At 39.9% G+C, this 60,948-nt stretch overlaps 2 protein-coding genes across 2 annotated transcripts; both read left to right on the top strand.

Annotated features, from left to right (window-relative positions):
• The first annotated feature begins 353 nt into the window (after positions 1 to 353).
• On the top strand, positions 354 to 18,133 carry LOC110380135 (regulator of G-protein signaling 7). The gene is made up of 16 exons (XM_064043323.1): positions 354 to 1,138; positions 2,009 to 2,156; positions 4,168 to 4,254; positions 4,678 to 4,838; positions 5,889 to 5,947; positions 6,524 to 6,666; positions 8,142 to 8,222; positions 8,794 to 8,907; positions 11,197 to 11,284; positions 11,623 to 11,785; positions 13,187 to 13,300; positions 14,228 to 14,356; positions 15,377 to 15,505; positions 15,720 to 15,783; positions 16,171 to 16,263; positions 16,968 to 18,133. Exons 1-16 carry the CDS (start codon positions 1,077 to 1,079, stop codon positions 17,031 to 17,033), a joined length of 1,701 nt encoding a protein of 566 aa, XP_063899393.1. The 5' UTR covers positions 354 to 1,076; the 3' UTR covers positions 17,034 to 18,133.
• Positions 18,134 to 24,978: 6,845 nt separating this feature from the next.
• LOC110380133 (serine-rich adhesin for platelets) lies at positions 24,979 to 57,539 on the top strand. The gene is made up of 28 exons (XM_064043167.1): positions 24,979 to 25,096; positions 26,051 to 26,084; positions 26,705 to 26,848; positions 27,384 to 27,440; positions 27,834 to 27,881; positions 30,502 to 30,549; positions 31,231 to 31,326; positions 31,796 to 31,843; positions 32,563 to 32,658; positions 33,137 to 33,184; positions 33,863 to 33,958; positions 34,431 to 34,478; positions 34,812 to 34,907; positions 35,472 to 35,519; positions 38,013 to 38,108; positions 39,372 to 39,515; positions 39,896 to 39,994; positions 40,375 to 40,422; positions 41,271 to 41,411; positions 41,716 to 41,760; positions 41,941 to 41,988; positions 42,204 to 42,251; positions 42,598 to 42,645; positions 43,344 to 45,593; positions 45,690 to 49,408; positions 49,586 to 50,462; positions 50,667 to 55,826; positions 57,109 to 57,539. Exons 1-28 carry the CDS (start codon positions 25,055 to 25,057, stop codon positions 57,258 to 57,260), a joined length of 13,824 nt encoding a protein of 4,607 aa, XP_063899237.1. The 5' UTR covers positions 24,979 to 25,054; the 3' UTR covers positions 57,261 to 57,539.
• The last annotated feature ends 3,409 nt before the right edge of the window (positions 57,540 to 60,948 follow it).

The raw sequence follows: 60,948 nt of genomic DNA, 5'->3' as shown, positions 1-60,948 counted from the left end.
ACGAACAAGTGCTGCCATCTCTTACGTATATCCTGAACTGATACGCCCCTGCAGAATATTCCCGTAAACAAACAATTAAATTTATCACACAAGGAAGTATCATTAGCAAATAATTAGCAAAGGATATGTATGGAATTATTTATTATAACATCCTACACCCTTTCCTGTTGTTTTTCTGATCTAAAAATAGCACCAAATAAGGCGTTCGATAAACTTCTAAACACATGCGCCATCTATTCATTAATTCAAACGACCAAATTTAGTAGGACATTCAACACGTATTTCAATTGCCTTCATTGCGACTCTTTACTTTATTCGTGTTATGTCGCCATAGATTTGGTTTCTCTTTCTCTCACAAACCCTTTAAATCTGTCATCTCTTTTCAAAAAGCTCGCTCTCGGACGATGATAAATGGCGAACGGTCTTGACATTTCGTGCTATTATCAAAATGTTGAATTCTGTTATCGGTTGTTATTATTTACGTTTTATAAATAAAACAAGATGGTTTTTCGCGTAATTCAGATTCTTGTGCCTACGAACTTGCCGTGTGCAGTGATCGGACAGTGAAAACATTGAGGGAATACACCTATTCAAGTGGGTCAAATAATTACAAATATTAAAGAGAATTGTGTATAAAATAATCATTTATGTACATTTAACAACTCTTGAAATCATAAAGGATGCTGTGAAAATACTCTGCACCTCAGTTTTGATTGATAAAATGGATATTTTGTGAGTTGAAATTGAGCAGTGTTTTTTTTCGTAAATAAGTTATGAAGTGAATTTACGTGCGATAATACTTAATTATAATAGGTGAAAATTGTTTATAAATTTGTGGTGTTTGTAGATCTTAGTTTGGAGTGTGTGTTTAGATAATTTCCAAACATTTCGCAGTTAATAGCAATTTGTGGCGTTGTAAAATAGACCACAAAGTGTTAACCACAGGTTTAAGAACTCTATCGTTGCCAAAGAGTGATTTAAAAAAAGTTTTAATATATATTTTGGCGCCAAATAAAAACAATATCGAGAAATTGATTTGTTTCATCGTGATATGAATTTGTATTTTGAAAATTAAAATGGTGACGATGAATTCTTCGGAAAAGGCGGCATCTAAGGCCTGTCAGCAGGGGCCATCCAGGTAAGATAACTTATAATTAGTAACAAAACGTTTGTTAGTCCTTTACAATTACTACATCGTCTGCAAAAGACATTGGCAGAGTAGTCAACAATACATGGGCCGTCACAAAAGCTAAAGAAATAAAAAAATATACTACTATTTAATTTCTTAGAAATCTTTACTTCTATACCGATATGATTAAGGGTAAAAGAGGAATGGAATAATTTTTGGTTTGGTTAGGCAATGCTTGACGAGTTCCTCCATGCTTCAAAAACATTTTTAATTGATGGGTTATCATCATCATCTGCCCTTCCTTTTCCAAAGTATGTTGGTCAAAAATCGGGTTGCCTAGGTAACTGGGTTATGGAGGTCAGATAGGCACTCACACCATGTGGCAAACTGGTTCTCAGCTGCAACCGGCTAAGACTGGAAGCTGTTCCCTACATAGTTGGTAAAAGGCTGGAATGATGTATTCTTGAATACCTTGTTATGTACTTACTGTATACATACTGTATGGAAGCTGTATGTATGTGTAAAATGTTCCATAAATGTGTGTGTACTGTACTGTCTTTTTTATCATCCCACTGCTAGGCTGCAGCCTCCTCTCACACGGATAAGGATTGAGCATTAATCACCACGCTTGCTCAATGCGGGTTGCTGATTTCAGACTTAATAGTCCAGGTTGCCTCAAGATGTTTTCCTTCACCTTTTAATCAGCCATTGGTGTCTAAGATATACTTAGAAAGTACATACAAACTTAGAAAAGTTGCATTGGTACTTGCCTTACCTGGAATCGAACCCACACCCCACTCGAGAGGCTGGTTCTTTACCCACTAGGCTACCACAACTTTCTGCTTCCATACATAATTCAGCTAAATAATTTTGTTACAGAGACAACTCGAAGTGTATAAAAGAAGAGAAAGAGAAGGATCGAGACAAGAAGGACAATGCTACGTCGAGCCTGCCGCCCGGGGTGCAGGCGCTCATGTCCACCATCCCCTCGCCCGAGGAGTCACCCAACTATCTTGTGTATAAGAAGGTAAGCAAATCTAAATGATGTTTGCTACACAGATAGTCTACTAAAGCCTTAGAAAGTACAAAGGCTACTTTTTATCTGGGTACAGGAAGTTGTTACCTCGAGACATAACATGAAAAGGGCTTGACCGATTTGGCTGAAAATTAGAGGGGAGGTAACTTAGACCCGGGAGAAGGTTTTAGGATAGTTTTTGTCAGGCTACGGGACGCGGGTGAAACCGCAGGCGAAAGCTAGTAATATTATAAAGAGGAAAACTTTGTATGTTTACAATGGATAAACGCAATAACTACTGGATCGATTTAAAAAATACTTTCACCATTAGAAAGCTATATTATCTGTGTGTAACATAGGCTATATTTTATCCCGGTGCGGGCAGTAGCTCCCACAGGACGCGGGTGAAACCGCGGGAAAACGGCTAGTACGTATATAAAAACTATAATACTTTAACCAAACGGTTAAGCATAATGCTTAGGTTCCCCCTACGGAGTAGCGAGGAAGGCTATAGGCTACTTTTTATCCCGGTACGGGAAGTAGTTTCCACGGGATGCGGGTGAAACCGCTGGCAGAAGCTAGTTTAATGATATGTAGTCTATTGCTGCTATAACAACAAATATTGAACACCAGAACAAAATAAATAATGTAGCAGTCTCCCTTACCTACAACAAACGTGATTTTTTTACCCCTTTTGGCTAGAAATCAATTATGGTACGGCAACGTTCGTTCGCGAGTTCATCTATGTTTTTTTATTTGTTCTAATTTGAAAAATTCTTTCACTGTTGGAAAGCTACACTCTTCCCGAGTAACATCAGCAATTTTTTATCTGGGTATGAGAAGAAGTTTATACAGATTTCTGACACTTACGCGAATATTAGACACTAACCGTTTTCCCGCGGTTTCACTCGCGTCCCGTGGGAGCTACTGCCCGCACCGGGATAAAATATAGCCTATGTTGCTCGCAGATAATGTAGCTTGCCATTGGTGAAATAATTTTTAAATTAGTTTTTTTTTTTAATTTTTTGAGTTTATCCATTGTAAACAAACAATGTTTTCCTCTTTATAATATTAGTATAGATTGAAATAAAACTACTTTTACGGATTTTATTGCGATATGGGAAGAAGAGTCCCTGGACGCGGGTAGAACCGCCGAAAAATAATAAGCTTGTACCTACATATCTAAGAAAATAGCTGTTTCGCCTAGTTAAACCCGTATATAAAAATCTAAATCGAGAACCTCCTTTTTGGGAAGTCGGTTAACAAAAGGACACTTTCGTCATCTATTAGAAAACTAACAGTAAATTCTACGCTAAACACTACCGTTCGATATTCCACCGGATGCAACTTAAATCGTATGTGTTGCCTCATTTCCGGCAAGCTGTGTTTGTACCCACATACCAGTTCCTTCCTGCGTCCTGTTGACTTGCTAATATGGGTCACGATAGAAAGCTTGTCAAATTACTTTGCCGTTCTGAAATTAATTTGTCGCCTCTTGAAGCTGGTGCTTTGTTTGTCAAAATGTATAATGTTCCCGGGTTGAGCTGAAATCGCTTTTAGAGTTTTGAGAACATCAGATCGGAGTCTAGAAGTTGGTGGTTGACACATCCGTCCCTCGGGGAGCACGTATGGCAGTTGAAATGTTAATTTTATTATTTTTGGTTTTTACATTAGCTTGTTCAATGTATAATTCTGTATATTTAAAATCTTTTCATATTTTAATGCATCTTAATAGATTGTATTTGGTTTGTAATATCTTAAAATGGCGGTTCAAATAACACGTTTTGGCGCAGATAATTATTTAGCCATTTAAATCTATACTTAATATTATAAAGAGGAAAACTTTGTTTGTTTGGTTGTAATGGATAAACTCAAAAACTACTAGACCGATTTTAAATATTCTTTGACCATTAGAAAGCTATATTATCTGCGAGTAACATAGGCTATATTTTATCCCGGTGCGGGCAGTAGCTCCCACGGGACGCGGGAAAACGGCTAGTAACTTATATGTTCTTTCTTACAGATGGAGGCTATCATAGAGAAGATGCAGGACGAGAACACGGGCGTACCCGTGCGCACTGTCAAGAGCTTCATGACCAAAATACCCTCAGTAAGTATAACACAATCCCACTACACTTCATACTTTATATTGTAAAGGCGAAAGTTTGTGTGTTTCTGACCCCTTTATGCGCAAACGGCTAAACATATTATGAGAAAACTCGACAATAGTATTTACTATATAATCTAGAAATAATCTAAAAATATCACTATCTAGAATAACATGCATCCGTTTGTGGGAAGTAGTTCGTCGGGAAGCGGGTGTGACTGTTGGCAAAAGGTATTAAGTAAGCACAAACTAGTGGTACACTATCCCCTGGTAAAATAGGCTATATTTGGCCAGGGTGTGGAAAGTAGTTTCCTCGGGATGTGGGTGAAACTGCGCGATACAGCTAGTCTTCCTTCGAAACTCCTTGTCAACTTGACCTGCTGTACTTTACAAACGGGTGTAGTACAATGTATAATTCTTTCTCAGGTATTCACAGGCTCAGACCTAGTAGCGTGGCTGACTCGTCACCTCAGCCTCGAGGAGACGTGGGAGGCGCTGCACGTGGCACACCTACTCGCCGCACACGGGTATCTGTTCCCCATAGACGACCACTGCCTCACCGTCAAGAACGACAACACTTACTACAGGTCAGTCGGACACTCAGTTGGTCAGTCAGTTAGACACTCACTCGAACACTACTAGTGAATCGGTCATTTGGACATTCGGTTGGGCAGTCAGTCAGAAGTCAGTGAGTCATATAGTCAGTCAGTCAGTAGCGTGGCTGACTCGCCACCTCAGCCTCGAGGAGACGTGGGAGGCGCTGCACGTGGCACACCTACTCGCCGCACACGGGTATCTGTTCCCCATAGACGACCACTGCCTCACCGTCAAGAACGACAACACTTACTACAGGTCAGTCGGACACTCAGTTGGTCAGTCAGTTAGACACTCACTCGAACACTACTAGTGAATCGGTCATTTGGACATTCGGTTGGGCAGTCAGTCAGAAGTCAGTGAGTCATATAGTCAGTCAGTCAGTAGCGTGGCTGACTCGCCACCTCAGCCTCGAGGAGACGTGGGAGGCGCTGCACGTGGCACACCTACTCGCCGCACACGGGTATCTGTTCCCCATAGACGACCACTGCCTCACCGTCAAGAACGACAACACTTACTACAGGTCAGTCGGACACTCAGTTGGGATGTCAGTCGGACACTCACTAGGTCACTCTTCTAGTGAGATAGTCATTTTGACACTCAGTTGGGCAGTCAGTAAGACACTCACTCGGTCATTCAGCTAGTGAACCGGTCATTTGGACACTCGGTTGGGCAGTCAGTAAGACAGTCAGTCAGAAGTCAGTTAGTGAGTCGTATAGTCAGTCAGTCAGTAGCGTAGTTGACTCGCCACCTCAGCCTCGAGCCGACATTCAGTCGGCTAGACAGTTTGACACTCAGTCGGTCACTCTGTTAGTGAGCCAGTCATTAGACACTTGGTTAATGAGTCAGTTAGTTAGACAACAAGTCAGTCAGACAACAAGTGATGTTGGTTACCTACGCCATCTGTTTTTATTTTTGTATGATTTTCGGTATGGCCTTTAGACTGCCCATAATTGTTCCTTCAATTTTCTCAAAAAAATTACTAGACCACTCGCACAAAGAAAGTAATGTTTATTAATAAATAAAGTTATGTAATGTTTCAGGTTCCAGACGCCATACTTCTGGCCATCCAATCAATGGGAACCAGAGAACACTGACTATGGTAAGTTTAGAAAGTCATCATCTCCCGAGCCTTTCCCAACTATGTTGGAGTCGGCTTCCAGTCTAACCGGATGCAGCTGAGTACCAGTGTGCCACAAGAAGCGACTGCCTATCTGACCTCACCTGATACTCACCCATCCACAGACCGACTGTACCAAGCGTTGCTTAACTTTATGAGCGATCGATTCGTGCGGTTTTAACTTAGCCACTTGCTCTTAACTCTTAACTGACACGATTAGCCACAACCCCCTTATTTTTTTATGGAAAATCATCAAATGACCCCTCCTGCTGTGGATTAGCAGTGAGAGGGAGTGTCAAGACTCTTACTGATTAAAACCTTAAATTCATGTTTCTACTTAAGCCTTTTATGTACCAGGGCCGCGGTAACTCTTTGGGGCCATCTCGCAGCCCCGGCAGACTTTGCTGGCCAATTTACCCTCTTTTCTACTCGCCATGCAGATTTGGTACACAGATAGTCTAACTAAAGTCTGAGAACGGACATTGTTCCCTCGCGACGCATATGTAACTGCTAGCAAAAGCATATATAATTCATGTTACTTTAATGTGTTGTTTCCAGCGGTGTATCTATGCAAGCGAACGATGCAGAACAAGGCCCGGCTGGAGCTGGCAGACTACGAGGCGGAGTCTCTCGCTCGCCTTCAGAACATGTTCAGCAGGAAGTGGGAGTTCATATTCATGCAGGCCGAGGCGCAGAGCAAGGTATGACTATCCGGCTAGGCGCTTCCTGCATCATGCAGAACAAGGCCCGGCTGGAGCTGGCAGACTACGAGGCGGAGTCTCTCGCTCGCCTTCAGAACATGTTCAGCAGGAAGTGGGAGTTCATATTCATGCAGGCCGAGGCGCAGAGCAAGGTATGACTATCCGGCTAGGCGCTTCCTGCATCATGCAGAACAAGGCCCGGCTGGAGCTGGCAGACTACGAGGCGGAGTCTCTCGCTCGCCTTCAGAACATGTTCAGCAGGAAGTGGGAGTTCATATTCATGCAGGCCGAGGCGCAGAGCAAGGTATGACTATCCGGCTAGGCGCTTCCCTGCATCATGCAGAACAAGGCCCGGCTGGAGCTGGCAGACTACGAGGCGGAGTCTCTCGCTCGCCTTCAGAACATGTTCAGCAGGAAGTGGGAGTTCATATTCATGCAGGCCGAGGCGCAGAGCAAGGTATGACTATCCGGCTAGGCGCTTCCCTGCATCATGCAGAACAAGGCCCGGCTGGAGCTGGCAGACTACGAGGCGGAGTCTCTCGCTCGCCTTCAGAACATGTTCAGCAGGAAGTGGGAGTTCATATTCATGCAGGCCGAGGCGCAGAGCAAGGTATGACTATCCGGCTAGGCGCTTCCCTGCATCATGCAGAACAAGGCCCGGCTGGAGCTGGCAGACTACGAGGCGGAGTCTCTCGCTCGCCTTCAGAACATGTTCAGCAGGAAGTGGGAGTTCATATTCATGCAGGCCGAGGCGCAGAGCAAGGTATGACTATCCGGCTAGGCGCTTCCTGCATCATGCAGAACAAGGCCCGGCTGGAGCTGGCAGACTACGAGGCGGAGTCTCTCGCTCGCCTTCAGAACATGTTCAGCAGGAAGTGGGAGTTCATATTCATGCAGGCCGAGGCGCAGAGCAAGGTATGACTATCCGGCTAGGCGCTTCCCTGCATCATGCAGAACAAAGCCAGACTACAAGTAGGGTAAGCGTTGTGAGCTCCTGGCGCTGTAAAATTCCAGGATTCCGTGATATCCGTGCTGCAAGGTCTAAACGCAGCGAGATCCCAAGATTTTGGAATCCCGGACCTTTAGAATCCCGGGTATACAAGACAAATAAGAAATTTTCAAATATTGTTTAAATAAAAAAAGTTTTTAAAATATTCTTATAACATCATCATCCTCCTGCCATTATCCCAATTTTTTCATGAGCATGTTTTCGCCTTCCATACTCTTCTATCTGCCGTTATCTCACAAGTAACATTCTTTCTAACCATATCTCCTTTTACACAGCAGAAATAGAAATAATTTATTTGCAAAAAATGTGTGTTACAGATATAGTGATATGTTAACTTATCCGTCCACGTTTATGCTCAAAACGTTCCTCACAACATGACTTTTAAATATTCTAATAACATTCTTTACTTATATCAATTTTTTCACATATCAGCAGAGTCTAAAATACATGATTACTCTGTTCGCAGGTGGATAAGAAACGCGACAAGCTAGAACGCAAAGTGCTGGACAGTCAGGAGAGAGCATTCTGGGATGTACACCGACCCATGGTGAGATACCTTTATATTTTATCTTTGCTTTAAGCGTGTAATGGAACACGACAGACAGATTCGCTTTCGCAATTATATGTGTTAATGTTAAACCTCGAACATCGGTTAATCTTAAGATTTGAATGTAAGTCTTAGGATTTACCGATTTGGCAAATGTGTGTATTTCTAAAAATATGACGATTTTTTCGAGCTTTTACCATTCGAGTTCAGTATATGCTAGGTTTTACCACTGTCAGCTGGTGGATGTTGATTTTAGGAATAAAAAAAAGAGAAATTCTTAATTATTACTTTAATGAACTATTAGACAAAACAGGTACATAGTATTATAAAGGTATCATTATGATAGTAATAAGTGCAGACTAAAACCAACTTATTTAAATTATTTTGAAAAATCACGTATTAAGTAACTTAAAACAAATAAATCGTATCTTTATAATAAATTCAAGTACATTTACTAACTCATGTCTTTAAATCTTAGATGTTACTGGAAAAACTTAGGATTTACCATAGTTAGGGATTTTACAGTAACATATTATAAGGATTCTTCAAGCATTTTTGTGTATATTTCCAGCCGGGCTGCGTGAACACCACTGAGATGGACCCCAAGAAGCTGTCCCGCATCAACGCTCTCAAAGCGAAGAGACTGCGCCAATGCCAGGAGCTCATCCTGCAGCATAACCTCAAGGTAAACTATCCGGCTAGCCGCTTCCCTGAAATTACTTCAAAACAATTTTATTTACAAATATTTATTTACTAAACATACACAAACGTACTAGTGTGTGTATGTTTAGTAAATAAATATCATCCTCCGAGCCTTTTCCCAATCATGTTGCGGTCAGCTTCCAGTCTTACCGGATGCAGCTGAGATAGTAGTCGCTCCTTGTAATACACTGGTTCTCAGCTACATCCGGTAAGACTGGAAGCCGATCCCAACAAAGTTAGGAAAAGAAACAAAGCTAGGCAGATATACAGTCATGGACACATAATTAAAGACACTGTTGGAAGCTTAAATTGCTGCCGCATTTCATCTGTATTTCTTTTTTCTGATTGCTACTGGAACTTTATTTTCTATTTTAAAATATTTAAGAGGGCATTGTGAAATATTAAAACTAAAGACTCTTCAGTGATCCTTAGCGACAAGTTTTTTTTCGCTTTATATCGAATCTCGAGCGGTATGAACCATAACGTGGCCTGGCCATATAATTAAAGACACTCCATTTGCTCAGAGGAAGAAATGCAAATTATTAATATTATTGATGGTACTTTTCTATAACAACATTCCCTACACTGTAACTAAGCATACTAATGAGTACTAATATTTGGTTTATTTCCTTTTACCTAAATGACAGCACGACATCCCTAAGCGTGCAAGCGGTCAGTTTTGTTTTAAGTCGCTACGGGAATTTTCTTCCATGCTTCATAAAAATCTGTGTAAAATTGATCAATGTTTCATGTGTGACTTATCGCCATTGTGTTTTCTGGCCGATCACCAGTTTTTTTTTTCTATTGAATTTGCGATGGGCCAAACCAAAACCGTCATAAGTTGCTCGATCAAAGAGTCCTTTTTACTACTCTTACAGTGTTTTTCAGAACTTTTCTAATTTGGAAAGCGCTAAGGATCGGTAAATTATGCTTAGCATATAACAAAATGCTATTTCTAAAATATTATAGTACTTGAATTCGCCTATTTTCAATAATATCTTTCTAAAAGATCACCACACCAAGTAGTGGAGAGAAGCCCCACACTATTACTTTTTCGCCTCCTATGTTTGAGAACTTTCTTAGTGTATTTTGGTTCCATCTCATGATTTGGAGGCGACTAATTTCGATACATTATTTTAGAATTATTCGTATCCCTTTGTTTAATGAGAAAAAAAATACATTTTTGAACACTTGTTAACTGCACCTTTCACATTTGATAGAAATAGCCAACTACAGTATGGACACGCGGTGCTTTTCCAAAAGTAACATCTTCCGATACCCATGCCTTACAGCTTTTCCCGACCCGGTTGTAGTCTAAAAGTTCTGCAGACACAATTGTCGTCCTTTTAGCATCAGATGACTCCCAAAAAAACCAGTACCGAATCATGTAAATGGTTCACTATTTGCCTAGGGCACCGCCTTAAAGTCTGTTTGCGGATAAGTTTTCCTTGGGGTCGGTTTTGAGTTGTTCTCAAACCATGCCTTTTTTAGTGCCATTGATAAAAAATCTTTAATAATAAATGTATTACCATGTCCTTACTATACATAGATCAAGTGGTATGAATAAATCCGTATGTCAAAATATAATATTAAAAAGACTAACACATTTTACTTACCAGAATTTTTGTTCTAGTCTTATTGATAGGACTAAAATGAATTTTTTTAATGAAATAAACCTAAATTATTACCTAATTCGAGTTTTCATAAGTATTTTACTCACTTCTAAAAAAAAGTATGGCAACTATTTGTATCTTTCGTTTTTTTCTTAACTGGGCTTTAACTGTCTTTAATTAGCTGACCAGCCAAGTATCAGCTACAAAAGTTAGTGTTCATTTCCCATAGAGCTTTATATCTAAAGTATTAAAGAAATAAAATATTTTTTGTCCTTAATTTAAAGAACACAATGTAATGTTTGTTTTAATAATTATTACACTACAGTTTATACCGTGCTTAAGCTCATGTCAGTACCATAACTATTTATTTCACTTCGAGTCGGGGGGTGTCTTTAATTATGTGTCCATGACTGTATATTGATCTATACTAATATTATAAAGAGGAAAACTTTGTTTGTTTGTTTGGTTGTAATTGATAAACTAAAAAACTACTGGACCGATTTTAAATATTCTTTCACCATTAGAAAGCTATATTATCTGCGAGTAACATAGGCTATATTTTATCCCGGTGCGGACAGTAGCTCCCACGGGACGCGAGTGAAAACGCGGGAAAACGGCTAGTTTGAATATAAACATAATTAATGTATGTATGTTTTCAGAATAACCCGATTGTGACGATCACGAACCCACAAGAAAGTGAAGAGGAAATACAAAAGAAAACTACAGACCACAGCATCAAGGAGAACGGTAACTATATTCCTTACACAATATCATAATAAACCAGGGGTCCGATTCTCCTAAGTTAATAATGTCAAAATTGAATAGAAATCGAATCGCAATAGCAGTTTTAACCATATCGGACATTCTGCTACTAATATAAGACCAATCGTATTCCAATGACTTTCGATTGGTTTGCGATTGGTCCGCCATTTTGTCTATACGGTAGTTTGCTCTACAATCATGTTGGAATCGTAAATCATTTGCAGACAAAATGATTAATTATTGAAGAACATAAAAGGATAAAAATGAAAAGACTCACACTTGGCCGGTTTTTTTGACAATCGGTAATTTTTTTTCCGTTACAGGAGAAACATCCCAACCCGAGATCACAGTGACATGCTTACCCGAGTCGGGAGTCAAACCCCCGGCCACAGTGGAGCAGCAGATCGAAGCAGCCAAGCGACAGGTCGCCATGCTGCGAGCCAGGCTCGAGAGACGCAACGTGCGAGTCAGCAAGGTGGCTGACATGTGAGTATCCGCCTAGCCGCTTAGTTAACAGCCAGGCTCGAGAGACGCAACGTGCGAGTCAGCAAGGTGGCTGACATGTGAGTATCCGCCTAGCCGCTTAGTTAACAGCCAGGCTCGAGAGACGCAACGTGCGAGTCAGCAAGGTGGCTGACATGTGAGTATCCGCCTAGCCGCTTAGTTAACAGCCAGGCTCGAGAGACGCAACGTGCGAGTCAGCAAGGTGGCTGACATGTGAGTATCCGCCTAGCCGCTTAGTTAACAGCCAGGCTCGAGAGACGCAACGTGCGAGTCAGCAAGGTGGCTGACATGTGAGTATCCGCCTAGCCGCTTAGTTAACAGCCAGGCTCGAGAGACGCAACGTGCGAGTCAGCAAGGTGGCTGACATGTGAGTATCCGCCTAGCCGCTTAGTTAACAGCCAGGCTCGAGAGACGCAACGTGCGAGTCAGCAAGGTGGCTGACATGTGAGTATCCGCCTAGCCGCTTAGTTAACAGCCAGGCTCGAGAGACGCAACGTGCGAGTCAGCAAGGTGGCTGACATGTGAGTATCCGCCTAGCCGCTTAGTTAACAGCCAGGCTCGAGAGACGCAACGTGCGAGTCAGCAAGGTGGCTGACATGTGAGTATCCGCCTAGCCGCTTAGTTAACAGCCAGGCTCGAGAGACGCAACGTGCGAGTCAGCAAGGTGGCTGACATGTGAGTATCCGCCTAGCCGCTTAGTTAACAGCCAGGCTCGAGAGACGCAACGTGCGAGTCAGCAAGGTGGCTGACATGTGAGTATCCGCCTAGCCGCTTAGTTAACAGCCAGGCTCGAGAGACGCAACGTGCGAGTCAGCAAGGTGGCTGACATGTGAGTATCCGCCTAGCCGCTTAGTTAACAGCCAGGCTCGAGAGACGCAACGTGCGAGTCAGCAAGGTGGCTGACATGTGAGTATCCGCCTAGCCGCTTAGTTAACAGCCAGGCTCGAGAGACGCAACGTGCGAGTCAGCAAGGTGGCTGACATGTGAGTATCCGCCTAGCCGCTTAGTTAACAGCCTGGCCATGCTGCGAGCCAGATTGATTGGCTTGTCTCAATCAATTTTTTCGTCAAATCTATACAGTTTTTGACGGCGAAAACAATATATATCTATATTAATCTTGAACGTATTTCTGAGAACCCTGTTAATTTCAAAACACGTTTTCGAAAAGTTTTCTCGATACAAAGAAAAATGTAAACTTACCTCTGAAATGATCTTCCAAAAAAAATACCTGTGTATTACTTATCAACAGATATTTTACATACAAAATGTGCAAAATTAATAAAAAAAAAATTGGCACCACTTTTGACCGATTTCCCAAACAAAAACTTTGTACCCTTTGTGTATGGAAACCCTAGAAATTAATTGAATTTGTTTGAATTCCAGGTTCATAGCATACTGCGAGCAGTACGCGGAGTACGACGCGTTCCTGACGCCGCCCGAGTGGCCCAACCCCTGGACCAGCGACACCACCGACATGTGGGACCAGGAGAAACAGTGGTGCGTTCACACTACCTATGTTATATTGGCCTTACTACAAAAACTTAAACGCCTGTTTTACACTTGTCTAAAAAATTTGAGGCTGCAAAAGGAACCATATGTCAACGTCATAATTTGTCATTTTTTTAGACAAGTCTTAAACTGACGTTAAAAAGTTTTTGTGGTTAGACGGATAGAGTTTGTTTATTTGTTTGTTTGCTTGAACGTGCTAATCTCAGATCCGATTTGAAAAATTCTTTCAGTGTTAGATAGCCCATTTATCGAGGAAGGCTATGGGCTACTTTTTATCCGGGTTCGTACGGGATGCGGGTGAAACCGCTGACAGAAGCTAGTCTATACTAATATTATAAAACCGAAGCTAATGACAAAAGGAGCGGAGCACCAATGAAGAATGTTTCAAAATCGGGGAATATTTTCCTATTGAGAGAGCTTGCGCTGCGTGCGTTGCGTAAACGGTTAAAGTTTCGCAAAAATCATGTGTGACAGAATTGTTATTCTTTAAGAGTTCTAAAAAAAAGTCCGAGACAGCATTGGCCTTATTACAAAAACTTAAACATCTGTTTTACACTTTTCTAAAAAAATTGTAGCTGCAAAATGAGCCATATTGCAATGTCATAATCTGTAATTTTTTTAGACAAGTCTTAAACTGAAGTTTAAAAGTTTTTGTGGTAAGACGGCATATGTCTATCTTTTGAGGTTAGCTCACTATAACCGTCGCAAGTTAAAGTCAGCGTTAGCCCAAAGTAACTATTCCACGCGGGCGAAGTCGCGGGCGGAACCTAGTTTTATATAATGTTTTATTGTCAAAGCATTGTTTATGAATCATATTTTGGATTTTTTTGTCCATATTTTATGTACATATTTTAGATTTTTTTATACATATTTATCCTAGCCCTAATTTAACACATGTTGTTTGTCTCCTCGCAGTAAGGAGCCGCTGCCGCTGCGCCGCGTCCGTCGCTGGTCGTTCTCCCTGCGCGAGCTGCTGCAGGACGTCGCCGGCCGCGACCACTTCGCCAAGTTCCTCAGCAAGGAGTTCAGCGGGGAGAACCTCAAGTTAGTACTGTAGCTGTATCTATCTATACATATAATAAAATGATACGAAAGTCAAAACTGTACATTGAATATTTTTTTTAAAGAATACTTGGGGGGTGATCCATAATCGATTCTGAACCCAAATATGTAGTTTTTAGAATTTTTGTCTGTATGTCTGTTTGTCTGTATGTTTGTCCCGCATAAACTCAAAAAGTACTGCATGGATTTAAATCAAATTTTGCATGACTATTACCTGGGGACCGGTTCAACACATAGGCTATATATTATCACGCTATCATCTACGGGGGTTGAGCAATGTACGATTAAATAAACGAAATTTGAAAATTGGAAATTCTATATTGCCCACGCAGACGAAATCGCGGGCAACAGCTAGTATGTACATAAAAAAGTACACCTTCTCGTCTCAATCCATTCTAAAGTTGTCTGGAAGAGCTCGCTCTTAGCGATAAGACCGCCCATTATGTCACCTGCTTTAACTAGTCTAAGATCAAAATTGTAAAATATATCTATCAACGCTGGCCGAGAAGGAGGGAGAAATAGGAGTGATGGGAAGGATAGGGGATTAACGCGGGCAATAGGGAAGAGAGGGCGTTGAAAATCACGTTTGTTGTATGGGAGTCCCCCAAAATATTTAATCAGTTCTAGTTTTCAGTATTTGTTGTTATAGCATTACAGTAGACATTCGATTGGTTTGCGATTGGACTGTTATTTTGGTGATTTTGGTCTATACAGTAGTTTGTTCTACAATCATATTGCAATCGTAAATAATTTGCGGACAAAATTATTCATTATTGAATGACAGAAAAGGATAAAAACGTTTATTTAAAAAAAATAATAGCGGAATGCCACATACGCTTCAATCGTAATTGAGTCGGGATTGGATCTCAGTCGAATGTGAATCGTATGTCGCTTAAATAAAATTAGGAGAATCACGCCCCTCAAATAAAATAATTTTATTTTCTACCTATATATTTAGAATTCATTTGATTTTCATACTAAATTGTTTATCTCTCCCCCTAGATTCTGGCTGTCAGTGCAGGAGCTGAAAGCTTTGCCGATCCGTCGCGTGTCGACACGAGCTAAGGAGATCTGGAAGGAGTACCTCGCGGCCGACGCACCCTCGCCTATCAACATTGATGCTGCTAGCAGGTACATTCATATTCCACAAAAATCATTTATGTAAAAAACTAGCCGTTTTCCCGCGGTTTCACCCCCATCCCGTGGGATCTACTGCCTGTACCGGGATAAAATATAGCCTGTGTTACTCGTGGATAATGTAGCTGAACAAATATCCATCTACCTTACATACATAAGTACTGATGTTTATTTTGATATTTTAATCTAATTGTTGATATTATTTCAGGGAGCTAACTCGACAAAAGGTGGAATCAGGCACCGCCGACAGATACTGCTTCGATCAAGCTCAGGTATGTACTATATACGTACATATACCAACATCATCATCTGTCGAGCCTTTCCACCAGTGCTTTACAAGAAGCGACTGCCTGTCTGACCTCCTCAACCCAGTTACCCGGGCAACCCGATACCCCTGGGTAAGACAGGTTGTCAGACCTACTAAAGGCACTATAACTATGAGTCCCGGCTGTCATTGAACATCCTTGGCAGTCGTTACGAGTAGTCAGAAGCCAGTAAGTCTGACACCAGTCTAACCAGATCCAGGTCCAGGTCAGATAGGCAGTCGCTCCTTGTAGCACACTGGTACTCAGCTGCATCCTGTTAGACTGGAAGCCGACCCCAACATAGATGGGAAAAAGGCTCGGAGGATGATGATATTAATAAATAATGTATTCTAGGCCCATGTGTATCACCTGATGAAGTCCGACAGTTACTCGCGGTATCTGCGCTCCGAGATGTACAAGGACTATCTCAACGGATCCAAGAAAAAGGTACGTTTTACATCATTTTACTATTTTGGATATTTCTTTTGTGACTATTTTTAAATGTTTTTAAGGGGCCGAAATTGGCTTGTCTCAAACAATTTTCTGGCGAAAAAAATATATATTAATCTTGAACATATTTCTGAGAACCTTCAATTAATTTCAAAACACGTTTTCGTAAAGTTTTCTCGATACAAAAAAAAAATAAACTTACCTCTAACTAAAATGATCTCCAAACAAAATTATCTGTATTACTTATCAACGTACATAGATAAAATTTGTGACATTAACGAGTCCATATGTAAAACAGAACTTGGTTATTTTTTAGGGTTCCGCACCCAAAGGGTAAAACGGGACCCTATTGTTTTCGCTCCTCTGTCCGTCCGTCCGTCAGTCACCAGGCTGTATCTCATGAACCGTGATAGTTAGAGAGTTGAAATTTTCACAGATGGTGTATTTCTGTTGCCGCTATAACAACAAATACTGAAAACTAGAATAAAATAAATATTTTGGGGGCTCCCATAGAGCAAACGTGTGATTTTTTGCGGTACGGAACCCTTCGTGCGCGAGTCCGACTCGCATTTGGCCGGTTTTTTTAATGATAAAAAATTAGATTTTTTCAACCCTGTACTTTTCGACTTACGTAAGCACTAGTAACAATTAGAACTTTTCTTATATATTTTAAATAAACTTTAATCTATTTTATTTTTCAGACATCAGTGAAAGGGATTCGCTCAATTGTATCGTTCACGGCGCGTAAAGAAACATCAACTAATTAAAGAACTACTCCCTTTGTTTTACCAAGGAAACATCACTCCCTTTGTCCTAAGAAACATGACTCCTATACTTCTAAAGAAGGGGAAGATGACTCCCATACGTCGTGAAAGCGTAACATGACTCCTATACGTGTTAAAAAGGGAATATTACTCCTTTGGTTCTCTAAAAGGAACATTCCTTTTGTTCAAAATAAGGAACAGTACTTCTTATAAACAAACGAACTAAACTCCTATTGTTCTTAAAAGGAAACATGACTCCTTTACTACCGATCCCAATAATGAATCCATCTGTTGTTTTGCCTACTGAAGATAGGAATTTGATATTACTTGTATGTAGGGCTGCTATTCGTCCGGGTTTCCCCTAATTAATAATAATAATTAATTGCTAATTTCTAAATTCTATCTTTAGTAAGCAAATGACGAGATAGATCGAATATTGGAAACGGTTCAACTCTACTAAGGCATTAGTGTGCCGGAATTGATAATACTCATTGTTGAAATAAGAATTATTACTAAAATCTATGAAAATGTATGAATTTCAAAACGGTCAAGTGCGAAAAGGTTAAATGAAGGATACATGTTTTAAATGAAGTTAGTAAAAAAAAATTGCTACCAATTTCTATTCTAACTATTTTATTTAAAAATGTATGTAAGTATGAATCTATCTGTAATGTGTATAAAATATATATTTATATACCTTCTCATCAGCCAAGCCTTTTCCCAACTATGTTGATGTTTTTCCAATATAGTTGGGAAAAGGACTCTATTCGCGATATATAGCTCAATGAAAGTATATATTATTATGTCATTTCAAAATTATTCTTCTTTGAAATTCTTCCTTATGCGGAGAAATACTGCAAACATGTATAACTTATTATATGTAAAATATCTTATATATCAACTTTAAAAGTTCAGAAACATATGTATTTAATCAATATTGTGATCTTTCTAAAGTAAAGAAAATCATAGCAGTACCTTGTCTAAATTAGATACTAGATATTAATGATAATTAATCATTTTATTATTAAAAAAATACTTAACTCATTTTATTCATTCACTCTCCATACCAAATCCCATCTGAATCTGTTCAGCCATTTTACCGTTACAGCGTAAAAAAAACATAAAGTTTGAATGTGTTTACTTAACTCGAAAACGGCTGAACCGGTTTAGATAAAATTTATGGTGTAAGTTATAAAATTAGTTAAGTATTTTTTAATAATAAAATTTAAATGAATGTCTCAAATGTATAGAGGCTTTAATGTTTTTTCTGTTAATTATAATATTTAAATTTAAATTATAATGATATTAAACTCGACAAGTAACTGTAAATGCATCAAACTGCAATAATTTAGTTGTTTTAAGTAGTTTTAAATATTTTGTTTCCGAAAAAAGTAGCTAAGCTTGCAACTGATTTGTGATCCAAAAATTCTGGAAACTTTGAATAGGAACTATTTGCAAAAAAAAATACATAGAATTGTGCACTAAGAATAAAAAAAAAAGAAAAAAAGAATGTTCTAAATTCAAAATATGACATGAAGAAAATATGTCAATGAGGTTTTTCTTAAGGTGCCATTCCGATCCCCATGCCGGTCGCGTGGTGCCGCCTATCGACTCTATGCCAATAGTAAACTGTGGATATCGAGCCTTCCGTAGTCGGCCGCACGCGACTGACGCTCGGCTCCGAAATGCACCTTTACTGAAAGCTTGTAAGATTAGACTACGTTGCTTTTTCTTTGCTTCATCATCCTCCGAGCCTTTTCCCAACTATGTTGGGGTCGGCTTCCAGTCTAACCGGATGCAGCTGAGTACCAGTGCTTTACAAGAAGCGACTGCCTATCTGACCCCCTCAACCCAGTTACCCGGGCAACCCAATACCCCTTGGTTAGACTGGTGTCAGACTTACTGGCTTCTGACTACTGACGAGGTTATTAAATGATATTGGTTTTAAGAAATTTTCTTAAAGCTGGTTTTCATACAAATATATAAGGAATAAAATCAGTTGCAAAGCGCAAAATCTTAAAAAAAAATGACTAAAAAGAAATTGTAATTTTCTTTACCCAACCCACAGAGACTTGAGCAGCCAAAGTATTTCGTTTTTTTAATTAATTTCGACAAAAAAGACTGTTTAAAAAGATACTGCCCGTTTTTTCGTTTTTTGTTTAAGAAAAAATAAATTTAAAAAAACTCGAATGTTTTTTAATAAAAATAATGATGATTATTATTATTAAAATAAAATATAAACTGTTGTAAATACTTATATGGTATAGTTGTGTTTAAATAATAGGCAATATGGAATTTAAATGTGACACCGTTCTATGTGAGAGAAGATTGTTTTTTGGTATAAGCGACATCTAGCGGTGGAAACGAGAAACTCAGTTGTCGAGAAAATCTGTGTTCATAGAGGGCGCTGTTTTATTTTTCTATACTAATATTATAAAGAGGAAAACTTAGTTTGTTTGGTTGTAATGGATAAACTCAAGAACTACTGGTCCGATTTGAAAATTTCTTTCAGTGTTAGATAGCCCATTTATCGAGGAAGGCTACTTTTTATCGTACGGGAAGTAGTTCTCACGGGATGCGGATGAAACCGCTGACAGAAGCTAGTCTTTGATAAAACTTTCGGCAGATTTTTAGTTTGACCAATAGATGGCGCTATATGTCCGGAATAAATTTTATTTTCATATTTCTTTGTAATAAATATATGTCCTTTCTCAAGTACCAAACTATGTCTGTACCAAATTTCACACAAATCGGTTCAGTAGTTTAGGCGTGAAGACAGACAGAGTTACTTTCACATTTATAATATTAGTTAGGACTTGAAATGTGATGAATAAAATTGTCTTCTCTCATATAAAATCGTGTATATGTATAGCGTAGGAGAACAACCGCTTCCTTCAAAGGTATTGTTATATATTTGTGGTATTATTAAGGTTTTAGCGACGACGGGACGACGGCGATACGATTCTGTTACGACTGGATGACGATTTACACTTAAAAAAAAAACACCTTTCTCGGGTCAAATTTTTTATTTATAGTTATTATATTTTTAAATCATACATACTATATATGTCTATATTTATGTATACATACATATAATTTAATGAGATTTTAAAATAATATGAAGCCTAAATTCTCAAATTTAAGCTCCTTCTATTTAAGTCGGGTTAAAAAACTAAAGTTATCTGAATTTACCAAAAGGTTTCTTATTTTGACAAACCGACGTTTCAGAGTCGTATTGTCGTTAAACAAATAAAAAATATAGTATTAAGTAGAAACGTATTAAGGACGACATATTTGAATATTAATTATTTTATTATTTAGCATTTTTTGTAGCTGGTTGTCTTATTATACCTACTTAGTGTAATATGAAATTCATCATCTGTCTAGCCTTTTCCCAACTATGTTGGGGTCGGCTTCCAGTCTAACCAAATGCAGCTGAGTACCAGTGTGCCACAAGGAGCGACTGCCTTATCTGACCTCGTCAACCTAGTTACCCGGGCAACCCGGTTAGAATTACTGGCTTCTGACAACCTGTAACGACTGCCAAAGATGTTCAATGACAGCCAGGACCTACAGTTTAACGTGCCATCCGAAACACAGTCATTGGTGTCCAAGATATACTTAGAAAGTACATACAAACTTAGAAAAATTGCATTGGTACTAGAAGCCGATCTTAACATAGTTGAAGTAAAAGACTAGGTAGGTGATTTAAAGTAATTTTAAGACCTATTTTCAGGCTCATATTTATTTACTGCAAAATCAATTCTGTCTTCCAACTCACTAGTCCTTTATAATAATTTTGAAACTCAAAAATATCGCCCTTAGTATTATTAAAAATTAAAAATTGATGTTAGCAAACTATGTCACATAGCATGAAATAAGCCGAAATATATCTAGTTTTGTGGCTTCAATTATTCACTCATTTACGTTTCTATTGGTTCAAGTTCATCATACAAAAGTATCGTTATCGGCACGAATCTTGAGCTCTGACCTGCATCTGCGCAGAAGTGATTTGTTAGCAAAGAACCAATCCCGAGTGACGGCTATGACGCGATGCGCTGCGGGCCAATCACCGCTTTAGCCCGCCCCCGCGCCTCACTTCGTACCACAAAGTGACCCAATAAATCACTTCTGCGCAGGTGAAGGTCAGAGCTCAAGATTCGTGCCGATAACTATACCCATATTCCTTTCTATTTTTTTTAATATGCTATTAAATATTTTGAAATCGTTGAAAAAAAAAACCGTATTGAAATTACTTATTAGGTACCTGCAAAACTAAATATATTTTTTCTAAAATTAAATAATTCAGACTTCTCTCTATGTTTAATTATTACAACAAAAATAATACCAAAGTTATTATTATTACTTTTTTTGTAGATTAGAAATTTATTTTTTTATATTTTATTTTTTGTCTTTTTAGATTTAAGTTTTTATATTTAAGTTAGAGTGTCACAGTATATGCACAAAACATTGATGTAAATTGCAGACTGCACAAAATTGTGCACAAAACCTGTGTTTAAGAGATATATGTGTAACTTTTCTGTGTTAGAACTCCGACATAAACATTGATATAGTTATCGGCACGGATAATGAGCTCTCGGCGGAAGAGTGGGGATCGCTTTGCGCACTGTACACTTAAGGCAATAAACCAATAAATCACTTCTGCGCAGGTGAAGGTCAACGCTCAATATCCTTGCCGATGATTATACCAAGAAACATTTAGTAATTGTATTCAAACAAAAGTGTCACTTAGATTTCATGTACAATTGTCGTCAAATAACTTTGCCTGTCTGAAGTCAGCCATATGACATCTCGTACAGACGCCAGCAGGTTATTCACCCGAATCTGTCAAATATTACCAAACAAACATTATCCTTCCACTATTGTGATAAGGTTGAAAATCTATTGAAGAAATTTGACAGATTGATTGAGGAAACGTACCTAACTTCAGATGGCCGATGGGGTCGAAAAGTGCTGGAGTGGAGACCACGGACTAGCAAGCGCAGCGTAGGACGTCCACCAACAAGGTGGACAGACGACCTTATAAAGGTCACCGTCGACGCTGGATGCAGGTCGCCTCCAACAGGTATCTGTGGAGATCTAAGGGGGAGGCCTATGTTCAGCAGTGGACGTCCGCCGGCTGAGATGATGATGACCTAACTTCAGACCGGCAAAGTTACATTGCACAAAACATTAAAAACGTCAGCATGCACAATATCTGTATTACGCTTAGTTGAATTTATTTTAAACGTATTTTAGTCTCGACGCATTTGTTTTTTTTAGACTTTTTTTGTCAGAAAGTAGTTTGTATGTAAAATAATGTTAGTTATGGAATCATATCTTTGGGAGTCGTTGATTAAATATGGGTATGTGAAGGAGTCAGGATTTGAAAATAAAAGTCAAAATTAAAAAATGCGCTGAAATGTGTTATTTCAACAAAAATTGACATTTGGCGTCGACCAACTTGACATAAGCTGTCATTATATTTTTGAAACTTGTAAAGATTTGTAAAAATGATCTGTGCTACTTTTTGAACTATTCAATAAAATAAATTAATAGTTTTTCAAGCAAACTACGATTTTATAAATGCATGTAAAAATAACTACAAGGCATTTCTAACAAGTCCAAATACAGCTATGATACGATGTTCCATCATGAAGGTCCAGTTCATATCTTCCGGCTCCATCATCAGATCAGTTCGACAGTACCATATTATTATTTTAGTTTTTACGTGCATTCATAAAAGCGGGTTTTTGTCTACTTTTTGAATTATTAATTTAATATTTTTTTGTTGAAAAAATATAGACTTCAGGTCACAGATAATATTAAGCGCAAATTCTTTAAAGTTGTGTAAAGTTCAATAATAATTGGTAGGAATTGAATTTATTGATATTGTCATTTATTTTGAAGCTTTTACTTTATTTGATTTAAGCACAATTTGACAAAACAAATTCTCTTTTATTGTATTTTGCAAAGAAAATGGCAATATCAATGTACTTTATTTAGGCGGTTGATATTTAATCAAAGATTAATAATTAAATACATAAATGTGTACCTACAAACCTGTACCAAAGTGTATTAAAACAATAAATTATTTTAAAATGTAATTTACGTTTTATTTCATTACTTGCGTTTTCCTTGTAGTTCAACCAAATCATGATTCTATGGTCTACGCCTCCACGGGATCCTAGAGAAACCAAAGGCAGCTTCCAAGTCTCAGAGAGAGGGAGTTCTAGAAAATGAATCTATACTAATATTATAAAGCTGAAGAGTTTGTTTGTTTATTTGAACGCGCTAATCTCAAGAACTACTGGTCCGATTTGAAAAATTCTTTCCGTATTAGATAGCCCATTTATCGAGGAAGGCTATAGGCTACTTTTTATCCGGGTTCGTGCAGAGGTTCCCACGGGATGCGGGTGAAACCGCTGGCAGAAGCTAGTCTGTGATATAAATGTAACAAAATCAGCTTAGAAGATTATCCTACTAATATTGTATGTTTGTTATTATTTTACGCAAAAACGGCTGGACCGATTTGGTTGGACACACCACTTGTATTGGGTTATTTCCGCTCGGTAACACCCTTTCGTCAACACTGTTGACGATCGGGAAAAAAAAGTTTCGTTCGTTCACAGTGTTGACGAACGCTGGTTTTTATTTTTAAAATATGGAAAGACTTATCATGGATTTTTTAAATGTTTTAATAGATTATGTTAGATCTTTTGAAACACAATTAACTATAAAATAAAAGTTGCCTTATCATGTGCATAATAACCATTTTACACTAAAATAAGTAGCGTTCGTCAACACTGTGAACGAACGAAACTTTTTTCCCGATCGTCAACAGTGTTGATAAAAGGGTGTTACCGAGCGGGAATAACCCGGACTCGGGTTTGATTCCCGGGTCGGGGTGGAATCGCTTTGTAGGTTTAAAAAAAATCTCAAGGCAGCTCGGAGCCTGGAAGTCGGATTGCCGTCCCATCGGGCTATGAGAGTGAAGGAATAGCTAGTGTCTGCGCAAATGCTCGTGCACTGTAATATGACTGATCTTATATATGTATGAGAACGTCCGTCTTGGCCGATAATTGGCTTGAAGACATCATCATTTAATTTCTTGCCTTTTTCATCAGGCTTCAACTAAATCATGATCCAGAGTCATCAGGGTCAGGGGATTATAAAATAATCTATGTAAGAGAAACTCTAATGGTTTTACTTCAATAAAAGCGTGATAAAAACCGGCCAAGTGCGAGTCGGACTCGTGCACGAAGGGTTCCGTAAATTACAGTTAAATCAACCTATCTCAAAAACTTTAAGAGATACTTTGATCAAACCAAAAATCGTTGAAAGAGTTAATTAGCATGCATCACCTCTATTTTTTTTAGAATTTTATACCCCGTAGTTATAAAAATAGAGGGGGGGGGACATACTTTTTACGACTTTGAGAGCTGATATCTCAAAAACCGTTCACTTTAAGAAAAATGTTTTTTAGAAAACTTTATATCATTTTAAAAGACCTTTCCATTGATACCCCACACGGGTATGTACATCGAAAAAAAAAATTTCATCCCTCAGTTACATGTATGGGGGGCCCCACCCCCAATTCTTTTTTTTACTATTTAGTGTCATATTTTTGTAGCGGTTCATACAACACATATTCCCATCAAATTTCATCACTGTAGTACTTATAGTTTCCGAGTAAATCGGCTGTGACAGACGGACAGACGGACAGACGGACAGACGGACATGACGAAACTATAAGAGTTCCGTTTTTGCCATTTTGGCTACGGAACCCTAAAAATGAGCTCCACCAAGCTCTGACGCCTTAGTATCAAAATACTTGAAACACGTCACAAAGCGAATGAAAACTTCAACACAATTTCGTACAACCGCCGAACAAACACATTATTTGTACAGTTGTTGCATATTTGTTCAATTTAATTATATAAATCTTGTTGAATTTCGTGTACATTCACAGTGGTTAGCAGATACGATTTATCTGTCCACTTGAAGAGTGATCTGAACTCGACATGCGATTGTACCACGGGTTACTGTTGGCTCTGTTAATAATTGTAAGTAGATCTTCTATTGTTTATAAGTGTTGTGACAATAGTGACAGGATGTGTCTGTGTTATACCTATGTGAAAAAGAGTCCACGCATCTTTATAAATTGGTGACGTGCACAAAACGGTTGGAGATGAATGTTAGTAGTATGCAAATTACAAAAAGCTTATTAAAGTACTTCTTTAGATGCCAGATTACCTTCGAAATTAACTGTCAGACAACTATCGGACCAACTGGCCAACGGTTGATAAAAACTACAAAAATCCAGTTGCACCATTTAACTATAACGATAACCAAACCATAACCAGCCGTATACTTCTACCCATTAGTCAAATCGATGATTTGACAACTGAAAATGGTTCGGTCATCGGTAAAAGTTACCTAAATGATGCAACTCAACGTAAAAGTTACGGGAATGGAAAGTAAGCATTCATTCGGGTAATCAAAAAGTTTATCTGTAATTTGCTTATTTGAATACAATTTTTACAAATGTATGAATTCTTAACGAAGTTTTGCCTAGGGCCCGATTCTCCTAATTTTACTTAAGCAACATACGATTCATGTTCGACTGAGATCCAATTCCGACTCGATTACGATTGAAAGGTACATGTGGCATTCCGCTATTTTTTCTTTGAAATAAACGTTTTTATCCTTTTCTGATGATTTACGATTGCAATATGATTGTAGAGCAAACTACCGTATAGACCAAAATCACCAAAATGGCAGACCAATCGCAAACCAATCGAATGTCGTTATAATACGATTGGTCTTATATTAGTAGCAGAATGCCCGATATGGTTAAAACTGCTATTGCGATCATATTGCGATTCGATTTCTATTCAATTTTGACATTACTAACTTAAGAGAATCGGGCCCCTGATGAGGCAATTTCACAACCTTATGCAATACCTAACGTGTAATTTGAAAGCTCCTCTTACGACGTACATTGTTTTATGTTATAGGTCCAAGTGACATTAACTGTTGCCGAACAATCAGGTAAGATTTTTTCCGATATTACACAATTTGTTTGTTATTCCATGCTCGGCAAGTTTTCAAAAAGACTAGGCTCGTAAAAGCAAGTAAAAATCGGTCATTGTATACATTATTGCTAGCACTGCTACGGTATACCGTAGCGATTGTGTTATGTTTCTTCACTTACTGTCAGTTGCACAAAACTCCATTAAATCTATTGCTGTCACTTTTCATCTGGTTGACAAAGAAAGAGTCAGCGATAGATTTAAAAAAGCTTTAACTTTCATGGAGCTTTGTGCAACTGACGGTTAATAGATTGAAATCTTTGCCACAAAGATGTGACACATTACATTTTCAATTTATGGGGGTGAGACGGACAGAATATCCATTTCCCCAAAGAACAGACAGGCGTAGTTCAGTTCTGTTTCTTCTTTAGTTGAGCTTAGCGGGTGTCCGTCATACAATAATCATTTAGAGAACAAGCTAGGCTTGTCGCTAGCATTGACTACTTAGGGACTTGTTAAAGAATGGACGAGAAGACAGGGGAGAAAAGAAAGTTGTAACATCTGAGAAACAGTTTTTTTTGCGATTCTTTGATCAGTTCTGTCCTTTGGGCGAAAGCTAAACTAACCCTTCTCTTGCAGCGAACGATGAAGCCGAAAGGAAACACCATCATCGGCCGAGGAAGCACTCTGACGAACACACTACACACGACGACTACAGCGAGCCGGCCTCAGACGAGGACAACTGGGGCTCGAGACACCGGCATCATAGGAGGAGGGACGATGGTAAGCCTCGCATGAGGACGGGGTGTATAAAGTGGTATAAGTCGTCCCCAGGCGAGGACAGCTCGTGTGAGAGATATAGGTATCATAGGAGGAGGTATGATGGTAAGCCTCACATGAGGACGGAGTGTAGGGATGGTGGTAAGGCGTGCTCAGACGAGGACAGCTGAGGTGCCAGCCAAACTTGCTCGGGGTTTGACAGGAATCAGTTAACAAACAGTCAGACTATGTATTCGGTAATTTAATTGAAAGACCAACGAGGTCTACCTGAAAAAGGCTGCTTGTAAGCAGCCTGGAGCCTGGAGTAAACACCTGGTGAACCAGGTCCTTTTAGAAATCAATGGGGGAGGCCTATGTGCAGCCTATCGAAAGAGTTACCGCAGCCCTGGTACTTAAAGGGCTTAAGAAGGAACATGGTGGGTTTCAATCAGTAAGAGTCTGACACTCATTTGATGATTCCTATTAAAAAATATGTCTGACATGATGATGTTGGGTGTATATTCAAATCATTCACTGTTTTTAAAAATTTATTTTTCAGAAGCAGAACACATAGTCCCCATCTCTGATGATTTGAGAAGAATACTAGGAATTAGAAGTAAGTAGCATTTACTAACTTATCAATCAAGTTTTAGTTAAGTATAATTTACTCTCACTTGAGAAGAGACGAATGATTCTGCAAGTAATGATTTTGCATATTGATATTGCAAATTAAATTGCATAGAACTTGGTAATGATGTAAAATTTGTCGTCCAAAGATCAATTCATCGTCGTCGTGGAGTGCGGTCGGTTTTTGACCTTTGTGATCTTTGACTAACTTGGTTATTAGAGTGTCTGAGTTCTGGCTACCGAAATACCAAAATAAAATAAATATGGATGTTTTGACCTCGATATGCGTTGGCTTCTTGTTACCTAGGTATCGACCGTTGCGGCTAATACTTGTCCAACAGTTATTGAAAATAGTGTTAATGATATGTTCTTGTATTTTCAGGCCACAAGGAATGCAGTGACCTTCTGTATCAGCTGACCGGCCATCACGGTAAGTATTTCTGTATTAATCAAATACTACATGCAGAGGGCATTTTCGTTTTCCTTAACTTAACTTCCTACTAATATTATAAATGCGAAAGTAACTCTGTCTGTTACGCTTCACGTCTAACAACTAAACTGATTTTGAGAACATTTGGTACAGAGATAGAGTTGACCTTGAGAAAGAACATAGGATAATTTTTATCCCGAACTTTTGACGAATTCTCTTGGAAACGCGATATAACCGAACTCCACGCGGGCGAAGCCGCGGGCGGAAAGCTAGTAATATAAAGAAAAGCCCCGTTTCTCTTACTCTCTATTGAGAGTGAGTCTAGTTAGACTGTTCAGTTCATTCAGTTGAAGCTGTTCATTGTGCCACAAGGGGCGACTGCCATTCTGACCACCTCTATCGAGTTACTCGACAACCCGATACGGCGTTACCCTATACTATATTAAGAACCTTATCTGGCTACCCGCCAGACTTAATAGTTTTTTATGTGGATGGTACAACAATTAAAATATTTTCTTCTTCTTCCTCCGAGCCTTTTTCCCAAGCATGTTGGGGTCGGCTTCCAGTCTAACCGGATGCAGCTGAGTACCAGTGTGCCACAAGAAGCGACTGCCTATCTGACCTCCTCAACCCAGTTACCCGGGCAACCCGATACCCCTTGGTTAGACTGGTGTCAGACTTACTGGCTTCTGACTACCCGTACTACAATATAATTACAATATTCTCTTAATTTTCACAAATGATGACAATGTTTAGAGAGCGCGCACCACAAACTTTAAGTTGATCGATAGTTTGTTTGAGCTCATTAATCCCCACGAATATGAACGTTAGTAGGCAAATTAAGTATTTAGCCGGTATCAGACCGACTGAAAACTTTGATTGAAATCAAGATTTGCTTTTTTATATTTTTTTTTACCACTACCGGGTCAGTTGTCGGTCGACTGTTTAATTTGCAATGTGTGGTGTCTAAGCGCCCCTAACAAAAGCTACAAAATAACTGAAAACAAGAAAATTGAGTAAAATTAAAGATTTTTTCTTCCTAATTAATTAACTTAATATCTATTTGAAATACGCAATTGAATTCAGTAAACGGAATGACCACTACAAACAAGGGAATTAGCGATTATCAATAATTGGTGTTGACACAAGTTATAGTGAAGTTTGTTCAGCCGGTGCACCGAGGCTGAAATACGTAGTTACCTTACCCAGCTGCGCAAATAGAGACGGGAAAAATATATTGACTGAACGCGAATATCGGAGAAAACGACGCTGTTGCTTGTATATTTAATTCGACGCAGTATATTGACGCTTTTTTTGGATGACAAACAAATTATAGCTAACTAGCGAGTAGCGACCCGCCCCAACTTCGCACGGAATAACATTATTTCCCCACTATTTAATGGATGTCATTATACATATAAACCTTCCTCTTGAAACACTTTATCTGATAAAAAAAATCGCATGAAAATCGGTTGCGTAGTTTTGAAGATTTAAGCGTATAAGGGACTTAGGGACAGAAAAAGCTACTTTGTTTTATACTATGTAGTGAAGTTTTCGCTAAAGTTAAATTCTTGTTTATCGAGTGAACTGCAGGTTTAGTTACCTAACTAGCCTTGGTGTCAGGGCTTTCTCTACTCCGCTCTACGGCCGTATTGACGGAGTTATAACGACTGCTACTAAGTTGCCCTTTACTAACCACCGCCAACTTTAAGAATCCAGGCAGGCTGCTTTGTGAAAGTTTCTGAAACCTAAAAAGCGATTTCTGCCCGTCCCGGGGATTCGCTTGTGCACAGCAATCGCGTTAAAGTTAATAATCTATACTAATATTATAAAGAGGAAAACTTGTTTGTTTGGTTGTAATGGATAAACTCAAAAACTGCTGGACCGATTTTAAATATTCTTTCACCATTAGAAAGCTATATTATCTGCGAGTAACATAGGCTATATTTTATCCCACGGGACGCGTGAGAAACTGCGGGAAAACGGATAGTATTAAAATATAGTAAAATGATAGAGGTTATTGACCTATCAACGTTTTTCTGAATTCCAAAGTGCCAGATGCAAGCGAATGCAAATATGCGCAGATGCATCTGTGCACTCAGTAACATATAATATTTTGTCTTGAAATATTGACACGCAGTGCAACTATGTCACCTTTTCGAAACATGGGTCAAGTTCAAATTCAATAGTGGTTAAATAGTGATTTTGACCTTAATCATGAGACCCAATCTCAAGTTTACCTACTCTTTCATATGAAGAAAAAAATATTCAAATCGGTCTAATAACTCTTCGATAAATCAAGTAACGAGGACAAAAAAACTTCTTCCTTTATTTGAATTCAACCATAGGCATAGGCAACCATAGAACCTACAGTTTAATCTGCAGTGGGAGGGGGCTGCATCAATGTCTATCATCATCATCATCATCTCAGTCATAGGACGTCTACTGCTGAACATAGGCCTCCCCCTTAGATCTCCACAGATACCTGTTGGAGGCGACCTGCAACCAGCGTCGACGGCGACCTTTATAAGGTCGTCTGTCCACCTTGTTGGTGGACGTCCTACGGTGCATGTCTTCCAATGTCTATATCTAGGCTAAAATGATTTTCTTTTGTTTTCAGACGAGACCTCTGCCTTGAAGTACATCGAAAGCATCACAGGACTGACTGGTTTGTACTAGTTTTTAAACGAAACATTTACTTACTAACAGCTAGATTCTTCATCAAAAGTAAAGCCAAAGTAATGTCATAAAGTAAAAGTAACGGTCAAATTCGTTTTATCTATTAGTTTTGCTGTTACTTTAGCCTTGAAAAAACAAAGACCGTTACTTTTACTTTACGACATTACTTTGGCTTTTACTTTTGATGAAGAAACAGGCTGTTACTGTTACAGCTCACTATATCCAGGGCTTAGACTTATATTTAGAGCTGTTAAATTCATGGAATTTCAATCAACGATCAAGTTCTGCTGCTGCCGCTGCGGCTGCGGAGAAACTCAAGCGGCGGGTAGTGGCCTACGAAACGATATTGTCAAACCGTTTTGGTTGGAACCCTAGGGGAGTCCGAATGCCCACGTTCTTTTTAAGAACCTTTCTAAACGACTGGTTGACACTTCGCGTGACTAAAAGGCTGGCACTATCTTGGATAAAGGATAAGCATTGCTATCCAGCGTGGTAATGCTGCTAGCCTTTTGAGTACGCTCCCAGTCGACAGCGAAAAGAAGTTTTTTGACGCTTTTCAGTGTAACATCTTTTATAATATTTTTAAGAAAAACTTGTAAATAGCTCTGTACATATTTTTGTTGAAATAAAATGTAAAATCAACAATCTATTGAACTGATTCTGTTGACAGATGAGCATCAAGTGTTCGAGTTCCTGAGGAAGGCGAAGGGTTCCAGGAGTTGGAAATACGTGGTGGAATTCCTGAAGCTCATGGATGATGCTCCATGTAAGTATTTCAATAAATAAATACCAGTAAGGTAAAATGTAGTTTAGCCTTTGGCAACGTCGCCAAATTGGAGGCGTGGCCACGAGCTACAGTTCCCTACGTGGCTTCTGGCTACCGGGTACAGCTTGGCGACGCTACCACAGTTGCCACTATAATGTACAGGGTAAAGCGCACCTCCCTCACTCAGTCGCCAGTGTGGTCGCCAGTCAGCCGCCATTTTATGACGCTCACTCGAAAATACAGTACTTATTTGATCCAACTGACTGTCGAGACGCCACTCGACTTGGCGACCTGCAGATGCCAGAAGTAGCCAGACCTGCGCCGCTGGCGTCGTCGCCATGGCGTCTTAGTGAGGCAGGGCTCTTAGGTACCATACATTTCAATAACAACTGCTTGGATACGTAGCCAGCGACGTCGCCATTGGCGTCTTAATGAGGCAGAACTCTTAACCGTTGATTTTGTTTTGCAGATATCAACACTATTGTGGAGCTGTTGAAACAAATGACAAACGAGAATGGTGAGAACACTTATTTTAAGACCTTTGTGTCAATCTTTGCTAATGTTGTCGCGCTTTATTGCCTAAACTAACTGAACCGATTGTGAATTAATGAAATTATACACAGAAAGTAGAAAGTAGATCTAGGTTCTTATCATCAATAAAGACTCAAATAATGTCCGAAACACGGAGAAACTGTCAGTTCTGGCAGTCGTTACGGTTAGAAGCCAGAAAGTCTGACGGGTCGGGACTGATCGGGTCACCCGGGTTAGTGGGTTGGTCATATATTTAGCTGCATCCGGTGAGCCTGGCAGCCGACCTCAACATAGTTGGAAAAGGCTCGGCAGATGATGATGAGTCGTGAGACGAAGCAACTGATTCTAACCCTTCCCCACGAGTTGAGTCGTATGATCTTTACTTTCTCCTTTGCACCATTTATTATCATCGGCACAAATCTTGAGCGCTGACCTTCACCTGCGCAGAATTGTTTTATTGGGTCCCTTTTGTGGTATGAAGTGAGGCGCGAGAGCGGAGTAAAGCGGTAATTGGCCCGCAGTGCATAGCGTCATAGCCGTCACTCGGGATTGGTTCTTTGCTAATAAATCACTTCTGCGCAGGTGAAGGTCAGCGCTCAAGATTCGTGCCGATGATTATATCTCAATAAGTTTTTGATAAGATATGTATTGTATGTATAAAATGTTTCGTTTATAGCCCTCCGTAACTGAATGATGTAATTTCAGACGTATTGAAGGCGTTTGCTGTGATGAAGCCTCTGATCGGCCATGATGACTTCGACGGCATTTACGAAAGTCTGCAGAAAATTTCGGGTGAAAAAGGTAAGGTTTTTGCTATAGACTTCATATTCCAATACTCGTTAAGAGCTTTTGTAGATTGCAGTCGTCCTTTAGTTTAGCTGATATTCTTATCAAGTTTTTAGTTATCTTACACCAGTACGTCGATTGTATAAAATTCGAACAACAACTCGCAATTCACTTCACATTTCACTTCGCTATTCACTCTCACTTCACATTCGGCCTAAATGTCATCTCATACTTTACCTGTCGAAATCTCGAGTTTAATTTAGTTCAACTCGCAAACACGCTCGAAAGAGTAGCGCTAGTGTAGTAACTCACGGCGGATTCAGATTGAAGCTTGTAGAATCACACTGAACTACTAAGATCGTTTTTTGAGGTTCCGTACCCAAAGGGGAATACGGGACCGTATTACTAAGACATCCCTTCGCGTGAGAACCTTTGGTGCGCAAATTCGACTGATATTTGGCTCTAAGTAACATGTAGTTTGTAAAATTTTCAGATCCGCACGAAATTGCTGATTATTTCAAGCATATTGCTCACACAAGTGGTAAGTATCGTTTATTTAAAGAAATAACATTGAATTATCCTCACTCAATACACGCTGGATGCAGGTCGCCTCCAACAGGTATCTGTGGAGATCTAAGGGGGAGGCCATGTTCAGCAGTGGACGACCGCCGGCTGAGATGATGATGATGATCTTCACTAGTATCACAAATGCGAAGCAACTCCGTCTCTGTCGGACATTCAGAGTCTGTGCATCACTCACGCCAACACTACAAAACTGACTTAAATAGTACCTATACAGAATCTAGAGCCTGAGATATATATATATGATATGTATTTATCAATGTTAAATTGTTGAATGTTAAAATTGTATATAACCAATGTTGAATTGTAATTGTAATCTATACTAATATTATAAAGAGGAAAACTTCTTGCACCATTCGAAAGCTACATTATCCACGAGGCTATTTTTATCCCGGTACGGGCAGTAGTTGCCACGGGACGCGGGTGAAACCGCGGGAAAACGGCTAGTTTAATTATAATAAAATTGTAAAAGACAGCTGTGTTGCTGGGAAGTTTGTTCTTCACCACTTCTTCCCAGCCATGACACTAGGAAGTGGTGAAAGGGGGGCGTTTTGGGGGTGCTGTCCTTTTGTAAATTTGACGTGAAGTGCTAAAAACTAGCCTAGTTTCAATAAACGTTTTTCAATTTGACTTTCAGGAGTTGAAGGCGTGAAGCTTGAGATCTTGAAGTTGACGAGTGGTATTGGACCAGCGGAGTTCCCCAAGCTTCTCGAAGTACTGCTGCCTGAGATAGGTGAGAATACTGTTCACTACAGCTTTTCAAATTCTTTAGTGACACTCCTAGATGGACGGACAATCTGGCCAAGGTCGACGGAAAGCGATTTTTCGAAATTTTGCGAAAGTTATACCATTTAATAGTATTTACCTATTTGTTGCTTAGTTATTGTAAAGTTTTATGTTGATTCTAATTATTTTTGTTACCTTTTTTTTCAATTTTCTTTATTTTTAAGTCTCCTTTTGACTGACTTTTGAAGTCGTGTAAAAAAAAATAAAAAAAAAATCTTCAGAAAAATCATTCATCAATCATTTATTGGCACAAAATAAGACAAAATCAAACAGAAGACAAAAGATGGAAAAAGTAGTTACATAAAAAAAATAACTTGGACTGCAATCAGTCAGACAATTTATGATGTTAGCATCATCTTGGGCAAAATACATCATTTTAATCAGGTTTTACTTTTATAGACTTTGATTTTTTTCCACAGATATGAAGGGAGCATTCAATCTGCTTATTTTGGGCACGAGGACCTTAGGTATGTACAAAACATATATTGATATTACACTTGCTTATGTACTTCGTTATGTACTCCCTTTATATACTTCCTTATGTACTTAAATCAGGTCCTGGATAGAGGTACTCGCACAACACTAGTTTCTGAAACTACCGACACTTATTTTGATTTGTTTACTCAACATTGTATACTACATGTTTGGACTTTAAAAGAGACTATGACCCTTGAGTTTGTTTCAGCGTTTCTTCTCAGGGATCAGTCATTAGGAAATGCCGACCTAAGCGTTCTTAAAAATGACGTAAAAGTGATGTAATGTCCAACTTGCAAAATAAACGATTTCATTTCAACTTTCAGACATCGGCGACGCAATCACAGCTGTCAACCGATTGTTGAAGACCAGCTCACTCACCGAGAGCATAATTCTATTGAGAACTGTAACTAAGCAGACACGTAAGTACCTACGACCTTTCAATTTCATCTTCTGTACGAACTAAAATAAGGTACAGTCAACTACAGGTCAGTGGTAACAGATTTATAGGAAAATCGTACTTATTACTATTGAGTTAAGGTGCATGACAGTTACCACTGATGTGCAGTCTACTGTACTAACAAAGTGGCCTACTGGATAAAGAACCAACCTCTCGAGTATGAAGGTGTGGATTCCAGGTCAGGCAAGTACCAATGCAACTTTTCTAAGTTTGTATGTACTTTCTAAGTATATATTTTGCACACCAATTGCTGATAAAAAGGTCAACTGGTCAATTACTGATAAACATCTTGAGGTAACCTGGACTATAAAGTCTGAAATTATCAACCCGAATTAAGCAAGCGTGGTGATTAATGCTCAATTCTTCTCCGTGTGAGAGGAGGCCGCAGCCCAGCAGTGGGACGATAAAAAGGCTGTAACGACGAATTAAACATTGGCACTAACAAAATATAAATGCGAAAGCCTGTCATAGAATTTTGTTTAGCATTTTATAAGTAAGAAGTATTAATGTTTTTTTTTTCTTTCAGAAACGAAATACGCCTTAGAAGAACTGACGCAATCCTTGAATCGCGGCAGTAAGTATTTACAGTTCAGCTCTCAAATACAATGAATTGTCAAAACTCTATTGGCCATGCGAAAAATACCAAAAACATCAAATTCAGAACGACAAAGTTCTATCTCTTGTGGTGAACGCACGTCTATGAGCCTAAGGCCGTGTACAGAAAGAAAGCTGGAAGAAGCTTTCACGCATGAGTGACGCAACTGCAGCGTTTTTTAGGGTTCCGTACCTCAAAAGGAAAAAACGGGACCCTTATAGGATCACTTTGTTGTCCGTCTGTCTGTCTGTCTGTCTGTCTGTCTGTCTGTCTGTCTGTCTGTCTGTCTGTCAAGACCCTTTATCTCAAGAACGCGTGGACGTATCAAGCTGAAATTCACATGAAATACTCAGGTCTATTGCCTCTTTAAGCTGTGAAAATATCAAACTTCTAAGCCAAGCCAATCAAAAGATACAGCCGATTATGTCGATATTTCCAACAAATTTTCGACACTCGCAAAGGAATCAAAACCTACAGGATACTTCCCGTAAACTCAGAGTCTTGAAATTTGGCATGAAGCATTGTCATATAATGCAAATATAGGAAAAATTCCGAAAATCTCATTTTTTTAGTTATATAACATAAAAAAAATATTTTAATATAATGAAACTTACTACCTTACTTCTCACGAACGAATAAAGGTATCAAATTGAAATTTATACCAAATACTTAGGTCTATTGTCCCTTTAGGTAGTGAAAAAATCAAATTTCTAAGTTAACGCGATCAAAAGATACAGCAGTTATACCGACACCTTAGACGAATTTCCGTCACACGCTAGGGAATCAAAACCTACAAGGTACTTCCCGTGAACTCAGAATCTTGAAATTCGGCAAGAAGCAACGTTATAAAGTACAGATAAAGGAAAAATTGCGAAAATGATAAATTTGAAGTTACATAAAACATTAAAACATCAGGTGTAAACATCAAATATTTTCCTCATTTCAATGGAGAATTTAAACGACCAAGTTTGACGGATTTGAGAAATCATTTCTTTGTAGTGAAAGAGTATACTCGCCTTTTATTTCCATTGTCATCAGGTCAGGATCTGATGATGGAAATCCTGAGAAATCGAGGGCAACTATCAGAAATTGTAGGCATGCATAGGATTAAAACTTGATTCTCAGATGTATGTCTGGTGATACTATCAAACAGTGAAGGTTTCGAGCTTACTTGATGATGGAGACGTGAGAAAGTCGAGAGAACTCCTTAACGGTATGTTTTAGTTACGTCGTGTTTGGGCTCATATTTATTTATTTATTATTTATCTACATACATTTACCATTACAGGTTACCCCAATGCGATTAGGTCTAGAAGTCGGTGTCTAGAGGATGCATCTATATTTATTTAACCACCGAGATCTAGACCGATGCATATAAACAGTTTTCTTGTTGTTTTTGGAAGTTGTTTTTTTTGTAAAAAGTTTTTATTTTTAACTTTTGTGAAAAGTTCTCGTCAATACGAATAAAATAAGCCCAAACACGTGGTAGTTGCAACATACCGTTCAGGAGTTCCCTCGACTCTCTGTAGTCTCCATAATCAAATCAGCTTCAAACCTTTACTGTTTACCAGTACCCTCAAAAATACAGTCACATGTCTGGTTTTGATTCGATGCGTGCCTACAATATTCAAGAGTTGCCCTCGATATCTCAGGGTTTCCAGATCCTCATCAGATCCTGGTCATCCGAATTGGCATCTTCCTTCTTTATGAAAAGTCTTTAACAATAAAAACTAGCATTGCAACCTCTACTATCCTCTGAAACTGCTTGTCTTTTATATTTTTCAAACGATCCTGGACATTCGTCTCCATGGAATTTTAATAAAATATTTATATTCAAAGAAACGTCATACCATTCTCCACGATTTAAAACTACTTTGATTCATGTCCGCCACTTTTTACAAAGCGGGTCAGATATGCCCAATGACCTTTAAAACATAATTAGTTATTTTCAATCAGATTTCTGAATGATGACAATAAAATGTTGTATATAAATAACTTTTACAAGGTACTGGCCTACTATTTTAGTTATATTGTAAATTAAAAAATATTAACTATTTTGACTCTCACGAAATTACCATAACTATGTTTGTTCTAAACTGAACGGTTGGCGCAAGACTCACTTTTTATCTATACAGGATTTGTACGGAACCCTCGGTGCGCGAGTCCGACTCGCACTTGGCCGGTTTATTTTTCTTTTTATGTTCATTGTTTGTTTTGTCCCTTATTTATTTTTGCTTCCTTATTTATCTTTCTTCTTTCTTTCAATCTGGAAACTTGTAAGCGCTTATCGACGCTTGTTTGTTCATTTATTTTCCTGCGTGGGTTACCACCTGTGGGTTCGGTTCGTTTCCAAGAGAAGTCTTCAATAGTCCGGGATAAAAACTATCCAGTATCCTATGTTCTTTCTCAAGGTCAACTCATATATTATGTGAATTTATGGTATATTTTGTGAATGTTTAATTATTTCTTCAGGTTTGAGGGTGATTATAGAGAACCTGTATAAGGTGGGTGGCTGTGACAGCTTGCTGCAAGTACAACAGATATTCAATGAAGTGTTCGGAACTGACAGTAAGTACTGCATACTTAAGAGCTCTGCCTCATTAAGACGCCATGGCGACGTCGCCAGCGGCGCAGGTCTGGGGCCCGATTCTCCTAATTTTACTTAAGCGACATACGACTTACATTCGACTGAGATCCAATCACGACTCAATTACGATTGAAGCGTATGTGGCATTCCGCTATTTTTTCTTTGAAATAAACGTTTTATCCTTTTCTGTCATTCAATAATATAATCAATGAATCATTTTGTCTGCAAATGATTTGCGATTGCAATATGATTGTAGAGCAAACTACCGTATAGACCAAAATCACCAAAATAGCAGACCAATCGCAAACCAATCGAATGTCGTTAGAATACGATTGGTCTTATATTAGTAGCAGAATGCCCGATATGGTTAAAACTGCTATTGCGATCTGATATTCTCCTAAGTTAATAATGTCAAAATCTAATAAGATTCGGGAGAATCGGGCCCCTGGCTACTTCTGGGTCGCCAAGTCGAGTGACCATGGCGTCTCGAAAGTCAATGTTTACGTCGTCGCTGAAGAAATCGCACGCTCACTGGCTACCATATTAGCGACTGAGTGAGCGAGGTGCACTTTACCGTGTATATTATAGTGGCAACCGTGGCCACGTCGCCAAGCTGCCAGAGTATCCAGAAGCCACGTAGAGAACTGTAGGTCGTGGCCACGCGTCCAATTTGGCGATGACGTCAAACCGTCGCCAAGTGAGTTAGGTACCATATATTTCAATATTAACTGCTTGGATACGTAGCCGGCGACTTAGCTATTGGCGTCCTAATGAGGCAGAGCTCTAAGTATACCTACCTAGCTAGTTCACGCCAAACTTTTTGTCGGTACTGAACATTGCGTGAGTCATTGCGCAATTACCATTTTTCACGAAGGTTCGGGAAAATGTATGATTCATAAGTACAGATACATAAGATGCCAGCAGGTCAACCAATCCGACTCTGTCAAATTTGACAGAGCCGACCTTCACCACTTCCCAGATATGCGTTTTTGCTGGGAAGAAGAAGTGGTGGAACAAACTCCCCAGCAACACAATTCTGTCTGTATTGTTTGATGAACAACCGTATACAGTTTGTGATACGTACTATACTGTGCGTACTATACTTCATTTTCATACTGATTTAGGAGCCCAAACAAACTAGTGGCCGACAAAAAGTTTGCAGTAAGGATACCTATTTCGAAAATTCCATATTGATTTAACTACTTCTACAAGTATATTAAACTATCAACAAACCTCTTTTGCAGACATAGTGGCGGTGATTCACAAGATTAACCAGGTGACGAAGCGTCAGTATGCGCTGTACTTCCTCAACTCCCTGGTGGATGTCACGCAGACGAAGAACATTCGAGAAGCCGCCGACGTCATACTGGGACTCACGGATAGACAGTGTAAGTAATATCATCATCCTCCGAGCCTTTTTCACAACTATGTTGGGGTTGGCGTCCAGCCTAACCGGATGTAGCTGAGTACCAGTGCTTTACAAGAAGCGACTGCCTATCTGACTTCCTCAACCCAGTTACCCGGGCAACCCGATACCCCTTGGTTAGACTGGTGTCAGACTTACTGGCTTCTGACAACCCGTAACGACTGTCGAGGATATTCAATGACAGCCGGGACCTACAGTTTAACGTGCCATCCGAAACACAGTCACTAGTGTCTAAGATATACTTAGAAAGTACATACAAACTTAGAAAAGTTGCCTTGACGTATTCATACTTGAGACAAAAAAAGTCAGTTTTACTTTATAAAAAGTTTTTTTACTTTCCAGTGTCTCTTTTGGACGTATTGGAGCAACTCCGCATCAGATCAGGTCATGAAGATATCATCGACTTCTTTAAGAGACTCATGTCCATTACTGGAACCAAATGTAAGTAGTAACTTACTTCACAAACTCTTATGTTAATTAATAATGGCGTCCACGGCCGATTTCGGCCACGGCGGCTGTTCTCACTTAAGGAGATCAGCCAGCTGCGCATGACATATTATAGTGCACGAGCATTCGCTTGGACACAGGTGCACTCACTATTCCTTCACTCTCATAGTGCGATGGGACGGCAATCCGACACGACCGGTAAGAGATCAGGCGCAGGACCAACATTAACGTGCTCTCCGATGCACGGGTGTACCAATCACCAACCTTTAGACCAGAGGTTCTTAACCGGTGGTCCGCGAACCATTGGTGGTCCCTGGAGGCATTCCAAATGATCCGGCGACGATGCGTTATCTAACTTTTCTATGTTGTTTCAGCTGTGCAAGAAGCCTGGCAGGTGTTGATAACGGTCACATCTACCACCGGTGAGTAAAAACATTACGAACTTTTCAAAATATTGCAATGACTGAGCTGAATCAAAAACCATTCTCTCTCTGATCAGAGATCTATATGTAAACACTTTTTAGTACTATTTATTTAAAATAAATAAATATGTAGGTAGGTACATATGTCACCGGAAAATAACAAAACTCGTAAGTTGATTTTTCTAGGTAATTGATCAACTCTCGAAAAATAATAAACGGCAACTGAAATGTACTATTTAACGCATTGAATTTTAGCTAATTGGCCAATTTGTGGATGATTTTACTTGTAGCAAGCATTATAGTTAATTATTAAATTACGGCTAGGTACCGTAAGTTGACCAATTAGCTAAAATTCAAACTACACTTTTTGAGCGCCCCCAAAACGCCCGCCTTTCATCACTTGCTATGTGTTACCGGAAAGATGGACTCAATTCTTATATAACGTTACTAGCGACGCGCCCCGGCTTCGCACGGGATAACATTATTTCCCCACTATTTAATGGATGTCGCCTATCTTCTTTCTATATAAATAAAAATTAAAAGCGCCTTCCGTTGTCACGACATAACATGAAAACGGCTTGACCGGTTTGGCTGAAAATTAGAGGGGAGGTAACTTAGACCCGGGAGAAGGTTTTAGGATAGTTTTTGTCACCATCCTGCTACGGGACGCGGGTGAAACCGCGGGTGAAAGCTAGTTATACATATAAACCTTCTTCTTGAAACACTTTATCTGATAAAAAAAACCGCATGAAAATTGGTTGCGTAGTTTTGAAGATTTAAGCGTACAAAGGGACGTAGGGATAGAAAAGGCGACTTTGTTTTATACTATGTAGTGATTTTCCTTTCAGATATATTCGTGTTCTTCGACAAAGTGAACAAGTATACGAGCGTGGAGGTCGTAGTGTTCCTCGAGACGATACTACGAGTCACCAATGCTACCAACATCAGAGTAGCGGCCGCCATGTTGGCTAAAATCTGCGGGTTAGACGGTAAGATGACAATTCGCACATACTTTTTTTAGGGTTCCGTTTCCAAGAGAATTCTTCAAAAGTCCGGGATAAAAACTATCCTATGTTCTTTCTCAAGGTCAACTCCATTTCTGTACCAAATTGTATCAAAATCAGTGGTTTAGACGTGAAAGCGCAACAGACAGACAGACAGACAGAGTTACTTTCGCATTTATAATATTAGTAGGGATGGATTTCCGCAAAGTAATGCCTGATTCCATCAATTATTGCTCCTATATTTCTGACGCAGTCGCGTTTTATTAATTTGAACTTTGCTTGTTTACAGATTTCTTCGACATCATTCTGGTGATATTTGAAATAACGGAAATGGGTATGTATGATTACTTTACATCACTTAGGTACAGTCAACTGCAGGTCAGTGGTAACAGTTTTATAGGAAAATCGTACTTATTACTATTGAGGTGCATGACAGTTACCACTGATGTGCAGTCTACTGTCTAGATATTTGAAACTAGATTTAGAGAGTTTTGACATTATTCAATTTTTACAGATATCGTCAAATTCTTCGAGAACATAATAACGATCAGCAAAGCATTCTGTAAGTACCTTCTTATCTTTAACTATATTAGGGAGTCTTAGGTAAACCGGCCCTGGTACAAGGCTTGCGAAGGAACATGATGTGATTTAGTCAGTAAGAGTCTGACACTCCCTCACCGCTGCTAACCCACAGCGGGATCATTTGTTGATTTCCCATAAAAAATAAATACAAAAAGTACACAAACCTACTCAGCTCAATCATTTTTTTTTCCACAGATTTAGAGGAAGCTGTCCTTGTAACTGAAGATTATACGTCTACAGACAGTAAGTACCAAGTCGTCCAAAATAATCAGAAGTAATTATGCGTCTTAAAATGTCAAATATCATGGGTAATGGATATTGAATTCTGATATAAACTGGATATAAGTTATGTCTTAGAGGTATATCTACTCGCAAAATATTGGATTCATAGACTATAGAAATCGATAGTAGTCGATCTATTGTTGTAAATAACTGTTTTGTGTATGAAGACTTCATAATTTTGTTAGTATATATTTTCAATCCTTCCCCATGTGAGAGGAGGCCTGTGCCCAGCAGTGGGACGATAAGAAGGCTGACGATGTTGACAATCGAAACAAAATACATACGTAACTTTTCTCTCTTTGAACAGATTTCATCGACGCATTGAGGGACTTGAGAAGAGCTACTGGACAACCAAGTGAGTATCTGCTGCATTTTATAAAACTGTACAGTCAACTTCAGGTCAGTGGTAACAGTTTTATAGGAAAATCGTTCTTATTACTATTGAGTTAAGGAGCATGACAGTTACCACTGATGTGCAGTTTACTGTACTTTTCCATGCACAATATTCTAGGACAATATTTGACCTCTTAGTTAGTCACTGGCCTACTGATGTAAATGTTATTAAGAATTCTAACTGCCTCGTTGGTCTAGTTCTCGGGTTCGATTCCCGATTTTTTGTGGGTTTAAGGAACTTTCACAAAGCTGCCAGGAGTCTGAAAGTTGGTGATTAATTATACTCGTGCACCGGAGAGCACGTTAATGTCGGTCCTACGCCTAATCTCACTATATTCGTGTCGAATTGCATTTGATTGATCTACATATATGACAATCGGATAAGAGGACATAATTAATAATATCCAAATTTAAGCAAGTCATCCATCATCATCTTCCGAGCCCTTTTCCCAACTATGTTGGTTTCGGCTTCCAGTCTAACCGGATGTAGCTGAGTACCAGTGCTTTACAAGGAGCGACTGCCCTATCTGACCCCCTCAACCCAGTTACCCGGGCAACCCGATATTCCTTGGTTAGACTGGTGTCAGACTTACCGGCTGCTGACAACCCGTACCAAACTTAAGCAAATATTAAAATAAATTATCTATTTAAATTTTTCAGCCATGATAAAAGCGATAGACTACATAAAACAGAACAAACCTCGCATCGCTCGATCGACGACCACTTCCACGACTACAGTTCGTCCAACAACAACCACTGAAGAGTATTACAGCGAAGAAGTATACGACGACGATGATTTCTCCGATGAAGAAGCTACTACAGCTTCTTCATCGGATACAGAGAAAGAATGGACCACTAGAGACAAACCGGTTCATACCGGATCTAATCAGGAACAAGATTATGGAGAAAATGATAAAACTGTCAATAAGAAAGACACTGAAAAGAATACCAGTTCTAACGATGAGGATTACGAAGATGATGAATCTGTTCATACTAAAAAGAAAATAACTACATCTACTGATGAACATGATACTAATATACAAAGAAAGAACACTCATGTTAAGAAATATACCACTTCTGAAGACGATTATACTACTAATGATGATGAAACAATATCTGATGTAAATGAAGACACCGAGGATGATGAAATTGATATATCTTCTACGAAAAAAACTAATTCACATAAACACGCAAGTTCCACTGATGAACATGATTCTGAACATAAACATACCTCTTCCACTGATAAACATTCTAATAACAAAGATGATTATGAAGATGATGAAGACAGCATTGAGGACCAAAATGACGAAAACGCTACAAGTGTAATATCTGCTGAGAAACAAACAACTACCAATGATGAAGAAACTACTGATGATGAATCTACTTCTAAAACACAGACTGTTACCAGAAAGCAATCTTCTACGAAACACAACACTTCTAACAAAGAAAATAATGATACTGAAGATGATGAAGATTTCACTACGTCTACTGTGGATGACGATGACGATACTGACGAACAAACAAACAACAGAAAGAAACATGTCACTACTAATCATGAACATAGAAAATCAAGTGAAGGCCAAGATAATTCTGACAACCAAGACAGTATAGATGAAGATAATTTTACTGATGAAAAGACTACTGAATATTTAGGCTCCAAAACGTACTTTACAACTGAATCAAGTACTATTAAAGATGATGATGGAGTAGACATAGAAGATATTACTACAACGGACTCTAGTGCTATACAGGATGCTGATACTAGTGACTCCATTACTACAAAGAGCACTATTGAACAGGACGACAATGCAATAACAACAGACAGAACTCGTACTGTAGAAGTCACGACTGGTGACATTAGCGCTGCAGATGAAAGTACCATAAAATCAAGCACAACTGAAAACGCCTACACTATTACAGAAGGTACAGAAGGTGTTACCACCACTGAAAGCGCTACTACTAACACAAAAGACGATGTTGTCGTTAATACCGACAAAGGTGCTGTCACCACAAAAGAAGATGCTGTTACCTTGACAGAAGGAGATGTTTCTGCAGATAGCGATGTTACCACTACAGAAGGGGCTGTTACCAACACAGAAGGCTCTACTACTAACACAGAAGACGATGTTGTCTCCACTGAAGATGATGTAACTACCGATGAAAGTGTTGTTACCTTGACAGAAGGTGCTGTTACTACGGGAAGCACTATTACCACAACACAGGCCTCAATTGACTTCACAGATGGCACTATTGCTACAACTGAAGGCACCTTTAATAACACAGGCAGCGCTGCTTCTACAACTGAAGGTGACTTAACTAAAGAAGATGCGGCTACCACAGAAGGTGTTGTTACTATAACAGAAAATGCCTTTACCGCCAGTGAAGGAGCTATTACCGACTCAGAAGGCACTGTTACATCGGAAGGCGCTATTAGTACGACGGAAAGCACTGTTATCGTCACGGATGCCGCAGTTACGGCCACAGAAGGTGCTGTGACCACCACAGAAGGCGCTGTTTCCACAGAAGGCTCTATTAACGACATAGAAGACACTGTTACCGCCACGGATGCTGCAGTTACGGCCACAGAAGGCGATGTAACTACAATGGAAAGTGCTATTACCACAACACAAATCTCTATTGCCTCCACAGAAGGTACCGTTACTTCAACAGGAGGTGCTGTTATTATCACAGAAGGCGCTGTGACTACAACTGAAGGCGCGCTTACTACAGAAGGTGATGTAACTAAAGAGAATGCTGTTACCACCACAGAAGGCGCCGTTACTATCACAGAAAGCGCACTCACTGCCATTGAAAACGCTGATATCTCGACAGAAAGCGCTATTACCACAGAAGGTGTTATTATACCCACGAAAGGAACTACTGGCACAGAAGGCGCTATTAGCACAGAAGGTGTTATTATACCCACGAAAGGAACTACTGGCACAGAAGGCGCTATTAGCACAGAAGGTGTTATTATACCCACGAAAGGAACTACTGGCACAGAAGGCGCTATTAGCACAGAAGGAGCTACTAGCACAGAAGGCGCTATTAGCACAGAAGGCGCTGTTGCCACCACTGAAAATGACACTATCCCTACAACTGATGCAGCCATTAGTGAGGCTAGTGGTACAACTGAGTCTGTGACCACAGAGACTAGTGGTACAACTGACTCTGTGACCACAGAAGTCATTGGTACAACTGGCGCGGTGACTACAGAAGTCATTAGTACAACTGGCGCTGCCACAATTGAAGACAATGAAACTACAGAAGCAGCCACTAGTACAAATGACGCCATGACTACAGAGGCTACTGGTACAGCTTCCGCTGTGACTACAGAAGTCTTTAGTACAAATGAATCTGCTACTGAACAAACTACAGAAGTAGTTTCCCATGAAACAAATATAAAACAGGATTCAACTAGTGGCGCAGAATCTCTGTATCAAGATATTACTACAACTGAACTGAATACTGTCAAAGACAGCGGTATAACTACTGAGCAAGCTAGTAGCGAAGGCGAAACTTTGACTGGATCTACAACTTCAGACAGCCCAGTCATCACAGAGAGCGCAGTTACCACAGACAGTGGTGATATCAAAGACAGTGCAATAACTACAGAAAGCGTTATTGCCACAGAGAGCATAATTACCACAGAGAGCGCAGTTACCACTACAGAGAGCGTTACCACAGACAGTAGTGTTACCGAAGAGAGAGCAGTCCCCACAAATGTTGTTGATGATGAACATGCTGTAGCTGTGGGCGCTATTACCACAGACAGCCCAGTTACTACAGATAGCACAGTCACTGATAGTGAAGTTACCACAGACAATGCAGTGACCACAGAGAACCCAGTTACCACAGACAACGCTGCTACCATAGACAGCGCAGTGACCACAGACAACGAAGATATCATTGAAAGCTCAGTTTCTACAAAGAGCGCAGTTACCGCAGATAATGGCATTACCAAAGAGAGCAGAATAACTGCAGAGAGCGTAATTGCCACAGACAACGCTATCACTACAGAGAATGCAGTACCCACTGACAGCATTGTTACCACAGATACCACAATTACCATAGACAGCAAAGTTGAAACAGAAAGCGCTGCTACCACAGAGATCGCAAGCACTACACAGAGCACAGACGCAGTTAACACAGACACTAGTGTTACCGGAGAGTGGACAGTGACCACAGACAACGCACTTACTACTGATATTACCACAGATATTGTTGATGGTGACAATACTGTTGCTGAGGGCGCCGGTACCATAGACAGCCCAGACGAAGGCGTCACTACAAGTGCGGTTACTATAGAAAGCGCAGTGACTACCGATAGCGCGGCTACCACCAGTAGCGCAGTTAACGCAGACAGTAGTGTTATCAATGACAGCGCAGTTACCACAGAGAGAGCAGTTACCACAGGTAGCGATATTACTACAGATGTTAGAGGAGGAGAGAATGCAGTTGTTGAGGGTGCCGTCACCACAGATAGCACAGTTACTACCAGTGCGGTTACTACAATTAGCGCAGTTACAACCGATAGAGCAGTTATCACTGGTAGCTCAATTACCACCAGTAGCGCAGTCAACGCAGACAGTGGTGTTACCACCGGCAGCGATATAACTACAGAAAGCGCAGTTACCATTGACAGCGAAATTGTTACTGACAGCAGTGATACCACAGACAGCGTTACCACAGACAGTGGTCTTGCCACAGACGGTGATGTTACTACAGAGAGCGCAATTGCCACTGATAGCACAGTTATCACAGTCAGTAGTATCACTACAGAGAACGCAGAAGGTGTAGTTTTCACCACAGACAGCTCAGTTAACACTGTTGGCGCAGCTACCAAGGACAGCATTATTAGTTCAGCGACCGACAGTAGAGATACAACTAACAGCGCAATTACCACAGACAGTGCAATTACCACAGACAGTGCAATTACCACAGACAGCGCAATTACCACAGACAGTGCAATTACCACAGACAGCGCAATTACCACAGACAGCGCAATTACCACAGACAGTGCAATTACCACAGACAGTGTAGTTACCACAGACAGTGCAATTACCACAGAGAATGTGATGACCACCGATAGTGATGTAACCACAAACAGAGCCATAACTACAGAAAACGTCAATGACACTGATGGCACAGATACTGGCGTTACAAGAAACAGTGCTGTAACTACAGAAAGCGCAGTTACTGATACCACCACAGACAGTTCACACACACCACAGACAGACACCGTCGATACGAGCACAATTACTAGTAGCGCTGATACCGCAGAAGGCCTCAACACCAGTGAAGGTACCGTTGCAACCGATAGTGGAGTTAACACCGAAAGTGCATTAAGCACTGGCAGCACAATAATCGCAGACAGTAGCGTTACTACCGAAAGCGCAACTGCTACAGAAAATGTAATAACTACTGAGGGTGCTGTTATCACGGACAGTCCAGTTACCAAACAGAATGATGTTGCTAGACATGAAGCTATCTATGAAGACACAGTCACCACAGAAAACGCAGTTACCACAGACAACGCAGTTACCACAGACAACGCAGTTGCCCCCGAAAGCGCAGTGGTAACTGATAGCAAAGTCATCACAGACATTGACATTTCTACAGAGGGCGCAGTGACCACAGACAAGGAAGATACTTCCTATAGCGCTGATACCACAGAGAGCGCAGCTGCCACAGAAACCACAGACAATAATGTTACTACTGACAACACAATAACCACCGAGGACGCAATCACCACAGACAGCGCAGATACCTACGATAGCTTTGTCACCACAGATAACGCACTTAAAACTGACAGCGCCGATAACACAGAGAGCGATGTTTCTATTAATAGCGATGTTACCACAGATAACGCAGTTACCAGTGTTACTGGGGTTTCCACCGACAGCATGGCTAACGGCACCACTAACGGAGGAGTGGCCACAGATAGTGGTATTGCCATAGACACAGCAGTAACTACCGATAGCTCAGTTACGACTGGTAATGGTGTTACCACAGAAGGTTCAGTTACTGAGGGCCCTGTCACTACAGAAAGGGCTATTACGACCGACAGTGCAATTACCACAGGCAATGAAGTTACCACAGACAACGCAGTAGTCATAGAGAGGGCAATAACTACAGAGAGCGCCATCGCTAAAGACGATGTTTACACTATGGATAGCGCTGTTACTACAGAAAGTGTGATTACTGTAAGAAACAATGGTATTACAGAAAGCTCTACCACAGACAAAGCAGTGACCACAGAGAGTGCAGTTACCACAGACAACGCAGTCATCACTGAGAGTGCAGTTACCACAGACAACGCAATCATCACTGAGAGCGAAGTTACCACAGACAACGCAGTCATCACTGAGAGTGCAGTTACCACAGACAATGCAGTGACTGATAGCGCAGTTACCACAGACAACGCAGTCATCACTGATAGCGCAGTTACCACAGACAACGCAGTCACTGAGAGCGCAGTTACCACAGACAACGCAGTCACTGAGAGCGCAGTTACCACAGACAACGCAGTCACTGAGAGCGCAGTTACCACAGACAACGCAGTCACTGATAGCGAAGTGACCACAGACAAAGCAGTTACCACAGAGAGTTCTGTTACCACGCAGAGCGCAGTTATCAGTGACAACGTCGTTACCACGCAGAGCGCAGATACTAGTGACGTGACCACGCAGAGCGCAGATACTAGTGACGTGACCACGCAGAGCGCAGATACTAGTGACGTGACCACGCAGAGCGCAGATACTAGTGACGTGACCACGCAGAGCGCAGATACTAGTGACGTTACCACGCAGAGCGCAGATACTAGTGACGTTACCACGCAGAGCGCAGATACTAGTGACGTTACCACGCAGAGCGCAGATACTAGTGACGTGACCACGCAGAGCGCAGATACTAGTGACGTGACCACGCAGAGCGCAGATACTAGTGACGTGACCACGCAGAGCGCAGTTAGCAGTGACAGCGCAGTTACCACGCAGAGCGCAGATACTAGTGACGTGACCACGCAGAGCGCAGATACTAGTGACGTTACCACGCAGAGCGCAGATACCAGTGACGTGACCACGCAGAGCGCAGATACTAGTGACGTTACCACGCAGAGCGCAGATACCAGTGACGTGACCACGCAGAGCGCAGATACTAGTGACGTGACCACGCAGAGCGCAGATACTAGTGACGTTACCACGCAGAGCGCAGATACTAGTGACGTTACCACGCAGAGCGCAGATACTAGTGACGTTACCACGCAGAGCGCAGATACTAGTGACGTGACCACGCAGAGCGCAGTTAGCAGTGACAGCGCAGTTACCACGCAGAGCGCAGATACTAGTGACGTGACCAGGCAGAGCGCAGATACTAGTGACGTGACCACGCAGAGCGCAGATACTAGTGACGTGACCACGCAGAGCGCAGTTAGCAGTGACAGCGCAGTTACCACGCAGAGCGCAGATACTAGTGACGTGACCAGGCAGAGCGCAGATACTAGTGACGTGACCACGCAGAGCGCAGATACTAGTGACGTGACCACGCAGAGCGCAGTTAGCAGTGACAGCGCAGTTACCACGCAGAGCGCAGATACTAGTGACGTGACCACGCAGAGCGCAGATACTAGTGACGTTACCACGCAGAGCGCAGATACCAGTGACGTGACCACGCAGAGCGCAGATACTAGTGACGTTACCACGCAGAGCGCAGATACCAGTGACGTGACCACGCAGAGCGCAGATACTAGTGACGTGACCACGCAGAGCGCAGATACTAGTGACGTTACCACGCAGAGCGCAGATACTAGTGACGTTACCACGCAGAGCGCAGATACTAGTGACGTGACCACGCAGAGCGCAGATACTAGTGACGTTACCACGCAGAGCGCAGATACTAGTGACGTTACCACGCAGAGCGCAGATACTAGTGACGTTACCACGCAGAGCGCAGATACTAGTGACGTTACCACGCAGAGCGCAGATACTAGTGACGTGACCACGCAGAGCGCAGATACTAGTGACGTTACCACGCAGAGCGCAGATACTAGTGACGTGACCACGCAGAGCGCAGATACCAGTGACAGTTCCATTACCACGGAGCGCACAGATGCCACGGAAGGCACTGATGCCACGGAAGGTATTGCAGCCAGAAACGACGCTAACACTCAAGGAGCGATCACTACAGAGCGTGCATTTACCACTGATAGCAGCTTTACCACGGAAACTGCAGTTACCACTGAGACTGTTCTTACCACAGATACAGCAGTCGCTACAGATGCCACTGTCACCACAGATACAGCAGTCGCTACAGATGCCACTGTCACCACAGATACAGCAGTCGCTACAGATGCCACTGTCACCACAGATACAGCAGTCGCTACAGAGGCCACTGTCACCACAGATAGAGCAGTCGCTACAGATGCCACTGTCACCACAGATACAGCAGTCGCTACAGATGCCACTGTCACCACAGATACAGCACTCGCTACAGATGCCACTGTCACCTCGGATGAAGCCTTGACGAATGACGTTGTAACTAAAGAAGGAGGTTTTACATCAGAGGCCCTTGACACCAATGATAATACTGTTACCAGTGAAAACACTGTAAGCACAGAAACCATCACTACAGATCAAGTTGTTACTGAGGGTGCTGTTACCACAGATAATGATATTACCACAGATAACGCACATAGCGATGTTACCACAGTCAATGAATATAGCACTGTTTCCACTGAGAATGCTTTCTCTACCGAAACCGCTGCTAACTCAGAAGGCGCAGTGACTTCAGAAGGTATTGCCACAGAGAGCACTGTCACAGAAGGTGCCATAACTACAGATGCTGTTGCCACAGAGAGCGCTCTCACTTCCGGAAGCGCTCCTACCACAGAACGCGCCATTACTACAGAAGGCGCCATTACTACAGAAGGCGCCATTACTACAGAAGGAGCCACAACTACAGAAGGTGCCATAACTACAGGCGTTGTTATCACAGATAGCGATGTTACCACTGATAGCATTGTTACAGCGAACAATGCTGTTAGCGCAGAAGGCGCAGTGACTACGGAAGGCACAGTGACTACGGAAGGCGCAGTGACTACAGAAGGTGCTATTGCCACAGATAGCGATGTTACCACTGATAGCATTGTTACAGCAAACAATGCTGTTAGCGCAGAAGGCGCAGTGACTACGGAAGGCACAGTGACTACGGAAGGCGCAGTGACTACAGAAGGTGCTATTGCCACAGATAGCGATGTTACCACTGATAGCATTGTTACAGCGAACAATGCTGTTAGCGCAGAAGGCGCAGTGACTACGGAAGGCACAGTGACTACGGAAGGCGCAGTGACTACAGAAGGTGCTATTGCCACAGATAGCGATGTTACCACTGATAGCATTGTTACAGCGAACAGTGATGTTATTAGCACAGAAGATGCTGTTAGCACTGAGGGCGCAGCTACTACAGAAGGCACAGTGACTACGGAAGGCGCAGTGACTACAGAAGGTGCAGTGACTACGGAAGGTGCAGTGATTACGGACGGCGCAGTGACTACAGAAGGTGCTATTACCACAGATAACGTTGTTACCACTGAGAGTTCTGTTACTACAGGTAGCGATGTTACCACTGAGGGCGCAGCTACTACAGGAGACGTCGTAACTTCAGAAAGTGCTGTTACCACAAACGGTGATGTTATCCCAGATTTTGCAGCAACTACAGAAGGCGCTATTGCTACAGAAAGCACTTTTACCACAGAAAGAGCTCTAAGCACAGAAAGCGCTATTACTATAGATAGCGATGTTACCGCGGACAGTGCTGGTTCCACGAACCCCGCTATTACTAATGATATGGTGGCTAAAGAGGGTGTAACTAATAATGAAATTACTACCACAGACGATGGTAATACTACTGAAGGTGAAATCGATGGTTCAATCACTCCAGACAGTGTTAGTCGTGTTGTTTCCACCGAAGAGGCTGTTAAAGCAGAAAGCGTCTTGACTACAGAAAGCAATGTTTCTAGGGATAGTGCTGTTACCATGGAGAGTGCTGTTACCACGGAGAGTGCTGTTACCACTGAGACTACAGTTACTGAGGGTACTGTTACCATAGTGAACGCTGTCACCACCGAAGCCACTATTACGTCAGAAGGCACCGTGAACACAGAAGGCGTTGTTACCACAGATAAAGCTGTTACCACGGATAGTGATGTTACTACAGAAAGCGCTGTTACAACGGTCAATGCTGATACCACGGGGGATTCTGTTACCAATGGGGATGATGTTACCAATGAGGGTGATGTTCCTACCGAGGCTGACGTTACCACAGAAAGCGCTGTTACAACAGATTGTTTAGTTACTGCAGAAAGCGCTGTTACCACAGAGGGTGTCGTTACCACAGGTGCTGTAACCACTGAAAGCGCTGCTACCACAAATAGCATTGAAACTACAGAAGGCGTAGTTACCATGGATAGTGCAGTTACTACAGAAGGTGATATTACCACTGATAATTCTGCCACCACAGATAGCATTTATACCACTGAAGGCGCCTTGACTACAGAAAGCACTGTTACCGCAGATAGTGACGTTACCACAGATAGTGACGTTACTACAGTAAGTGCTGTTACCACAGAAGGTGCTATTACCACAGGTAGTGGTGTTACCGCAGAAAGCGCTGTTACAACGGATATTGCGGTTACTACAGAAAGCGTTGTGACTGCTGAGGATGCTGTTACCATAGAGAGCGTTCTCACCACTGAAACTGCTGCTACTTCAGAAGGCGCCTTGTCTACAGAAGGCGTTGTTACCACAGAGAGTGATGTTACTACAGAAGGTGATGTTACTACAGAAGGTGATGTTACTACAAATAGTGCTACTACCAGTGAAAGTATTGATTCTGAAGAGGGAGCAATCACTAGTCATTACACGACAGACGATGACGTTAATACTGAGAGCGCTCTTAAAGCAGATAATTCAATCACTTCAGAGAACAATATAAAGTCTGATGATGTTCGAACAACTAGTAATGCTGGTACCACTGAAAGTGCTGTATCTAATGACGGTACTGGTACCACGGAGGCTGTTGCTACTGAGAAGACCACAGACACTCAAGTTACCAACGAAGACGATGGATATCCTGTCAGCACTGAGAGTACGCTTCCAACAGTCAACTCTATTACTTCAAGCGACGCTATAACTACTGCTAATGTTGACACTACAAATAGTGCTGTTACTTCCGAAAGTACTGGTACCAGTGACGACACTGCTCCCATAGAGAGTGTTGCTATAGATGACACAATTACAACAGTACAAGCAGACAAAGAACAACCAGATTCAGGAGCAACTTTAACAACTGAACACGCAATTGACACGACTTCAGACTCAAGTTCTGATGCCAGACATCCTGATCAACAGCTTGATTCTGCAGAATACAGTTCCGAAAATGATTCGGTGACATGCGGACCTGATGATTACGATTCCAATGAGGATTATTCTGAAGAGTCTGGAGAACAGGTTCCGACTACAACAGAGTCAGATGAAGGTAACGATGCTGAATTGCCGACTGACAAACCAGCAGCTACAACTACGTCTCCTGAAGAGATCGTTGATCAAACAATGTCTGAAGGATCACCAGTGACTGTCCCTGTCACAGAAGTTGCTACCGCTCCACTTTCTACAGAGGAAACTTTGACTGATGTATCGACTTCTCTTCACTCTGAATCACAACCTGAAGGAACTACGTCACTTCCAGTCACTACATCAGAAACTGAAGCTCTAATATCTGAATCAGTAACTAGAACTGAAATACCTGTACTATTAGAAACTCAAGATTTATCGACAGATTCTACATATTCTACTCCCGAAGCAAGCAGTGAACAACATGCGCCTATTGCAACACAAAGTGATGATTCAAGTGCTGTACAAAGTCTGCAAATTGAAGGATCATCAACTGAACAACCTATAGTAAATGCTGAGGAAACTGATGATTATGAATCTAGGAAGCAACCGGACTCCAGTATTACTAGTCAACCGGAAACAACAATGACTGTTGATGGATCATCCCAATATCCTGCAAGCGATAGAGGATCGGTCATTGATACATCGACAGATAAAGATGGAACAACAATAGAATATGAAACTACATCTACAGACGCAACTGTAGCCACTGAATCTATTGCAAGTCTAGAAGGAACGACACCCTCATACCTTACTGACAATGAACCCGCAAAACATATGAATATAGAAACAACAACGATTGAAGGTGATAGAACTGGCCTGACAAGTACAGAAACTAATGATTTGACTACACCCAGAGACGCAAAATCTGATGTATATACTGAAGATGGAACAAAAGTGTTAGGAGATTCTATTGACACTACTACAAGTAGAGCAGATTCGACGACAGCTAGTATACTTACACGTGATGATGCATCGACCATAACAAATGACGGAACCTCTGAGAGAGATTTAACAAATGAAGACGCAGTATCTTCTAAAGAAGCAACAACAAAAACAGATATAATTACTCAAACTACTGAAGATCAATTTGTAATTGCCGAAACAACATTTGATAATAAACAAACTGACGGATCTACATCAAGCGCTGATCAACAAACAACTTCTATATACGACCAAACAACAACAGCGAATGTTCAGAATAAGGATAATTCAGAATCAACTACCAATGCACAAGATGCAACAGCTACTACAATTACAGAAGAACAATATCTAACAACTACAGAAGATAACAAACAAATAGCAACAGAAGATGCAAGCAACAAACAAATTATTGAAGAACAACTAACATCTTCTGCAACAGAAACTGCATATAAACATGAACCAAGTGAAATAGAAGACGAATACGTAAAACAAAAGCAATTACAATTAGAATCTGCTTATCAAAACCAAGAATCTAACAAACAACATGCAACAACAGTTGAGCAAGCATCAGACCAAACAACAGAAGATCAACTGATAGAAGAAATACCAACAACAACAACGAATATACAAGAGAACAACGGTTCTGCCCATTCTCATACAAGTTACGCCTCAGAGCCGAAACCACCTGGAACGCAATCTGTCATGTTCGAAACTGAAGTAGCGATGCCTAATACAGGAGGAAAGTTGGGCCTTAACCACGGCAGGAGAGGTAAGTCAATTCAATAAAAAATAATATTTACTAGTTGTTCCACGCGAAAGAAAGAAGAAACTTTGTTCTGTACCTAAATAAGACACCCAGCCCATGTTCAGCGCAGATAATATCTAGACACACGGCAGTGTGTCCGCCAAGTTCGAGCAAAAAAAGCGACACACCGGCCGTGGGTTATATTACACGAACCATTTCGGGCCAAATTCGACCCCCCTGTAACTCAAAATCTATTTTATTTACGCATATCAAATTTCTAGTATCTGTTGAGACCCCCTCACTTATCTAAAATACAAAATTTCATTAATATACCTATTGTAGGTCTTGAGATATTGACGTCAGAAAATCGCTATTTTTACTATACACTCACTGACTGATTCACTGATTCACTGACTCACTCATCAAAAACCTAGACCACTTCCAATGGTCGTATTGACTTGAAATTTGGCATGGAGGTAGGTCTTTATGTCAAGGTAAAGGGAAAAATCTGAAAATGGCCAAGTGTGAGTCGGTTTCAAAATAATGAAGGTGTTTTATACCCGGTGTAAATTTATACCCCTAAGGAACTAAAACGAACTAAATTTATCTATATTTATATAATATATCTTCGAATGGTACAATGGTTTGTATTTAGTCAAAGTAAAGTAAAAATCTGAAAACGGCCAAGTGTGAATCACTTTCGAAAATAAAGAATGTGTAACTTTGATCCACGAACATAATATATGAGAACATGTCACGTTAGTCAGTTGGTAAATCTAGTCCATTTAGTTAATCTAGTTCATTTCTTTGTAAGAAACATAGTGCATATTAAAAAATCATAAGAAAAGATAGTATAAATGAGACATTTCTTTAACTAACTTCATCATAAGAAAAAAATAAAATAAACAACCTTACAAAAATAAATGAAATCCCACCCAAAACAAAATTGTGAAAGACTGCCAAGTTCGATAATATGGGAATGCTTCGCCTATAAAAGAAGTGAGATCTGAATAAGTACCAAGTTCCATACACATACCTCAGTTAAAAATAGTTACTTTTTGATGATGTTACTTGGCAAGTTTTAATAGAAATAACTTCCTAACAATGAAAGAATTATTCAAATCGGTTAAGAAGTTTCAGAGTTAAAGAAGTCTTAAAAGCCTGTATCTAAGGCGCTAATTTAGAGGGTTTACCAATACAATTGACTAAAATACAAGTTTGAGAGGACTTTAGCGAATGTACTTAAAATCAGTTAATGTGATGATGTTTTGATCATGAATGTCAACCATTTTTGTTATTGTTACAGAAATAATGAACGCTTTAGAGAGCAACATGCGTCTGAAGATTCTGCTGCTGCCGAAGGGTCCCGCCGGCAAGAACTGCTACTGCTCGTGTGACAGCAGGACGCCGCCCGCCATCATTCCTCTGTCAGAGCTGCCGCCACAACCTACCGCTTAGATACTGCATTCACTGCACCCTTTCAATATTCTATCTGTTGTTTTCCTAGAGATGGGAATGTTTCATTGACTTGTTAAACTCCTTTCTGAAGTAAGCAAATCAACACATAGATATATATTGGCGACGGGCGTAAGTCCAATAGATGCGGCGCTTGTGTCTATGCCATTGCTTAGTTATTACAAGCAGTACGTAAGAAAATAGTTCCAGAATATTCCGCTAGGCTTATTCAATAAAACTTATTACGAACCATCCATTGTTTTAAAATTGGATATAGAATTTTGACATTAGCTTCATATAACTTATGCCAAATTCTAATCTCTAATCGAAAAACAACGGAAGGATCTGTTACTGCAATCGGCAGTCAGCTGATATTTTAAGAATAGTATCAATTAAAACTCAAATGCAGAAAAAATAGTTATTATTATTTCTCAGTATATTAATTAAGCGGACTTTTATACCTCATTAATGTTTTGAATGTTACTATGAATACTGCCGTCGTATGAAAGAAGGGCACATCTACCATTTTGGTCAAACTGAGATAATTGAGATTAAAGTTTTTACCATATTCTGCTCCATAGCGTGGAAACCTATAGCTTAAAAGAAAAAAAAATACTGATGATATATGCGTGAAGGTTAGTACTATTATATTTTTAACTTTTTAGTTTTTATATATAGTTAATTTTAAAATAACTTCAAATTATTCCTTTCAACTTAAAAAAAAAAAAATTAAAAAATACCACTTACTACAAAGAAATGGCATAATTAACCAAATGTGACCTTTCTTTTTAATATTTCAAGAAAATTAGTCATTGAGTCTGAAAGAAGGGGCACATTTGTCTAATTGCGCTTTTTTAATGCAAATTTACTAAATTTTATCTACAAAAAAAAGACAAATAATCATGCGAGGAAACTTTAATCCCATCCAAAACAAAAATGTGAAAGACTGCCAAGTTCGATAATATGGGAATGCTTCGCCTATAAAAGAAGTGAGATCTGAATAAGTACCAAGTTCCATACACATACCTCAGTTAGAAATAGTTACTTTTTAATGATGTTACTTGGCAAGTTTTCATACACCTTGTTATAAACCTACTAAACGCAATGAATCAAGTATTTAATTTTCTATTAAAACTTGCCAAGTAATCATCATTAAAAAGTAACTATTTCTAACTGAGGTATGTGTATGGAACTTGGTACTTATTCAGATCTCACTTCTTTTATAGGCGAAGCATTCCCATATTATCGAACTTGGCAGTCTTTCACATTTTTGTTTTGGATGGGATTTCATTTATTTTTGTAAGGTTGTTTATTTTATTTTTTTCTTATGATGAAGTTAGTTAAAGAAATGTCTCATTTATACTATTTTTTAGATTTTTTAATATGCACTATGTTTCTTACAAAGAAATGAACTAGATTAATTAAATGGACTAGATTTACCAACTGACTGACATGACATGTTATCATTATGTTCGTGGATCAAAGTTACACATTCGTTATTTTCGAAAGTGATTCACACTTGGCCGTTTTCAAATTTTTACTTTATTTTGACTAAATACAAACCTTTGTACCATTCGAAGATATATTATATAAATATAGATAAATTTAGTTCGTTTTAGTTCCTTAGGGGTATAAATTTACACCGGGTATAAAACACCTTCATTATTTTGAAACCGACTCACACTTGGCCATTTTCAGATTTTTCCCTTTACCTTGACATAAAGACCTACCTCCATGCCAAATTTCAAGTCAATACGACCATTGGAAGTGGTCTAGGTTTTTGATGAGTGAGTCAGTCAGTCAGTCAGTCAGTCAGTGAGTGTATAGTAAAAATAGCGATTTTCTGACGTCAATATCTCAAGACCTACAATAGGTATATTAATGAAATTTTGTATTTTAGATAAGTGAGGGGGTCTCAACAGATACTAGAAATTTGATATGCGTAAATAAAATAGATTTTGAGTTACAGGGGGGTCGAATTTGGCCCGAAATGGTTCGTGTAATATAACCCACGGCCGGTGTGTCGCTTTTTTTGCTCGAACTTGGCGGACACACTGCCGTGTGTCTAGATAAACTATAAAACATTTATTGTCATGCCATTTCTGGTTATCCTTATCCAAATAACTGAAACAAATTTACTTCTAGGACACCAACATTTAAACAAAAAAGAACCTTTCTTAATATTCAATAGTTATTTTTAAATTATTAGGGATCTCATCCTTCAATTTTGGTTAACTAATAGAACTTATAAATTAGAAAGAAAAAGTGCTAATACTTAAACTCAATTACAGTTTTTAGTTAGTTACCTAAGTAAGTATACCTAAGGAAAATCAAAATTTAATATTTATATTCTTTTTAATAATAATAGGTTGGACCCAATTTAAAAATCTATAAAATAATCTCTAAATTACAATATAAAAAATAAGTCAAAATATTCTATATTAATAGAGGTAGTAATAGGAGCATAAAGAAGACGGATCACAATCCATACAAAATTGCCCCACGTCTTATAACAATGTGACGTATCTCAAAAAAAAGATAAAAATGTAAAAAAAAATATGACATACTCTGTAACTAAATTTTTTTACACCTTCATACGAAAAAAATGCTTCAAAAATTGTTCAGGCGCTGTTATGAAAAAATTGTTCATGAGAAAATTTAAGGACCATTTTTTAAAATTATGTATATGATTGATAGTGTCTACCTCCCAGGTGGTCCCATATTCATCAGGTCAGGATCTGATGATGGAAACCCTGAGAAACCCAGGGCAACTTTTGAAAGTTGTAGGCATGCGCAGGATAAAACTTGACAATGAGGTGTATGTCTGATTACACGATGCAACTTATTAAAAAAAAAACCGACTCCCAAAAAAACACTGAAAAGCAAAAAAAAAAACTATTAGGTGCATCGGCCTAGAAGTCGGTGCTTTTCATTGTTTTGGGAGTCGGTCTTATTTTTTTATAAAAAGTTTTTTTATTTTTGGCTTTTCAGTGACAAGCTTAGTTGTTACTATCCGTATTAGTTTAAAAGTTCTCATCAATACGAATAATATACGACCAAACACGAGGTAGTTTACATATTCAGTTGTCGAGTTCGCTTGACCTTCTCTGGTCTCCATCATCAGGTCAGCTCCAAAATTTCACTGTTGTAAAGGTCTATTCAATACAAATAATATATAAGCCCAAACACGAGGTAGTTTACATATTCAGTTGTTGATTTCCCTCGACCCTCTTTCGTCTCCATCATCAGGTCAGCTCCAAACCTTCACTGTTGCATAGTGTTATCAGACATACACCTCATTGTAAAGTTTTTATCCTGCGCATGCCTACAACTTTTAAAAGTTGCCCTGGATTTCTTAGGGTTTCCATCATCAGATCCTGACCTGATGAATATGGGACCACCTGTGAGGTACACACTATCAAACAAAAATATAATTTTAAAAAATGGTCTATAAATAGTCTTATGATCGATGTTTTCATAACAGCGCCTGAACAATTTTCAAAGCATTTTTTTTGTATGAAGGTGTAAAAAAATTAAGTTACAGAGTATGCCATATTTTTTTTACATTTTTATCTTTTTTTTGAGATACGTCACATTGTTGTAGGACGTGGGGCAATTTTGATCCATCTTCTTTTGGTTTTCAACCTTTTTTAAGCTATGTTATTAGAGCTTATTCGTCGCTTATAGCTTC

This window comes from Helicoverpa armigera, chromosome 31 (genome assembly GCF_030705265.1).
Source record: "Helicoverpa armigera isolate CAAS_96S chromosome 31, ASM3070526v1, whole genome shotgun sequence".
Classification (NCBI taxonomy): domain Eukaryota; kingdom Metazoa; phylum Arthropoda; class Insecta; order Lepidoptera; family Noctuidae; genus Helicoverpa; species Helicoverpa armigera.
This window is presented reverse-complemented; position numbering and strand designations above follow the sequence as displayed.

Bases quoted from the DNA above. Each gene is read 5' to 3' on its own strand.
- LOC110380135 (XM_064043323.1), top strand. From the start codon at position 1,077: ATGGTGACGATGAATTCTTCGGAAAAGGCGGCATCTAAGGCCTGTCAG. The intron at 2,157-4,167 runs GTAAGCAAATCT...TCTTTCTTACAG, and splicing joins ACTATCTTGTGTATAAGAAG to ATGGAGGCTATCATAGAGAA. The intron at 5,948-6,523 runs GTAAGTTTAGAA...TGTTGTTTCCAG, and splicing joins ACCAGAGAACACTGACTATG to CGGTGTATCTATGCAAGCGA.
- LOC110380133 (XM_064043167.1), top strand. From the start codon at position 25,055: ATGCGATTGTACCACGGGTTACTGTTGGCTCTGTTAATAATT. The intron at 26,849-27,383 runs GTAAGCCTCGCA...TTTATTTTTCAG, and splicing joins TCATAGGAGGAGGGACGATG to AAGCAGAACACATAGTCCCC. The intron at 41,989-42,203 runs GTAAGTACCTTC...TTTTTTCCACAG, and splicing joins AACGATCAGCAAAGCATTCT to ATTTAGAGGAAGCTGTCCTT.